The sequence below is a fragment of the Medicago sativa genome, chromosome 4 (assembly GCF_051527215.1).
Source record: "Medicago sativa cultivar Bolivia chromosome 4, Bolivia_mono, whole genome shotgun sequence".
Classification (NCBI taxonomy): domain Eukaryota; kingdom Viridiplantae; phylum Streptophyta; class Magnoliopsida; order Fabales; family Fabaceae; genus Medicago; species Medicago sativa.
Window position 1 is genome coordinate 94135772 of NC_140752.1, and position 62926 is coordinate 94198697.

A 62926-nucleotide genomic window follows, 5' to 3' on the forward strand; every position below is an offset into this window, starting at 1 on the left:
AAGTTTAAGTTCCGAACTGGGCTTAGGTGTAAACACGAAAGTTGTAGGTATGGATGTTAGCTTTCTAATGCCGTTGGTCTCACGTCAATAGGATTTATGGAACTTGAGTTATGGTCAAATTACTGCACGTAGGTCACAGTGAATTTTTATGGACTTTCAGCACAACTTTTCCGAATTTAAAATAAAAACTGGTACTGATCGGTACAGAATTGGTCTTAGGCATAAACATGAAAGTTTTAGATAATCTTGTTTACCTTCCAGTGGCTTTGGTTTGACGTGAAAATGATGTTTGGTCTTTGAGTTATGATGAAAATACTACAGGGAGGTCTTAGCGAAATTGTACGGTGACAGCCTTCTCTGTTTCATGTTTTTGCGTTTTGTTCATATGTTTCTGTTTTGAATTGATCTTTGTTGTAAACATGAAAGTTGTTGATATTTGTGATATCTTTTCAATAGCTTTGGTTTGACATGAAAATATGATGTGGATAATTTATTATGTTTTTACAAAGATACATAGTGAATTATTGTTGATGTTTAAATATGATGTTATATGAAGTTGTTTATGATTGATGAATATGATATTTTAAGATATTGTTTATTATCATTTGATATTGTTATATTATGATATGACATGAATTATTTATGTGATCCATATGTTGTCAAGATGCTTAGATATTAAGATGTTAAGACGTTAAGATGATAAGAGTTGTTAAGTCGTCGAGTCGTTATGAAGTCATCAAGTTGTTAAGATGTTATGTTGTCAAGATGTCAAGATGTTAGGATGTCATAGATGTTCATGATGTTGTTTAAGTTGTCAAGTTGTAGGAAGATTGAGTCCATTGCATACTCATTAAAGTTGGGGGCTTGAGGCCCGGCAGCCTTGTGCTCATTAAAGTTGGGGGCTTGAGGCCCGGCAGCCTTGTGCTCATTAAAGTTGGGGGCTTTAGGCCCGGCAGCCTTGTGCTCATTAAAGTTGGGGGCTTTAGGCCCGGCAGCCTTTGTGCTCAAACTACGTTGGGGGCTTTAAGCCCGGCAGCTTTATGCTCACATGTTGAAGAGCCTAATTACGCTCATTTATGTTGTTGATTGGTACCACATGCATTTGCATATCAAGAAGTTTTAAGATGATTTAAGATGTGAAGTTGTCGAGTTGTCAAGTTGTCGAGTTGTCGAGTTGTTTAGATGTCAAGACGTCACGTTGATAAGTTATTAATGAAGTGCTATGATGAATGAAGATGAATGATTATGATGTTTATGTTGATGATTGATTATGATGTTATATGATTGATGATAAGATGTTACGTGAATTATGATATGATGATATGTGATGTTTTATGAATATATTTATGACGATACATGATAACGTTGTGTTTGTACTTAGGATGCTATAAGTTGATGTTTATAATTATGTGGATATATGGGATTGATTACGAATTTGATTATGAAGTTATTTTCGGTAATGCTATGTTTTGATAATGATACTTATGTGAATTACATGTTGATGCTTATGATTGATATTGATGCTATGTGATGATTGTTGGTGACTATTATTTGATGTTATATAATGATGTTTAAGATTAGTAATTGATGATATATGAAGATGTTTATGATTAGTGTTATGATAGTTTATGACTAATGTAGGAAGATTAATGATACTAGTTAAGGAAGTTTAAGTTGTTAGATATGATTAATGAATTATAAGATGTTTAAGTTGTTGAATGTACTTTATATGATTTATATGTTTAATATTATTGTTTGAGAAATCTCACCCCTCTGCTTGGAAATGTTGCTCTTCGTATGGGTAACTTGCAGGTAACCAGGATTAGTTGCGGTCGTGAGTGGACTCCTCACAAGTGTGTCTTAGGTGCTCTGATACGTAACGGGATGAGATTATGTCTTTACTTTCTGTTCCTTACGTATTACTTTATGAATCTTTCAAAAATTGATGTTGAACTAAGTTTTATGAAAATTTATATTGAGGCCCTTGTGCCAAAGATTATTTAAGTTGTCAAACTATTCCGCTGCGAAGTTTTAAAGATTATGTTGTTATATTTTTGAAGGATAAATTATTATTCCATTTACGTTTTTTAAGAAATGTGACATTCCGTTTTATGATGAAAAACTCTGATCTTATTTAAGAAATTTTTACGTTGGGAAAACGGGGTGTTACAGTTTCAGTATTAAAGAGTGGTCTTAGTACCATATTTGAGGGTGTAATTCTCAAACGGTTTTCTACAGTAGTTAACCGCACAGTTGTAGCTGGGCTTGTTTTATCCTGGAAGCGGCGTGGTTGATAGTCTGCATTGCACAATTTTGGGCAGTGCCACGAAACGTCTTAAAGAGAGCGACCTGGTCGTGACTCAACCTAGTAACAACTTCGGTAGATAATAGAATTTGGAAATCCAAATACAACAGTTTGGAAATCCAAAAACAACATATACCTAACACACAGTGAATTGGTGTAGCAAGCTTATGAACCAAAGACACTTGTCGTATGTTAGAGGTCCATCACTCGCACAATTCTCGTGTCATCGCTGTGTTGCGCATTTAAGTCGTGCGCGTGTCCGGTTTTCATGAGTGCTCTAGAGACCCGTCACGGTCTCACGCAAGTTGACACGGGATGGCAATGGGTACCCACTGGGTAGGGTTCTATAGTACCCTTCTCCATACCCACGTTTGTAAAAAATGCCCGTACCTGAACCCATACACCCGTGGGTAACAATTTTAGTGCCCTTCCCCATACCCTATGGGCACCTAAGTGCCCATACTCGTACCCATTACCCGCACTTTAATTATAAAAAGACAATAAAAAACATCAAAAATGAAATAAAACTATGATCCAAGTTTTTTTTTAAAGCAACTCATAAAATAGTAGAAATCGTAGTATTTAGCCAAATAAAAAAACATCCAAAATATTCCTCGAAAATTAAAATAAAAACATTCCAAATAAATATAAAATAGTGCATGCTAAAATAAACATCAAGTTGATTTAAATCATAAATTTGTAGCTCGTGAGCTGGTGAAGGTAAGGATGAAACGATTATTGTATTAGTTTTTAGGTTTAGCTTTATGCTTAAATAGCTAAATTAATTAAATAATTGTACACAAAAATAAATAAAACATTTATTATATTATATAAATATGTATATGCGGGCTGCGGGGCTGGGTAGTATAGTGCCCTTACCCGCACCCATACCCATCTAAATTTGGGGGTAATTACCCGGACCCAAGCCCATACCCATAAATGCGGGGTTTTACCCTACCCATTGTGGGTATTTTTTGCGGGTGTCCATCGGGCCTGGGGCCAATTGCCATCCCTACTCATATAGGTGATTCCACCCAATGCATGCTAAAACCATGCACCACCCATAAGGGCTTATAGTAATCATTAAAAGCATTTAAAACTTACCCCTCAAATTTAAAATTTAACTAGCACTTCTCATTGGCATAACATTATAGGAAAAAGACAACAATTTAATGCTAACATAAGTAACAAGTGATTTGTTTTTCCCATATGAACCTTTTTCATGGATTCTCCAATCATAAAGGTTAGGTTCCCATCACTTGTCGTTTTCGAGTGACATAGTCTCATTTCCTTCTTTTTCTTCTCCGGGTTTTTGTCAACAGGTTCGTTAAATTCATAAATATTGACTAAGACGTCTCTAAGTTAATTAACCTCATATTTCATCAAGTCTATAAAAATAAACTAAACTAAGAGTGCTCATAATAAGCTAACAATGTGTCTTGGGGAGAATAACCAACCAATCTATCTTATTATAATCAAATTTTGAGAGTCACTTCAAAGAAGTAATATAGCCTAAGTTTTCCACATACTTGGAAATTATTTAGTCACAATTGCATTTTGCGCAAATAAAAACCCATGATTAGCCTATAAAAGGAAACATCAGAAATTTTCATCAGAAAGAAGCTAAAAGTAGACATAATAAGAGTACTGTTTACCATCAGAGTTAGAATTCACAAAATAATCAGCAAACTCGGCCCAAGAGCCACCTATTCCAATAATATCCTTTTGTAGCGAAGGTAAATAAAAATGATAATTTGAAACTCAAGATCATAAAATGAAGATTGAGGATACTCACGATGTCCTCGAGCGAGGAAACTGAAAGATGAGCTTCCCAAGTATCAGAGTGGAAATCAGTGATATGAATTACAAGGTGAGAAGTTTGACGTGGACTGATCAATATAGTAATAAGTTGGCTTATAGAAAGACACAAGTTTCAGAGCTTGTGGTATGTCAACCCATCCATTCTTAATCAGGTGGACATATTGTCTGGATATAAGAAGAAAGTTAGATTAGTTAGGAATTAGGATCAAATAAGGTAGTCAATTAAGGGAAAGGGAGAAGATTCAAAACTGTAAACATTGAGTGAGTAGAAAAGGAAACTCTTGCAGGCGAGCCTTCTTTCATTCTATCTATCTATCTCTTTTAATGAAGTTATGTTCTTTCTTTTCATTTTTTCTTTCAATCTTCCAATTATTTCCTTTTCAAATCATCTCGTTCTTGCTACCTTATCCTAAAAGGTGAACTCCATTCATCACAGAAATGCTGCCAAATTGGTGAAAATAGATTTGAGTAATACCGGGAATGCCAAGGTTAAATTATTCCTCTTGATGATGGATATAGTAGGAGAAAATATGGCCATAAAAACAGTCTTGGGGCCATGTATATATCCAAGTTAACACCAAATTTAATTCCCATTCCTCTAAAAATGGTAGTTTCCTAAATAACTACTATTATGTGTATCAATTGGATTGGACTAAATCTATGTATAGTGTGTATGCAAAGGCTATTAAAAAAGAGTAATGACAACCACCGACAACTTTTGGGACCACCTTCTTCTTCCCTCTGCTTTTGTTAGAATGAGTTGTTATGATTACATGACAGAAGCAAGAAACTAGAGTATTTGTTGTGGATAAATCCAACTATGTTTGTTGATAAGAGTTAGTTAGTGTCTTGTAGAGTAAGTAAATCAACTTAGCTTATAAGTACTTGTTTTGTATCACACATCAATATCTTCTTGTGTCATAACCACTATACAATCCAATTCATAGTTTTACAATTCACCGTAAACAAAAACTCTTCATTCACTCTATTCTCACCACAAAACAGAATGTTCTGATCTCTCTCTCTTCTCTCATCATTGAGTGTAAGCATCAAGCTTGCACCAGCAATATTTAGGAGCATAAAGTGAAACACATGCTTTTTCATAGAACAGATCCTCTTAATACAGAGAGGTGTTACAAATGTTGTTGTAGCACAACCCTGTGGCTAATAAAAAATAATAGATCATATCTATTGCATGTGCCAAATATATGCAGTTCAAGGGTCTAACCTTGCCAAGGCTACAGAGTCCCACGATGTTGACATGATCATGGAGTTCGCCATACCTTACTAATTCAACGGCATAACGTTTGATGAACCAGCCATCATAAGCAAGATGGCCGACTGAATTTGTATCTTTTAAATTTTTATATTTGATCTAAACCATCCTTACAAAACCGGCTTGTAAGGTGAGACTGTCCATGCACCATATCTCTAAGCAATGTGAGACTAAGTCCACCCCTTCAAACCCAACACAATGAAGGTGTTGGAGGCTGCAATGAAGACAATTCAAATGCCACAACTACGTGACTAGGGCGGACTGCAAATGAAGGCGGAATTTCCCACATATCTATAAACAATATCATTAAACCACTGCTATGAAGCTTCAGTTTCACACTGCATAACAAAGTTAAATAGTGAATACTTAACAAGTAGATATATTTTCCCATTCTGTGCAGAAAGCCTTGCACCAGACACAACCCAATATCCTGGAGTGTATTCGGGCCCTCTCATCATTTCCATTATGTCCACATACTTTTGAAGCTTAGGTGTATGTACCGGTGCAGGTAGTGCAGCAGAATATGTATTAGAACCAATGGTTACATCACCTGGTTTTGGATGACCCCTTTTCCCCTCTTTTGGAATAAAAGCTAAGACACCCTTAGACTTGCTGCTGAAACCGCCAAGATTGGAGGACTGATCCCACTCGGGTGGCACCGATAACTTTGGAGAAGCGCAGCCGTAAAAGGAGACACTTCTTTTCAACTTGCAGCTGAGCTCCTGTGACAACGGAAAGACTGTCACCCAATTCAACTGGTGCGGTACAAACATAAATTATCGTTATTAAAATAAAATTATTATTCACGAATTATTTAACACGTGTTCTTAGATATGACCATCACCTAAATAAATATATACTATATAGTATAGTATATCCCTAAAAAAAATCCTATATAGTTTAAAGAAAATAAACTGTTTTGAATTGATTTTTTTGTTTTCTTTCCAATCATACCTTTAAGCAAATTTGAGCATAAAAATACTAATTTATTGGTGTCATTCAAAAAGATACTCCATTTGGTCTCAAATGTAAGAAACTTTTCACTTTTTAGATTCATTCAATGAGTGAAAAGTTTCTTACATTTGAGACCGGAGGAATTATGATTTTAGATTATATTTGATATATTTTTCTGAAAGATATTATATTTGTTATATTATCAGTATCATTGAAAAAAATAAGTATAGTTTATTACTCCCTCCGGTCCTTATTATAAGAAAAAGTTGACTTTTTAGGTTCATTGTGTAAGTGATGTATCTAGTCTATATTTATAACAAGATACATTAATTATTCTATGAACCAAAAAAGTCAATTGTTTCTTATAATAAGGACCGGAGGGAGTACAATATAAAAGTCTAAAATATCTATTATCCATATTTATAATTTTAATCAAAATCAAATTAATTTTAATCAAAATTTCATTAAAACCACTATTTGTAATTTATACACATTAACACAATAAAACGCGTGGACAAACCGACACGCAATGTCTATCTCTATGAAGCCCGGATACGTAGTGCGATACGGGTACGATACGATACGGGTACGCGAATACGCAAAATTTTTAAAATTTAGGATACGATACGTCTAAGATACGTTAACAAAATATTTATATTAAAATTTATATGCGTATTAAATACTTAAAAAAACATTGATTACTCATACTATATAATCATAAAAGTTACAATTTACAAAAAAAAAAAAAATACATATGATCAAAATAAAAAATGTAAAGTTTTTGTATAAATCATATTCTATTTTCATTCTTATGTTAGGATATCAACAAATGTATCAATAAAAGAACTCAAAACAAAGTTTGTTTAATGTTGATTGATTAAATCTCCCCTCTCTCATTACTTTCATCCACCAAAATCATAATATTTAATTTGTTAATTGAAAAGTAATTATAGTGATTCGTATCTTAAATTTTCACAACACAATCTCATTTTTATACACCATTTTTTTTGGATACGTCTGTGTGAAGTATCTTATAAGTATCTGTGTGTATCCGTCGAGTATCTTTTAAGTATCCGATAAAATATATATTTTAAATTAAAATAACTAATTCCGATACTTCTGGGATACGGTATCCGGAGTATCCGCGGAGTATCGGTATCCGATACGTATCCGACACGGGTACGGCACCATTTTGGAGTATCCGGGCTTCATAGGTCTATCTATATGCTAGTATGCTAACACGCCCCTAAGACATTAGTTACATAAACAAATATAATAAAAATATTTTAAAACTACTCCTAAAAGTGTAAAATATAAATGTGTAAAATATAGTAAATTCTTAAGTTTTTTCTTTGTTGACCAAATTAAATCCTTGAGTTGAATGTTGAAACAGTACAACAAAGACCAAGCCCACAGATATAGATACATACAGATACGGTGGTAGATTACAAAAGTACAACATTTGTTTAGTATCTCCAAAAAGAAAAAAAGAAAATAAAACAAAACAAAACAAAGCACACCTTGTTTTGTTTTGTACTTTCTGAGAAAGATAGAGAGAGAAAATACAGGAGCTGTCAAAAAACACGACCACCTTAATTTATTTAATCACAACAAAACGTGCTAAGCATTACAACAAGAATAATAACTCCGAAAAACACAGTTTCAGTTTCAACGTTGTTTCAATGGCGAAAGAGAATCCAACTCCAACAATAACATTGAAACCAGTAACATGGGTTTTACCCTACAGAACAGAGAAGGTAACAGAGATATACAGAATGGGTCGAAAACTTGGTCAAGGTCAATTCGGAACAACCTATCTATGCACACACAAATCAACCAACAAAACATTTGCTTGCAAATCAATCCCAAAGAGAAAGCTTTTCTGCAAAGAAGATTATGAAGATGTTTGGAGAGAGATTCAGATAATGCATCATTTATCTGAACATCCACACGTTGTTAGAATTGAAGGAACGTACGAGGATTCTACTGCTGTTCATATTGTTATGGAGCTTTGTGAAGGAGGTGAACTTTTTGATAGGATTGTGAAAAAGGGTCATTATAGTGAAAGACAGGCTGCTGGTTTGATTAAGACTATTGTTGAAGTTGTTGAATCTTGTCACTCTCTCGGTGTTATGCATAGGGATCTTAAACCTGAGAATTTTCTCTTTGATACTGTTGATGAAGATGCTAAGCTTAAAGCTACTGATTTTGGTTTGTCTGTTTTTTATAAACCTGGTAGGGTTTTTATTCTTTTTCTTCTTTGTTAATTTCTATGCTCTAGATTTGAATATTCATTGATCTGATTGGAGCTGGATTCTTTGTGCTTAATTTGGTTGATTAGGGTTTACTGGATTTGATTTTCTCGGTTTTAATTTTGTTTTGCATTAGGAGAGAAAATGGTTTGCTTATTTTTATTGGATGTGAGTAATTGTTTCATTTGCTTAATTGATTTGATTTGAAATTTCGGTTCTTGATTTCTGGATGGAATTAAGGGATTTAGGGATTATTTGGTGCCTTAAACTATAAGTTTGTAATATTTGTTTTGTCTTTGTTTACTTGATTCTGAGGTGTTGGATCCATATCTTGATTGTAATGCTTGATTTCACGTGCACCTTTAATTTTTTGGATTTTGGCTCTACTTTGTATGATGATAAAAGCAGCACATGGTGTCTTTGATAGGAGTATATACTGTAAATGGAATTTCATCAAGTTTATGAATGTTTTTCCACTTTCCAGGTTAATTTATTGATATTCCATATTATGGTAGAAGCAGGTTACAGTTGATTTTTTTTCCAAAAATAGGAATCTAGTTTACTTTTGTTAGGTTGTAAATTGGAATCCCAGTCATTCAGTGTTGGAATTTTGTGTCATGTGAATGGATAAGGTTTTTAGTTATATTGTATTTCATTATTAAAAAGCAATTGTCATGTCTGAGTGATGAGAATAAAATTATTTACTTCTATAATGGAGGCTATTGGTGATGATGCCAGAAAGCGATGTGCTATTAAAGGGGGAAAATAGTAAAGGGTGCTCACATGATAAGGGAAGTTAGTCACTTTTTCAGTTTTTCTGCCCCATCCATTTTGGTCCCTTACTTAACACCTGAAGTGTTTGGCATTCTGATTGCTACTAAGTATACTGTGGAACTTGTGTTTCCATATTGTAGTAATTTTTTAGCCCTGCTATATTTAAATTTGTTTTGCTTGGAAAACTTGTAGAATAGTTGAAAAAATTACCATCCTTAAAATGAAGTCTTATGAATGCATTCCTCGTGGACTATGGTTGATAGTTGACACAGTTCTTTTCATGCAAATGAGTATTGTTTGGCAATAATATACATATATCTATTTAAACTTTAATATAAGATATGTAGTCTTGTTTTCGTTCTGACGGGAAAAACTTTCATGTTGTGTGTGCCAGTGTGCCTAACGTAGTGATATATTTTTTAGGTGAATCCTTCTCTGATGTTGTTGGGAGCCCATACTATGTTGCACCGGAAGTCTTGCGCAAGCTCTATGGACCTGAATCAGATGTGTGGAGTGCTGGAGTTATTTTGTACATCTTATTAAGTGGGGTGCCACCATTTTGGGCAGGTAGGTATTTTTTATTCATATGTTAAATCATCAATTGGGGATATAAGCATATTACTGTTTTATTGATGTTCGTCGTTCATTGTTGTTGATTCTTGATACTGATGATTTGCAAATTGTCACATTCAGAAACTGAACCCGGGATCTTCCGACAGATTTTATTAGGAAAACTTGATTTTCAGTCTGAGCCTTGGCCTAGCATTTCAGACAGCGCAAAGGATCTAATCCGGAAAATGCTTGATCAAAATCCGAGAACAAGGCTAACAGCGCATGAAGTACTCCGTAAGTCACTTTAACATATACATACATACATACATACATACATACATACATACATACATATATATATATATATATATATATATATATATATATATATATATATATATATATCGAGCAAGTGGTATAGTAGAGTTTACAGCGTCAGTACTTAAATCAGTTTTCTTTTTTTTTAACTTCCGTTAATAAATGTAAGGTTTTTGCAAGGTTATGGCACTAAAGTGAATTTCTGTTTCAGGCCACCCATGGATTGTGGATGACAACATTGCACCTGATAAACCTATCGACTCTGCAGTTTTATCACGTCTGAAACAATTCTCTGCTATGAATAAACTGAAGAAGATGGCTTTGCGTGTAAGATTTCTGTAGATCTTTCTGCTATGCCTACTATTCTGTGTTTGATATGAAAATAAGGGTAGATTAAGATATAATAAATAGAGGTATTAATAGAAAAAGTTAACTAATGCTTCATTGATATTCTAATGTGTAAATAATGAGACAGAAAAAATAAAAAATTCAAAACGTGACATTTAGGGCCTGTTTGATTCCCTTCTTAAAAACAGTTTTTTAGTTTTTTAAAATTAAATATTTAAAAACTTGTTTGGCAATCCAATTTTACAAGAGTGTTTTTGGAAACTGTTTTTTATTTATTGGTTTTTAAAACTGAAAAAGCAAAACAGGTTAAAGGTGTTTTGCTTCTCAATTTTCCAGTTTTTGAAAAGCAAAAACACGGAGAAGAATGCAATTTTCATTAATGGCATTTCTGTAATATTGTACAACCTGAAAATATAAGATGAAAATGCTGATTTTGTTCTATGATTGCCATTAATGGCAAACAAGTTTTATCATTCTCTCGTATTTAAAACTGTTTTCAAAACTATGATTGCCAAACAACTTTTATTTTTCATTTTCTTCTTAAAAACAGTTTTTAAAATTGTTTTGTAAAATAGATTTCAAAAACTAAAAATCAAAACACATTCAAATAGGCCCTTAATATGAGACGGAATTTTGTTTGCCTTTTAGAAATTGGTGGGATAGTTCACTGGAGCCAAAAATTCTTCATATATATTTTCATGGGAAAAAGTAGGAAGTATGAAAGATATTTTATATATAATAAAAATCATTAGTGTCATTTTCTAGATTTGTTTTTTTGTAAAAAAATATGAAATAAAAAATAAACTTTGCTCTTGACCGCCCTTTACTATCAAAGCAAGGGTAAGAGCATTGGATGCACTGGAGTCAAAAGTATCTACATGGTTGGACCAGAACAGTTGGATTATGTTCCATGGTTTTCTCAACTGCCATTATTGGTTAGATGCTTTCCATTGACACGAAGGCTTATTTTTACCTTACATTCATGTTATAACTTATAACGTGCTTTTGGATTTCCATATCTTGATTTTGGTTCTCTGTAGTCCTTATGCATTCCACTCTGGGTTGAACGAAGTTTCTTTACATTCTCTCGTTAAAACTTTATTTTATTATTTTCATTGTTGCAATGCTATGTTTTCCAGTAAATTAATATAAATCAGCAAATTGGTGAAAGGCCACTTTGTTTGCATCCTAAGCTTGAACCTCAAGCATCCTTATGTATCTGTAGTTTGTAAGTACTGAGATAGGACATGTCATTCCTTACTGGAAACAGGAAGTTCTAAGTGGTCTGGTCTATTTTGTAGTATTCTGCACATCAAATCTCAATGCCACATCATTTATAGTTTTTGCTCACTTTATCCTAGGTTATTGCTGAGCGGCTGTCCGAGGAAGAAATTGGTGGCCTGAAAGAGTTATTCAAGATGATTGACACAGACAGCAGTGGAACCATAACATTTGATGAGTTAAAAGATGGCTTAAAGCGAGTAGGATCTGAACTTATGGAGTCTGAAATCCAGGATCTAATGGATGCTGTAAGTGTTTTCTTGTGGGAGGATAATTCATTTTTTTTATGCGCCTTAATTTAACCCAATGGAGTTTGCCCTAGTGAAAGCATGCTAGTGGGAGGTCTCTAGTTAGATCCCTCGTGATAGATAAATTCCTTAAGAAAAAGTCGCATCGTTGTTGCCTTTTCGGCCTTAAACATGATTGTGTCTGTTGGATGATACATGAGGATTTCATCAAAAAGCCTTCAATTTCTTTAAGTTCATTGTTTATAATAAGATTTTATTATTTTTGGCACGTGACAGGCGGATGTTGATAAAAGTGGGACAATTGACTATGGTGAATTCATTGCTGCAACTGTTCATTTAAATAAGCTGGAGAGAGAGGAAAACCTGTTGTCAGCCTTCGCTTATTTTGACAAAGATGCTAGTGGTTACATAACCATTGATGAGATTTCACAAGCTTGTAAGGACTTTGGTTTAGATGATATCCATATTGATGAAATGATCAAGGAAATTGACCAGGACAATGTAAGCATTTTTTCTTGGTCTTTCTATTATACGTTCTTATTACTGAAATATCTCATTTATTGATAATTTGATCAATAATGAATGCAAAAGAGTCAGCGGAATCTGTCTCTGGTGAATCTATGATGTCATATTACCGAAGCATCTTATTTATTGATAACTTTATCGAATTATCAATAAATATGATATTTCAGTAATAGTTATTTTGAAATGAGCACAAATTCCTTAAATTGTTGCAACTTGTTTATTGATGTGAAAATTTTGTTGTGCAGGATGGACAAATAGATTATAGTGAATTTGCTGCAATGATGAGAAAGGGCAATGGAGGGATAGGAAGGAGAACTATGAGAAACACACTAAATTTAAGAGATGCTTTGGGATTAGTAGGCAATGGATCCAATCAAGTTATTGATGGTTATCTTTAGTAGTAATCACTTGGAGACAAAATATTTGAGAAAAGATAATTTAATTTGATAAATTTTAATATTATCTTTGCTTGACCAAATTTTGCATATCTATTGTTAGATTTATCATTCCAAAAAAAGATATATTCTCCACATTGATCATGATGTGGTCCATGTGGGGTAGACCAGGCCTGGTGCATTACTGCATAGTCTCCATTGTTTGCTATGATTTATTGCATGAAAATTGAAATGGCCCCACACAACAAATTGCAGGTTCTTAATCAAGCTATGCTAGGCTGTCATTTTCTGTTTTTTTACCCATTTCACTTTAATCCGTAATCAAATATTAATTTTACTGTACAAAGCAAAGTAATGATGGAATCAGGATGTACTTATTTAACAGATTCTTCAAAAAAAAAGGATGTACTTATTTTTTTGCTTTGAAGAACAAAAAATGCCATTATCATTTATGTCGGCCTATTGTTGTCATTGTATAATAAATACATGGGTTAATTATGTTTTTGGTCCCTATAAAATTGCGACCTTGTAAGTTTAGTCCTTACTTAATTTTAATAGCATTTTTAATCCCTACAAAAAATTTCTGCACTCAATATTAGTCCTTACTCAATCCAAATTTGTTTAATTTATGCTTAAACTCTTAAGTTTTTCAACAATTTTTTACAGGCGTGTTAAAAACGTTATTAAAAGGTCCTCCGAAAAAAATATCGCAAAAATTTGATTTCTATGTCCATATTTTTGTTACTTATATCTTAAACTTTTGTCGTTTTAAAAAATTCATATTTAATTTATTTCATGTTAAAAAATTATAGATTTTAGTAAATGAACCTTTCATAGTGTTCTAAACTTGTATAAAAAAAATCGTTAAAAAATTTAAGAGTTTAAGGATAATTAAACAAAATTTATTTTAACAGGGACTAAAATTATAAGTAAATTTTTTTTTGTAGGGATTAAAAATGCTATTAAAATTAAGTAAGGACTAAACTTACAAGGTCACAATTTTGTAGAGACCAAAAACATAATTAACCCTAAATACATTACTAGTTACTTGTTTAAAAAAAAATAAGTAAAAAATACATTACTAGTAGTTTGTAAGATCTTATCCTAAGTTTTGAATAATTATCAGATTCTTTTTAGGAACACCCCTCAAGTATTCGGTTACACTCCAAATTTTACCAAAATAACCTTTTATGAAATTTCAAATCAAACCCTTTCACCCATTTCTCTTTTCACATTCTCCCTCCCCATTCTCTTCCTCTTCATGTTTTCCAACTCCCATAACACCACCAAGTGTTATTAAGAGCTATGGCTAGTCTATGGAAAACTGAACAAGAAAGATGATATACTCCATCCGTTTCAAAATAAGTGCCGCTTTATACTTTGACACACAGATTAATAAATGGAATGAAATAATCATTGGATATAACGCTTTTACTAAACTGTCAATTGCACAGATAGACTCTAATGTCATATTAAGTTGGGAACTTAATAAGAAAAAGACAAAATTAAAGTTGTATTGAAAATTGTGTGAGAGAAAAGTTGGAGCATTTATTGAGGGTAAAGTTGGAAGAAAAAAAATTAAAGTTGTATTGAAAATGTAAAGTGACATTCATTTTGAAACAATTTTTTTTTGCTAAAGCGACACTCATTTTGAAACGGAGGAAGTACTATGTGAAAGGCAGGAAAGGCGCTGATAAATCTACTCGTCAATTTCAGTTCAAAATATAATGTCATAACTCACGTACATGGAAAGTGATCTCAATTAAATTTAAAAGATTCACTTATGTGTACTCGATTTACTTACACATACGTAAATTGAGTTCACGTACCTAAAAACAAAAATTAAAAAACATATACGTCAATTGAAATTTTAACAGTTGCTTTAGTCTTTAATCATTCATCAAGATTTATCAACTTCAATACATGTTTGTAATAGAGGCGAAGAGTAAGATTGAGAGATGAAAATACAGGGGTTTGTAAAGTTAATATGAGAGGATAATTAACAAAATTTAAGAGCTCATTTGGTTTAAATTTTGGGCGATGAATTCCAATCAAGTATAACCACCATTATCGCACCATTTTCTTAAAAAAAAGAATCATCATCGCAGCCATCAATTGTTGTAACATTAACATAAACAACGTGAGGCCTTCCCAAGAGTCTGACTGATAATGCAGCGACCACCACCATGCAAAACATGGCATTCTACAACACGAGTTCATCATCCATAATGATAAACTGCAACCACTCAGCTTCTATGCAATGCCTCTCACATACTGGTCCAACGTTGTATTGAATAGCTCAGACCTATGAAAATCCATCAAACCATTGGAAAACCTTTATTTCTTTCCAGATAAAATCCCAACAAAAAATTTAAAAAAATAATCCATGAACCCATTAAACTGAAGAAGAATTTTTTTTTTGTAAATGAATAGAGTCATTTAGCAACACTTAAAAATTGAATCAAGCATGAGTACCCAGCATAATAACATAAGCAGCTGTAAAAAAACAACAAAAACATGCAAATATTCAACGGATAAAAAAAGGTCCTCGACAAATTTGGTCATCGATCAGCAGCAAAAAAAAATCAAGGATTCCTCACTATTATTAGGTTCTTATATTGAATTTATACCATCCTTACAAAACATGTAATGTAAGGGGTACCACTTTTTATAAAATAAATTCAGACCTTATATTTTTTTCTTTTTTGAAGATCAAACTGATTTTATTAAAAGAACAAACCAGCAGAAACAGAGAACTGGACCTGCAGGTTTGGACCAAGCCCAAACCTTATCTTTGTCAATGTGGGACTTTGGTTTTTCTTAAGAATGGCACCCACATGCCCAACAATATAAGGCTTAGCGTGTGGATAATTTAGTGGGTGAATTGCACAGATAGACTCTAATGTCATATTAAGTTGGGAACTTCTTCCCTCACGATTCTTAAAAACTACTCCCGTCTGGATTTATCCATTTGGACGGGGAAAACACCTTTCTGTCTGGATTTATCCATCTGAGTGCAAGAAGAAATAGTGCTTTTCCCCGTCAGGATGGATAAATCTGGACAGGAGTGATTGGGAAAATAGTTCCCAGTTAAGTTTCTATATTGAGCCTAACTTGGCCTTGCAAAACTGACTCGTAAAGGCAACTGTTCCACTATTTACAAAGGTTTTATCTTTTTTCAATGTAGAAATTTGGTTTTTCCCATTACTCACTAGGCCCATGGTTAACCAGACATGTTTATCAACAAAGCCGGGATATTGTTCAAGGTGATATCACATGATTTTTCGTTTCCTAAACAAAAGTTACTAGGTTACTGCTTGGTGACCAAAAATTTCAAGGGTGTTTTTGTTTCCACTTTATTTTACACCAAATTGTATTTTTATCCCCAGTTTGATAAGTATATGCAAGACATAAAATTACCCCTGCATTATTTTGAAATATCTGATTTCAAATATATCAACATAAACGACAATGGGTAAAACTTTTTGTTTTTAAAACATTTAAACTTATGATCCTTTAGCATTTAAAAGTAAAAAGATGTTTCAATAATCAAAAGCATCAACAAGCATATTTTGAACAGTCCTTATATCCATTTTCATCCAACAAGAATATAATGAACAGTGTTTATAACACTTGTGAAGTTCAATACTTAGAAACAAAATAAAAATACTCAATTCCCTGCCTTCGCTATGGTAATTTTATCAGTTTCATTATGAAGTGAAAAAGCAAAGGAAAAAAAAAGGGGAAAAGAAAAAGATGATCCATTTGGACGTGGGAGAAAAATAAAAATATTTAAAAATGAGTGTGATGGAGCCACAGACGAATGTTCTTCTATTTTTCAAAGGAAATTGTCCACAGATGATAATATGAGAACAAAGTGAAAAGAGCAAGAATGCCCTTCTTTTTGGTGATTGGACTAGTATGTCATTTAAACAGAAGTGAAAATTATGTTACCTGATAGGAGATCCAGGTGTATAGAGTGGATTCTTGACAACAAATTCAACATACAAATTGTAGATATACTTTAAGGATTCCCGAAGATCACCAGTTCTAGGATGAGTTACCAAGATAATCTGCATTAAGCATGGAAATCATGGCAGTGTTACAATACAATTAGTATTACAAGGAACAATATATGCATATTGCTTCTTTGATTGCTTATCTGAAAGCACAATATGACAACTTTTGTGACTTTTTGCTGTAATATACCTGTTCGATTTTAAAATAGTTCACAGTTTTAATAGTTATGCATCTTACTTTACACAACTTTTAAAATAGAACTCAGAATTTCAGCGAAATCTACCTAAATCAATTATCAACTACCTTCATGTCGATAGCTGTGTGCTGGCAGACCAATGCTAGACATAGATCATAGAATCATAAAATCATGAATGTAAATCAGAAGTTCACAACTACATACCAAATAATTGAGAGAAGAAAATAATATTATTCAGTCACTAGTCTACTTTCCTCACTTCCAGCCTAAGGATTGGCTTACGTATCTCACAATGTTATTTCTTTTCAACCTTCCCCTCGTCCCTCAGAGGCTTTACTATATCCCCTGTAGTCATTTATATATTTTCCCTTATTTTTTCTCCTACTCATCATTCCTCATCAGCACCATAATTAACTCAAATAGCAGTCCCATAAATCTTACTGGAATTACTCTCCAACCCTCTCTGCGTTTCTTCTTTCATACATCTGTCATTCTTTTATATTTTTGTTTCTGCTATTGTGCTTATTTCTCCTAGGTATATCATTTCCTATATTGAAATACAACTAGGGTCTAAAATTTCAGTTACTTTGGCCTTGTATAATTAGGTTTATTGGAGTACCCTACATACAATTATTAGTGTTCGCCGTCAGCCTCTGAATCTTTTCACGAGTCCATAAAAAAAGTAGAGTATTACCAGTTTCCCAAGGTTTCTGCCTTGTTCCACATCAGAAGCGAGTAACATTTTGTTATCGGGGGGTGTAAGAGTAGATTACTCAAATCCTATAACCACTTTAGACTCACAAACATTGAATAATAAAGTAATTGATGAAATTCTTATAACTGAGTTGATTTACAAACATCTAAATCACCGAAGAAACTAGCACACTTGATCATTAAAGCTTATGTATATCTCCTAGATTTTGAGGGTGTTTCGTTTCACTTTTAGATGCCTTAGAAGCAAGCTTATGTATATTTCCTGTCCTATTTTAAAAGTACAGTTCTTCTAACCTTTTATTCTCACAAAAATTCATCTCATTTCCATAACACAGAAAGTTACTATTCAAATATCTTATAAAATGGTTCCGCTATAGGAGATGAAACTTGAACCCTATGAAGCACGGACACAAACACCTGACACGACCCATGACCCTGACACGTCAATTTGAGAAAATGAATTATTCGAAGTAATCACATGTCGTGTTGGTATCAGATATTGACACGTGTTAGACACCAGAAACACATTTGATCAGTGGTGGTGTCGGTGCTACAGAGCTTGAACCTACCAACTTTTATAAAATGGTCTCCACGACTACCAACACAACAACAACCAAACTTAATCCCACAAAGTGAAGTTGGCTAAATAGATAAAATTGCGCCATAATGTTGTATGATAAACTATATATTACAGAGAAGAATGTACTTAAGGATGGATATATTAGGAAAACATGTTACCTTGATACCAGAAGGAGTTTCCATGAAAGTAAGTTTGTAAGTATTAGTACGAAAAGTGTGAAAAGAACAACCTTGGCCAGGTAACTGAGGAACACCAAGGTTAGCTTTCTGGGGACTAGTGGGGTCCATCTTAGCAGTTAAAGATTTGAGGGAAAAAAGAAGACCAAACATTAACTTATGATCATGATGAGGATTCAAAGCATGGGTTAACTTATGATCTCTATAAAGCAAGCAAATGCCATTCCTATTGAAAACATATAACATATGCCCATTGTTTCCCGATGCAGTCGGTGCTGGTGGTGACGGACTGATCTCTGAACCACCAAAGAATTGCATTCTGAAAAATCAGGGGATCGTGGAGTGGAGATCTGTTGCGAATCGTATCTGAAAAATAAAACAAGGATTATTTTCTTTTGATCGCTCCAACATGCACCGTTTTTGAGATTAGTTCCTTCCTTGTTTAATTTTGGTCTTGAATTACAGATTAAATGCAGAACCACAAAAATACTTTTTTTATTTATTTTTGTAAAATTTTAAGAAGTTGAAACAAAACTTCTTTAGAGCAAGAAGATAATAAACTAAATGTAAAATTTAATCTTAAAAATTAGACATTCATGATTTTAAAAACTTAATGGCTTATCTTTTCAATGCAAACATTTATTTTTTAATTTTATTTTTAAATCTTTATCTTGTGCCACAAGTAGGCATTTTCCAATGTTTTTATTTTTTTATTTTTAGGAACTACACCTAAAATGTTATTTTAATGAAACTAAAAATATATTTAAACTTTAACTTCAATGTTAGTTTTAACGATAAATTATTTTTTTCATATATCTAGCCTCTAAAATTCGTTAGCTTCTTGACCGTTAACATATTATGCAGAGTTGTTAAAATGGATGTTATCCACCATACTAGACCCAAAAAGGAAAAAAAAAAACATAAAAAAAGTGATTATATTGTTTTGATCGAACTCTCAGTCAGTTCATTAAAATATACATTTCTTTAATGGAAAATGTTAACTAAAGTCTCTAGGGTACTAGTTAAAAACATTAAATGGTAAACTTATATAAAAGTTAATATGTAGACATTGCTTTTTGAACTAAAAAATAAATGTTCAAATTACAAAAATTGTATGTCTCTCTTCTCTTAATCACGTGGCGTGGGTGACACTCACAATTAGGGGAGAGGGAGAGAGACCAACACTCTTCTATTTGATGAATATTTATGTATGTGTTTGAATTGACAAGAGTATAATAATCTTGGTGCATTTCTTGTCAACAAAAATTTCACATGAATCATATTTTTTTTAGTAAACATAGATTCGTAAAGAAATCGTTGTGTTATTTATATCTTTTTAGTGTATGTTGAAAAGAAAGAAAATAAAAGAGTTGTCACATTGTACACTGTATCTCTCTTTTTTATATAAAATTACATTATTCAAATATTTGGATCAAACTCAATTTTGACGATCTATTTAGCAAACATGACGGTCCACTCCAACAAATTTATACGTGTTAGTCCATCGGATCGAGATGGGTTGGGTCAAATCGACTAATTTGACAACTTTAATATTAGATGGTTTCTCTATGCGCCTTAGAATAAGTTAATATAAGGTTATGTTCTCATCAAAAAAATGTCAATCAGAGTTACGATCCGATAAATCGAGTGACTTTTGAGCAAAACTGAGGACTCTGTTGAGCAATTATGCTAATATTATGACATGATTAAATTGGTAAGCATTGTTCACATATATTTCTTTTTTGGTCAAGTAGCCTAATTTCACCCATAAGATGAATATGCGGGGAAGTCCGACAGTCGAAACTCAACCCCTACGTATATAATACAATGTCCCTTCCAACTAAATTATGCTCGTAGGGACTTGTTGAAGTAATTTTAATGTGGTGATTTGGTAAACCAATTTCCTATATTAATCGTGCCGTGACTAAAAAGAGATATATTTACAATTTTTTTAAGGACAATTCTACAATGAAGCAAATATTTTTCATAATTAATTAATAAAAAAAGTAAATAAATTGAAGAAAGCATGCATTAAATATTGGGTTAAATATGTTTTTGGTCCCTATAAATATACCAACTTTTCGTTTTAGTCCCTCTAAAATTTTTCTTCAACTTTTAGTCCCTATAAAATTTTCAGTCACTACTTTTGGTCCCTATTTTTAAGTAAATTTTTGTATTTTTTAATGAAATTGTGCAGAAATTTATGGCATATTGTAAAAATCCCTCACAAAAAAAATTATAATATTTTAACAAAACATGAATTAAATATGAATTTTTTACCAAAAAAAAATATAAAAATTCATATTTAATTCATGTTTTGGTAAAAAATTCTAATTTTTTTTGGAAGAGGTCCTTATAATATTATACATTTTTCTGCAAAATTTTATTAAAAAATATGAATTCTACGTATGAGTTTACTTTAAACGAGGGACCAAAAGTAAAGATTGAAAATTTTATAGGGACTAAAAGTTGAAGGAAAATTTTAGAGGGACTAAAACGAAAAGTTGGTATATTTATAGGGACTAAAAACATATTTAACCCTTAAATATTTATTTCTCTTATTAAAAATGCTTATCCCAATATATTTTAGTATATTTCTTTAACTCTCCGGTTTCTAGGAAATAGAGACCATGATCATATGCAATTTGGTCTGAACATAAATAAAACTTCATAAATGATTATTTCAGTCAAATTTAAACTTGTATTCTTCAGAGCGATTTGTCATTACATACTTCATACATATAAGGTAAAATAGTTGCATCCTCAAGATCATACTTTCTCACATGCCTTAGGAGATGCCAGTGGAAACAAGTTAAGCAATTCTGGTTCATTGAAGCCACTTGCTTTAGACCTGGGTGATGGATGCAAATAAAACCGTCTCTCTTTGATAGCTTTCTCTTCTTCTTCTATGTTTATTTCATTTATCACAGACCCTTGTTTCTTTTCATCTTCCATAATAGTTAACTGAGAGAACAATGTGGAAGGTGTGGTAGGGCTTGGAAGAAGACTAGAACTTCCACTACCTGATACAGGACTTGAAGGAAAGCTAGAATTTCTTGACTTAGAAGAAGGTGATGCACCTGGTTGTTTGTGATATTGAAGATTTGGTTTAACAATCTCAAGTTTTGGCTTCATGCATTTCCTTCTTTCATGGAGTTTTGGTGGTGTTCTCTTCGTAATAGGTGCAACCTTTGTAGTTTGGTCTTCCTTTGTTGCATTGCCTTCTGAGGGACCTGTTAATCTTTGCACTACTTCCCTAAATGCACCTGTGTTTGTGTGAACAAATGTTGTTAGTGGTTTACAATCACCTGTTGTTGAACCATGTACTGGTGGCTTCTCCATTCCCATCACAATCAGATTTATATTCGCTTGCCGTACACCTCACCTACAAATATTCATGATGATTATATTAAAACTCAACTATATAAGCAAAAGCATGAAATCATGATCCATGACATACTTGAAGATGAAACCGAAAAATGCAATTTGTATGAATGATTTGATCAGTAATTATTTCTATATATTGAAAAAAATTCAAGTCTCAAATCAGTCAGAGATCAAGTCTATAAACTATCCTCACCTTACAAGCTGATTTTGTGAAGATAACTCAGCTCAAAACCTAAGATGATATTAGAGTTTATAGGACACTATATTTTCAACGAACCAAGCAAAACATAAGAATTTCAATTAAAATATTTGCAATCAACATAAGAAGAGGAGAAAAAGCACTACACCAAGGAGTCCTATGTGAAGAGAAACAAAAAGAAGGTGTTGTGTATATGACTATAGATCCAAAGATAGATTTATTGTAGCAGAAGAATCTAGAGATTAATGCAGGATTAAATCAAAAATAATTTCATGACTAGATCATAATGACCCCACATGTTCTTTAGAATGTGAAAGCAAAATGCTTTGTGCCCTATTGAAAGCATGTCATATCAAATAATTCAGGGTATGTCTTATCAATTTAGATTCGGGAAGAGTTTTTTGGAGCTATGTATATAATCACGGGACATGTTCTTGAAACTATACTATGTGTCCCTTAATAATCATGTTCTAGAAAAGGGTAGGCATTTGTTGACTGGTAAATTATGTTTATCTTATAATAGAATGTACCTTAGATTAGATTTTGCAACTCATAACACTTTATGCCCAACTGTTTATTACCTGTTTATCTTTGACTCTTGAGGTCTTAGAATTGGACTTGCCTGTCTGTTCTTTTCTATTTCTCTCTCATTTAATTAACAGAAATTGATAACTCACTAATTTAGCAATGGATAACAGACAAACGGTTAACTTTGGCACCTCCAATAATGTTATTTTTCTGTTTTAAAAAATGTTTTACACATGTAATAATTTTATATGTCGTCCCAACTTGAGGAAATTGGATCCTCTACTGCTATTGTTGTATGATGCAGTAGTTGTCTAGACCATTAAATTATATTCTCTCAAAATCTAATGCTCTCTACAACTACAATATCATACAACAACCATAGAGAATCCGAATTCCGGGTTGAGAAAATGCATGTTATAAAATTTCCGCACATTGCAAAGCTATTAAATCCTATTTAGTTTGGAGTCAAGCAATCTCTAATCATGGATTACAAATAAAATTTGACTTCTTCCACCATTTCTCTTATGAATTACAAACTTGATGTTAATTTGAACCATTAAATTGAGAGGAATGAAGTAAAAAAACAACACAAATATACAATTCCTTCAATATTCATTTACTCCTATTGTGCGGTATCAAGGGAAAGGGCTTCTTATCTATGCATCATTTCATTTTCCACAAATATAAAATGAATTCAAAACAATTAACGAAGCTGACATGAATCCAAACCACATGATACAACAAACAAACACATCAGCTTTAAAAAAACCATAATTAAGAAACATAGAAAACTAAAATGAAAGGAAAAAGTAGTTGCCTACCTAAGATGATTTGATGGTAGTAAAGTAAACGCTGCTGCTTTTCTTGTAACTTAATATAATCCAAAGAAGAAAATAAGATGAGAAAAAAAAAAAGGAAAAAGGAAGTATATAAAAGTCTGAATGACAGAGAGAATCCTATAACAATTAGAATGGAAGTGAGTGTAGTTAAAGATTGCTTTCTGGTACAAGGTTGTGAGCCAGTTAGGACAAAGAATCTATGACCTCAAAAAAGCAGTCTAACCATTTAGCTTTGCCACATCAACTACCTGTTGTAAAGGGCAATGGACCACACAACACTTTCCTTCCAGCAACTGCCAAATAAAGATTTGCTTAACTCATTCAAAGAGAATAAGTGATTCTAAAAAAAGATAATTGCAAATTAAGGATTTTTTTGCCCTTTTTAAGATAAAATTAATAACCGTCTATCTTGAACAACTCCATCGGTAATTCACTTTCAAAAGGTAATATATCTATAAATATATATATTCAACATTCAAGCTGTAATTTAGAAAGTCAACCATAAAATTACAGGCAAGCAATCTGTTATCTCAAACTTTGTTAGTAACTAGGAAAAATTGACCATTATTACGGCCGTCAGAATTTCATGAATAGAATCTAATAAAAAATACCTTTTGTCTTGTTGCTTCATTCAAGAGGAATTTGGCAAGAAGTTAAACAAAAAATGTAGGCATAAAATAAAAAAGAGTCACGCTTAGAACTTGCAAATAGCCTAACCTGAAAAGTCATTAAACCAAACCATGGAGAAAATGAACAATGAATAAGCAAGTAAAAGTCATACCAAACATAAATATTCAGCTTTGCAAAAAATATAAAAAGACATGTCTTTATATGACTCTCCCTTTCTCTACATATAAATCGATGACCTTAAAAAATATATTTGCGCGTTATATCTTCCATTGAGACACAATAACGAGGAAAACATATTGTAACTATGTCTTGTTGTCTCATTTGAGGATTAATTTCATAGCGAGTCCAAAAGATTTAAGCGTGAGATACTTTGTGGGCATCTACTAGAAGTCAAAGACCCTAATTACAGCGAGTTAGCTAAACAAACATATTATAACTAAAAAATAGAAACAAATTGAAAACGACCGATCAAAGTAGAAAGCAAATCAAATTGGAGTCATCCTGAGCTGTCTCACCAAGAGTGAGTGCGCATAAAAAATACAGAACTAGGTCCTGTTAATTATTCTCAAAAAGACTCAATAACAAATACTAGACTCATAGATCCTTATGCTATATTGGCAATCGAATAGTGAAAGGTAATCAATGAACAAAATCTCTAACAAAGAAACATGGCAAGAACATGCAGAACATACATCAAAATTTTTCACGAACTCCACCTTTGATGAATACAGAAGGTGATTTTTATAATGAGAGATGCAAATCCGAAGCCCGAAATGGCACATCGAAACCAACATAGGTGTGCAGGGAGTGCACGACCGTGAATTAAGGTGGCGCAGTTGTGCTTATGCCTGTGCTAAACAATGACAACTGCTAATATGAAAAGTGCACATTCAACTGCGCTTAATTACGACATCAAATGGTGCTGGCAATGCCTACCGTAGTTCGTAGTCTTTGCATGGTCATGCTCATTCGTTGGTAGTTGAAATTGACTCCCTTTCTCTCAAAAACACTCCAGAAACAGCTCTATTTTTTCTAAAATCACACTTCCCACTAAAAAACACAATAAAGTTCACCCAAATTCCTAAAGATACGCTAGCAAAATGTCATGTGCGACTCATTATTTATAATGAGAGAGCAAGAGAAGACACGTAGATCAAATAAATGAAACATATCTCATCTTCATTGTTCCTCGAGTTTGACGGGTCAGACTGGAGGTTTCAGATCTCAAAACACTAATTTCCCATCACATTGATATCTGTATCTAGCTTTCACAGCAGTATATGTGCTAACAAAATTAAGTTCCTGGTTAGGTAACTATACCTGTCCAATATATACAAAGATCAAACTCTGGATTTAACACAAAACCAGAAAAATTTAAGGAAAATTCAAGACTCAAGTACCCTTATTCTGGCATATTACGATCGGTGTATGAGCTTTATACCCCCACTTATAGGATTCTGTTGTTTCATCATATAATAATGCTGCCCTGAAGATCACTGCTCCTCGATGATGGATAAATCTTGAAAACACTGCTAGTGGTCTGTGTGAACAATTTGTGCAATATGTTGAATCAAGAGAAACCACATCACCAAAATACTCATAATCAATTAGCAGCCTTGCATCTGCCCAAAACACATTGGTGATTCGATCGTCAGCATCTAATTGATAAGCACGGTAGGAAGTTGGATCTTCAACCAACTTTCTCTGAAAGTATTGCAATAGACAACCAACTTCCCCATTTACCAAGCTCGTCTTCCTTCTTTTCCGGATATTATTCTTTTGATCAGGGGGAGTATATCCAACGTCACTGCTACCTACCACCTCTTCACTCATCAAATCAAATGGCGTCCTTTGTTGCAAACCGTCATCATCTGCTAGATCAATTTGATGGCTTGAACGTCTAAAACTTTTTCTTCAGATGACAACATATGAGTCGTTTCTCGTAGATGTACAGTGTGGTTATGTTCTTCCACAAAATCATAGACTGTAATTTTTCCATCCATATACTTAATTCCTATCCTTGCTCGACAATTTGTTCTAGTCTCCGGTCTTGGATTGATTGTTTTGTAACCTCGCTTGTCTGGCTATCGCAAGCCTTCTTTGCAACAAACAAACCTACAAGAAATAATTGAGCCATCTTTTTTCTTGTGTGTATATTGTTTCCTCGCACCAAATCCAAGTCTTCCACCATAATCAACCCAGAACTTCCAAGCATCTTCAATGTTATCGAAAACCATACCCATCTTTGGCTTCCAATCTTCTTGCATCATGTATCAACAATCCTACATTTCTCAAAATAAAAAATAAAAAAAAAAACATATTTATACATGAATAGCAACAAACCAATAAAAGAAAACTCATTCCATCAAGCATCAATTGTATTTCGTTTTTTATGGAAAAAAACATTTTATTTTCAACGCTCAGTTCAAATATACATCATTTATAACCCATATAAAGTTGTTTGCATTGACATTGTAAAAGTTAGATGAAATAAATAAATGTCATGATAATAAATTATTTTAGGTTGAATAAAAATTTGTATTTTGTTCTTAGTCCCTTTAAATTGTGGCTATATCAGTCAGAGACGACTGCTTGACTTGCTGATTTCTGCTAAATGGGGAGAAACGAACAGGAATTGGCAAAGATGCATTCCTGTTTTAAGTCGTTGGACCTATTGTAGTCCCATGTTGCTAAGGTTCCTAGATTGTTGGATGTATAAATGTGATTGGGCAACCTCATGTTATGAGCTATCTCGTAAGATGATAACATACCCTAGAATGGGTATTAAAAGCAACCAAAAATATGGTCAGGTTGCTCAAGTCAATTACTGTTCTTATCATGGATAAATTTTACTGTTTGAAGCCTTCTTTCTCTAAGCATGTACCCACGCGTTCATCATACAGCACTGGTAAAGGGAAAAGTCAAGAAGGGTCAACAAAATGAGGTTTCACCTTAGTGAAAGCGAGAGTTAATCATCCAATGGAGGATTACCATGTTGTCGAGTTTGTGCAAATAGAAGGTAAACAGACTGGGTTTATTATCTGTTACTTTGCGATGGCCACTTGGGGGACATTGTGCCTTTGTACTAACAGAAACATCTATTTTCCAACATTTTAAAGAAACATATCTAATTTATGCTCATTTATGCTTTTGATATAGAAGATCCATAAACCCGAAAATCTTAGCAATAAGAGCAAACATACAAAAGCTATGACATGCAACAAAACCTAAATGTGACAGTTTTATTAAGACACTAAAGAAGACTGTACTCACCTTCTGCGACGAAAGATTCAAACAGGGAAAAATGAAAAACAGCGGCAAAAAAACTGACATTGAAAGTATGGAATTGGGTACCTCAGTGTGGTTTTCGGATTGCCAAATTCTATTCAGCGCCAAAAACTCACGCGTGGCGACCGTGTCATGAGTCGAACACCTGCGTTAGTTTAAAAATATACTTACAAATAGAGCTTTTTTTTATCGACGAAATAACACAACCATTGAAACTCACTCACACACAAATAGAAGGTTCCTTTCTCGAGCAATAGAACAATAGTTTCTCTTGGCTATGTTAATCTCTTCACCATACAATAATTGATCTATTCGACCATTTCACACATTAAAAAATGTGTATAAATAAAGAACAAATAATCTATTTTTACTATACTACCCTCATAAGTATACACACAAACTAATCTTACAATCTATTTGAAATCAGAGGAAGAGGATATCAGGTGAAAATGCTAGCCGAAGAGCTTAAGGAAATAAGAGAAACTGTCAAATGTTTATTGTTGATGATCTATAAAATATTACAATTTTGTTCTATTTGTAGAGTCCACAGAGCTTATTAACTGCAAACTGACACAACTGATTTACAATCACTAACCATACTACTAACTGACTAAAATGTTTACTTCCCACACAATCCAATGAGCCTTTTTGGAGTTTATTACTTACAACAAATGTTATTGAATTGAACATTGATTAATGATACAATATTGATCAATGATACAATATACAAGGTAAAGCCTTAGGAAGCCAATATAATATACCATGCTGCATAAGATTTTGCCAAGTTCAGAGTATTGTCAACCCCACTTGGACCATATAAGATATGACACCGTTGGTCTATTGGACTTTTTAAGCCAAACATAGGGTCTATTGGCAGCAACCACCTCTTGTTCTGTCGCTGGTTTCGAACGCTGATCATCAAGATCTAGCAGAAAAATAATAATTGCAATGCTATACACAATTCATCTAATTACCATAGGTCCTACCTCGTTTTCTTTTGAGGCTACTGCACAGTTTTTATTGTCGAGCTGTTGAATGTAACCATCACTTTCAAATCCTCCAATAGAATCCTTAATCAAAACTATAAGAAATGCTACTGATGGTCCTTCCATTCCGTCTATCGCATTTTGAAGCAACCAGGTGCTCAGAGCAACTGTGATTGGGACATGAGGCAAGAAAGTGTATCAATAATCCGTCATGCCTAAAATGGACTGAATTACATGAGGTTGAAAATACCACTTCCTGCTCTAAATATAAAACAATTTGTTTCACACAAGTCGTTGTTGGATGAGTCTTAATCAGTTTCTCGTAAGCCAATTGCGCGTCTTGAGCAGGCTATGCCTTAAATAATATTTGCCGATTCAACAAAAAAAAGTCTTAATCAGTTTCTCCTGACAGGAGGTCAACAGCTTTGCTCTTCAATCTTAATATCTCAGATTTTGCTTGACATTTGCAACTGTTTCTGAAAGATTCAAAGCCACCCTTGCATCTTGCGACCAGATACCGAGACTCGACTCCCCCAACACCAAAGTATTCGTGTTGACTGCTCCATAATTACTGCTTCCTGCTCCTAATTTTTGCTTCTTACAAAATTCAACTGTTCTGGGAAGAATCAACTTGACTCCAGAGTGTCTCAGCATATGCCTTCTCTTCTTCCTTCTCCTCTCCAACACAATTGATTTCTTCTATTTCTTCCTCTTCCTCGAGAATCTCTTCCATCATTTCTTCTTCAGCTTGTTTCTCCCCTTCTCGCTCTGCAAGTTCAGTCATTACCTCTCTCATTGCAAGCTTTGTAGCTGGCTTATCTAGAGATCCATATTTAGGAGCAGGAACAACATATGGCAGAACAATATCATCTAATTTTGTGCTTTTAGCTTTAGGACATTCATTATTTTCTGATGGAGGAAAAGTAAATATAATCCCAAGTTCATAATTGCAAATATGAAGCCCAGAATTCATAGATGGGTCTCCTTTGTGAGGTCCATCTGCTTTTGTACCAAATGGATTTGAAATTTGTCGACCCCAGGCAGCAGCACTAAAATTATGAGACCCACAGTATACCCAACCAATCGAAGGCACCTCCCCCCTAGACCAGAAGCATCTACGCACTACCTGCATTTTTTTCATGTAAAAACACTTAATATGTTTGTAGTACAAGGAGAGGAAAACAGAGATCAGTTTAATAATTGAGAAGCTAATCACCCAAACCACGATTTAACTCTTCCAAAGTGAGGAGTTCATATTAGACTGAAAAGTGAAGCATCTCAATAATCTGAATAATTAATGAGAAAATCATAGGAGTGATTTTAACAAGTTCACATCATTTTTTTTTAAACAATCGATATTAGTGTTGTTAGTGATATTAGACATTAGTGATGGATTTGGATTCTATTACTTTTGTTAGAAACTTGACAGTAATTTATTCAGATAAAGAGACAGAACTTCCAATAGCGCAGGACAGAAAACGGTGGGGTAGCTTTGGCAAATTGAAAACTATTATCATAGCACAAGCAGCAAAAGAAAAAAACAAACAAAAAACACTAGCAAACAAAGGAAACAATTCAACTATCAAAGGTCAGTCATCTGGTGAAAAATGCCAACTCATGAGGATTACTTGGGCATGAAACATGGCCAAAGCACTGGCCCGTATCTTGTACTGAATTTATCTATTTATTTATGTGCATATATAGGGGGAGACTAAAGTTTCAGCTGTTAGGTGATAGCACATGAAAAGTTTTATATCTAACAATAAATATTGTACACACACACAAGCCCAATGTCCAGATCTTTTATTTATTTCATGTTGACACATTATTGTTGCATTTGCTTCTAAGCTGACGAATTAATATGATCATATTGACTGCTGTATGACAGATATAACCTAAATGTGTTTAAGAATATGTCGAGATCAAGAAAACATGCACCAAAAAAAAAAACTTTTGAGTATATTTTCTGTAAACATTTAATCATCAAAACATAAGAGTTACCTTGGTATGCATTGGATGCCCTACTCTTTCACGGGGATGAGGGATGGCATCATGAAGTACATCTAAAGTCTTCAACCTTTGCCATGTTCTCTGTTCAAATGGAGAGAATCAGTTATTTACAAGAAAGCATCTATAAAATCAAAAGTTCACCTCTTTAAGATAAATTCTGAAGAAAACAGTTCCAAAACGATTTCCAAAACCAATCAAACATGAACAGCCATGAGATGAACAGCATTTATATGCGTGGAGTCAAAGATAGTCATGAACCAAACTCTTGCAGGTCCTCTCCTGAAGAGGACCCTACAATAATATGTCCTATGACAATGTTTCTCTCTCGCTCCCCCCCACATGATCCTGCCACCTAAGTTAACTCACGAGAGGACTAAACCTATCTTTGATAATTCCAGGCGTCTTAAATGCAGCTATTTCTCTAGTAACTTTCTTTTCATGAGGGTACTGGTACACCTTAATTAATAGTTAAATATGTCCAATTGTTCTGCTTAACTGAAATATTACCACAGCAAGTTATTTTTGTATTAATATTGTAATCAAAGGGTCCTGCGAAAATTACTGACCATCATTCACTGACATAACCAGTTCCCTTATAAATATCAAAGGTACCAAAGGAATGTAACTTGAAGAATAATTGCATACTCTAAAACACAGTCTTTACCCATTCAAAGCTGATAAGAAAATAATATTACCTCTGAGAAACAAAGAATACGTCTTGAAGGCAAAATCCCATTATAAGCATTCTTCACTCTTTCAATAGTGGGGAAAATAATCTTAACAGAAGGGTTCTTCAATTCTTCCCTAGCATTCCAGCAGCCCCACTGTCAAAACAACATTACATTTATGAATCGGTGAACGCAAAAGTTTAATAAATCATGTATCTAGCAGCAGATATGTAAAAAATTTCAAGCAAATCCAATGGAAAAGCAAAGGCCTTCAAATTACTTCAGGATCAGACTCCTCTGAATCAAAATGTTGCAGTGATTTCTTCCCAGCAGCAGCAGAAAATGCAGCAAGAAATTTTGAATTTACAGAACCAATGGAAGAAGCACCTGATAGACAGAAAAGACCAAACAAAATAGTCCAAAAGAATGGGGGAAAAGGTTAGCTAGTTGATTTGAACTTCTAGTGAGATAGGGTTGGCATTGTACTCAATAATATTAAAAAAATGGACTTACCGTATACAATTTCAGAATCCAATGACTCAGGCCATCTATATTGATTCAGAACCTATTACAAACAGTAATAGTAATAGTAGATAATTGGATATTTCAAAAGTTATTTCAGCATAAACTCAATCCATATGCAAGAAGATTGGAAAGTGTTCATGCAAAAAAATAAATAAATTATAACTCATTAAATCCAACCAAACAACAAAGGGAAATCAAATATAACCTTGGCTCCAACATTAAAATAAGTGCAACCACTTCAATCAAAACAAAAAGTATTCCCATTTTAGTGCTACTTACCTCTTGTAATCTCCAGAGTCCATAATGTCTTTGAATTGAAGCAATGAGAGAGCAAAAAGCAGCAATTTGTTCGGATTGCATCATCTTTGACATATCTCGAAAATGATGTCCCTAAAAGTTCACAAGACATCACTTTTATAAATATCAGGTCACATATACACAGACAATAAACAAGTCATCCTATAGAAGACACATTCAACACACCTCTGACACATTCAGTATCAGTTGTACTTTCAGGCTGTTTTCTCCTAAGGCAGCTGCAAGGGCATCTTTTGGACAAACATATCCAGAAAATGAAAAAAATCCAGCATCCCAAAGAGGAGAAACCCATTTCGCTACATTTCTAGGCAGAAAACCAAGTTGAACACAATCTAAAGAAAGAAACAAAAAGACATTATTTATTATTTCTTTTACTGACAGCATGAACAATATAACTGTTAAGTCAAAAAAAACAAAAGATCAAGAAATAAAATTAAATTTGAAAATCATATCATAAATGAGGAATGACTGATTCAACATACATGACACAAAAATTCTGAAGCAATGTAGACTATACCTCCCTCAGAAGTTTGATCAGATTTGGGAACAAGAACGCTAACAGCATTTTCATCAGCAGGCACATTGTGATTTCTTCTTAAAACAATCTGAAACCTCCCATTAGCATTCTTACAATACTTTCCAAGGACAGAAGCCAGTGCTCTTAAACCTGCACTGTTTGAGTCTGCCACAGCACGGAAAAGATGGCTCAAACCAACCACAGATGCTACAACTGAGCCAAGAAACTACAAACGAGATGACGAAATGTACTGCAATTAGTGTCTATATAAGAGTATACAATGTAGTAAAAAAATCCAGAGCAGAAAGCGGCGCGGAAAGTGGCTTTTATTATAGACTCTGTTATTGGGAAAAACTAAGTAAAAAAATAAAAAATTGAATTGAATTTTTAGAATACGAGTAGGCTATTAAATAATTAAATGAAAAAATAGATTAGACCATACGAAAAAAAATTCTTCAATTTGATTTAACTTTCTTTATTTTTTCAGAATTTTGCATTATAAAAAAATTATAATGTCAATATTTTGTATTCAATCGTGATACGTTTAAATAAAAAAACAATTTATGCTAAAATCCTATACTAAAAAGAAAATAAAAAAAATAAATGAGTAGATTTTTAAGACAGAGCCGTGAAGCTAATAATATTCAAACCCATCTATAAGTTGGGCGGGTGCAACTTTCAAATATTAAAAATCAATAAAAAGTTTATGGCAATATCTTGCATGACATACGGAAGTACTTACAGAAGAGGACTGATAGGATTCCAACAGAACAGAAGTTCTATTAAGGTGAATTCCAGGTACTGAAGCAACAAGATGTCCTGTTGCACTTCCAAAGTCATATTTTGTGAGCTGAGTAATCCAGTGGGCCTGGCTGGGTACATCAATAACAAGTGATGCCATAAACCCAGCCAACTGAGCAGCAAAATCACATTTTGAGTTTCTATGAATTTCATCATCATCTATTTTTTGGAAAAGTGAAGCATAATCAACCAAAATAGCACGAGGGAAATCTTGCCACCATATAGTGTTAGTCACACTATTCCACTACATAGCAATAAAAACTGATCAAAATATTGTTATATTAATGACATAAACATAGCATAGTAATAAACTTACTATTCACATGATAAAACGTATTTAAATAGCTATGTATCTTTATTCTTCACCATAGAAAAGCATTAGTCTAATTTCTAACCCACAAACAAAGCCCAATCAACCTTATATTTGATCATGCTAGAAAAGGGAATAAGTACGTTACTTCTGATAGAATTTGGATACAGGAAGACCTCAAAGGGACAATATTCCTAAACTAGAAACATTTCACCAATGAGTGCAATGAACCACCAGACATTTTATGTCTAAGTTAATAAATTAATCGATTACATCCCAGGAAAATAACACTTTGCTCAACAACAACAACCAAGCATTATCCCAATAAGTGGGATCGGCTACATGGATCAAACTACGCCATAATGTTCTAACATAAATTATATCTCGATCCAACTCATTAATCGCTAGATCTTTCATAATAGTTTCTCTTATAGTTTTTGTAGGCCTGCATCTAGTGATTTGACTATCCTCCATCTGATCTACTCTCCCTACTAGAACATTTATCTCTCCAAATTGCAAGATAAACATTATATGTATTAATATTAACAACTAGAAATTAGGCTAATAAAATACCTGTTTTTCCACCAAATTAGCAGATGTAATGATAACTCGAATACTATCTTCTCTTTGTAGAACAATCAACTTCGGGTGATGGCAAGCTATCCCATGTCTCTTGCGGTCTTTGCCAAATGCTATAGTTTCAGGAAATGGAGGATGCCTAGTATCCAACAAGAAAGTAAATCACCAGAGAGGAAAAAAAAATTAAGCTGTATGTTCCCACCACTAATCAAAAAGGGAAAAATCCTTACACTACAACTAGGTTAGGATAATTCTGGTAAGGCACAGATACTCTTTCATCAGGCTTTGAACTCCAACATTTCTCGGTATTCTGACATGCGATTGTAACCGGCAGATGATACGGAATCTTGCAATATGTCAAGAACCTAGCAAGATAACTTAGTTAGGATTGTAAACATAAACAACTTCAAGTGTGGAAGTTCACACATGATATTGAGATATCCACCAATATAAGTGTAATGAAAAAGCACATAGCATGTTGCAAGCAAAATATCAAACATGTAAACACAAGGAGGCAAGAAAAAGAAACACAAATCAACAACCAAAATGGTTTGAAAAACGATAAGAATATCAGCAAAGGAAAATAATACAATGGCAAATTTTAGGCAACCCCACCATGGTATGTCACTTGTAAACGTTGCAATAAACATCCTTGTGACGCTTTCAATAGGATGAATAAGTTCAGTGAGTGATATAGATTTATCAAGACCTGATGACGAGTCATGGTTCATATATTCAAGGCGATTCAAATAAAAATTCTTCCCCGGAGGTGGATAAAAATCATGTTGGTTTGTGCCCTGCTCATTATCGCTATCAGAAGAAACATTATCCTTTTCTATAGAATCTGACACTGTCAGATTCAAATTCTTATCACCAAAAGCATTAACATAATCAACTCCCAAATGTATCCCTTTACCTTCACAAAGTAAACCCGAACTAGACTGCACAACATCAATGGCAGTATCTTCCCTCGCCCTCTGCGCTAACTCGGTACCAATTTCAAACTTATATCCACATTGTAAATCCGAATCAGAACGCAAAATACAAGACAAAGGATCATGACTAAGCAATATATCTCTACATCTATCTACAAGAAACTTGGCCCTCCCAAAAACTCCATCAAATTTTGAATCATTGGCCTTCACTGCAAAAACCCTCTTTCTCCGTTTATCACTTTGTGAATGCCCTGAAAACGTTAACCCATCAATTCGACCATCAGAATTTTCAATAATAATTCTCTCCACAACAAACCCGATCCGATTCCCAATCTCACACGAACCATTCCAATTTCCACAAGCAAGCGAAACCCTATCTCCTTCCATTAATTCCACCGCCATTCCCTTTCTAATTTCCACACCGTTAACAAAAACACCATTAGAAGCTTCTAGAATCGGAAAACCCTCACTACCGCAAGAAAACATCATCACTCTTTTCCTGAACTCATGAACAATTCGAGATTTGGAATCAATTGCAGACCCAGTGTTTGATAAAACGCCACTGAGAATGTAGAGTTTACGAAGCGAACCGTCAAAGAAGATCTGACAGTGACGTTTACTAACACGACGGTCATTGAAGACGAAATGGCAGTCGTGATGCTTCCGGCCGATCGAGTAAGGTTGATCGGCGTGAAGATGCATGGTGGTGCAGAGTGAAACGATGCCGTTTTGGGAAGTTGAGAAGAGAGGGAGATGTAAATGGTTTAAAACGACGGAGGCTGAAGAAGGAGGATTGTGTGAGAAGGGTCTCTTGTCGTGGTTTGAATTTGAATCAATCATGGTGATGAATGATTCCAATTCGAATTGGAAGAGACAAATGAAATGAAACCGTTATTATTATATTTGTGAAGAAGAAGTGTGCTGGGGAATTTTCATTTAATTGTTTTCCCTCCAAATTTCTTCTGATTTTCATTTTTTGTACGGTTACTACAAAAATTCATGCGGTTATATTCGAATCTATTATTTATCTATGGTTACATAAAAAATATTATATTTGCTCTTATTCATAGAGAAAATTTCTTTTTTTAACTTTCCCATAAAATACTTAGATCTCTGTTCCTTACCTCATTCCCAACTGAAAAGATTAAAATGCCCCTGCGTAAGTTAACTTACGCTTGTGTTAATTCTGTGTGATTTAGCTGAAAATTCACACTAAAAAACCCAGATTTCTCACTTTTTTTTTATCACCGGCTAACATTATTTCAACCAAAGTGGGACTCATTAATTATTTATGACAAAAGTGTAATCCAATTATCCACATGACTACCAAAGTGGAACCCATATTAATTATTTTTGACAAAAGTGGGATCCAATGATCCACATGACTTTGAATTGACAAAAAGCAGCACCATATGACTTTGAATTGACTCCAGCACTACAGAAATAACAAAAAGAAAGCAACGTGAGTTATTAATTGATTATATTAGTTTCTAAAGTTGGAAGAAGAATTACTATAACATCTTGCTTCCTTTCATCATGTGATGCGTCATGTGTGGTTTATCGTAACACAAATACCTAACAAAACCATCATGTGAACACATAAAGTTAAACCTTATTTTGAATTAACGTGAGTCACGTGAGGTATAACACCTGCGTGAGTTAACTCACGCGGGGGTATAGCATCCGCGTGAGTTAACTCACATAGGGGTAATTTTGTCTTTTAAGTTGGGAGCGAGCATTTTATGTTGGGTAAAGAGCAGAATTCAAATACTTAAGGGTTAAATAAATAAAAGGTCACTCTAAATATACCAACATTTGATTTTAGTCCCTCTAAAATATTCTCTACGCTTTTGGCCCTTCTAAAATTTTCCATCTATGAAATTAATTCATACTTTTTATTCAACTCATGTCTAAACTTCATATTTTTCAATGAAATTTTTCAGAAAATGATAGAATATTATGACAATCTCTCCAAAAAAAAAATTATAATTTTTTAACAAATCATGAATTAAATATGAATTTTACTGTTTTTGGTGCTAAAAAATTCATATTATGTTAAAAAATTCTAATTTTTTTTTTTTGAAAAATATTGTCATAATTTTCTACCAATTTCTGGAAAATTTCATTGAAAAATATGAAGGTTAAACACGAGTTGACTAAAAAACAGGGACTAATTTCATTAAAGAAAATTTTTGGAGGGACAAAAAGCCTAAGGAAAATTTTAGAGGGACTAAAATCAAATATTGGTATATTTAGAGGGACCATTTACTTATTTAACCCAATAATTAACAACAAAGTTAAGAGTATTTAAAGAAAATGGGTCAACAAACTTGTCAAGCTAGGCATCTCAATCTTCAGCATAATATGCAAATAAAATCTTGTGCACACCATCAAACAAGGCTTCAACACATTTGCTGAAGCTAATATCATAGAAGAGTATACCCCAGTACACTTCTACTTCACACCACAATTATATGCTTTTAGACCAAGCACCATACCAAACCAATGGCAACTAATCAACATCAGAGACACCAAATGCTATGCTATAAATAAATAATTTCAAATTACACAATCAAACTCGTAAAACATTGCACTGTGAAGCTCACGTTGTAAAATGTAAAATTCGGGCAATTCCAGAACAATAAAGATTATATTACAATTCATATGGAGTTTTAGTTTGCCTGGTATCCCAAATATTTTCCAGTAACCAAATTGACAGTTAGTGTAAACTGTCCTCATTCAGTGTCAATTGTTTCACTTACACCACACACAATGCCGTAACCAACAAGCATCAAAATTGTTGAGCTCTTTACTGTTCTGTTTTGTTTAGGCCTCCCTTCTTGTTTTACTCCGCATCCTCTGTATTTATACATTTAATTACTACACTTCTACATTGCAGGTCTTTCTTTTAAGTAAGGATGTGGTGAATTTGCAGAATGCAAGTCAAGGAAATTAAAATAAGTGTACAAAAGTGGTTTTGGAGTAGAATTTCTCATAGAGAAGAAGGGTTGAGATGAAAAAGAGAAAAAGTTGCCTTCCAGCATATGGTACTAATTTCGTAGATTAGTCCTAACTGCTACATTTCCTTATCATGAAGCAATTATCTGCTAGAGCCATGTGAGGGAGAGTGAACATTGCACGAATCAACATATTAGGCCAGGTTTTTTTAACTGAAAATGCTAGCACATACACAATGTGGTGACCATGGATTTCATCTATTAACCAAAAACTAGTGGTACATTTGAGAAACATTAAACTTTATTGTACTTGTATTTTTGCCCTAAATTGAATCTATTGACATGATGGTTAAACCCATTGAGCACTAAGGTCCTAACAGCTTGAACTCCCTGCTCCAATGACTCATCAATCTGCCATAAAAGAGGCAACATAAAAAAAAAAATTAAGTGTTTGCATCAAATTTCAAATACAAAAAAAGATACACAATATGTAAAATTCTATCATTTTAGTGCCATAGGTTTTCAGGTTTATTAATCCTCCAATTGCTTTTGAGGTCACACCAACTGTCTAAATATTTGCATTGTCTAACTTCTCATTTTCTTTGCTATATTCCCCAATTATGAATTTTAGTAAAACAAAAAAATCTGATCCATCTATTAAGTGCAATTAAGTTCCACAATTAAAATAAACCTAAATTTCTCTTATCAATGGATAATCATCACAAATGTAGACCGCGACTATGAAACATTTCACAACTAGCATAAGCTGAAAAGTTATATTCTATGCAATGACAGAAGAACTAAATCCATTTACGCATGGTAAAAGACTAGAAGGTGTTACCTGCTTTCTTTCCACCGAACTGAATTTCTGTAGAAGAAATGCTCTTAAATCCATAGTTCCAGGAGGATTTCCAATTCCTACAAACACAGTTTTGAAGCATACTCTGCTTAACAACTGAAGATTACATATAAACTTACGAAGTGACAGTAGACAAAGAACTGACTGATTGCAAGTCGAGGAAAATCACGGGAACCATCCAAATGGCCTATCACATTTTTCAATCTGTAACAACAGCAACACCAGTTATAGACTTCATAATTTTCCAGCACAAGAGTACATATATAGAGAAATGTAATGCCAGCTCCTAAATAGGTCAAGGAAACAAGGTTTGCAATATTGGGATGGAAGTATTTCTTTAAGAGTACTCTTTGCATAATTGTCCATAACATCATACAAATTATGACATAATTCATATACAAATCTTTATCACTATAAAGAATTAAAAAAAAAAAAAAGTAATAAAAAAAGTTGAGCTAGGATTCTACTACATGTTACCCATGACAACATTCAAATAATTGCCCTGGTTTAAAAATGATGGAGTCATGTTTAGAACACAATAAGAGTCCATCAAATTAAAATTCAGAGAAGAGAAAAAGGAGTTCAAATGGGATTTGCATCAAATGTATATGATACCTTTAATGCATCTAATTCATAAAATCCCAACCTTATCTATGCATGTCATAATTCATTTCTTTCTTGCGTCGATAAGTTTATAGAGATTCTGTTACTGCCTCACTATTCATAAAGTAAAAAAATTGAATTTGCCAGACTACCAATTCATACTTTTGAAATCATACTTAGTTAAGATAAACATAAAAAATCTTAATGACCATTTTATGAGAAATACAACAAGCATTACCCGTTGTGATGCCCATGTCCACCTTTAGGTTGAAGCTTTAAAACACCGTTTGGAAGGCTAGTTTCATCATAAACCTACATAAATTTCCACAAACTTAAAGTGAAGGAAAAACATCAACAAATTTCCAAACTGTATCTAAACAGAATCAAGATATTAAATACTTACCACTAGAATATGGTGCAAGGGCACTCGATAATATGCAGCAAGTGGCCCAACCTTAACAATATTAAAAACGAGACAATTCAATAACAGAAAGTTAACATTCAAATTGACGAATCACAATAAGCACAAATAACTATAAGCACTGAATCAGATAGTTCATCCATGACCAGTTTCAGTGTGTGTGTGTTAATCATGAAAAATCTAGCTATTATATATGACGGAAAACTAACCGATTCCCCACTAAAATTCATGTATGTTTGAGGTTTCGCCAACAAAACTGGTACTTCTCCTATAGAACCTGTGCATATCAAATAATCAAATAATTAAATATAAATCAATGTTGCAATTAACCATTGGAAGGTTGGATAGCAAATAAAATTAAAAATCAATGGTAGGAGATGATGCACCTATTCCAATCAAGGCCTTTGACTGTATTGTATTCATCAGAATACCTTCTGATTGAGAAAGACTATCAATTATTTCAAATCCAACCTAACACATACAAAACCATAAGATTAGGATCACTACAAATAGAAAAACATTGATTCAAACACTTTGGGTGCACGTTTGGTTCAATTTTTGAAATAGTCAAAATTGATTCTAGAGTTTTAGAATTGATTTTAACATGTTCAGTTGCTCTTGAGCAAAATTGGTCTTACCTCCAGAGTCAATTCTAACTTGAAGCTAAAAATTGAAGCTTTTGATTTTAAAATTGATTTTAAAATTGAAGAGATTAGAAGGTAGTTTACCAGAGAGGGAGATTGAACTCTTTCATCAACTTTGGATTTTTTTATTTTATTTTTTAAATTGATCTTCTCACAATCATTTTTGCTCATTCTCAACACATAATAAACCTTGAACTCACGCCATGCTATTTTGTTGGAAATAGCAAAAATTGTTGGGAGAAGACCCGTACCTTCTTTTTTTTAGTGGGGTAGTAGTATAGTTATGGAGTAATGATATTTTGACATCCATTTGATGACAACTTTGTTGACAACCTTGTTTTTCTCCCTTCTTATTGGTCAAAAACAATGAAGAGAGAAAAAGGAAAAGAGAGGATAACAACATCATGTGAGTATGAGAGAGAAAGTTGTCCAAAAGTTGTCAAAAAGTGATTGTCAAAATATCATTTCTCTATTACTATTAGTTATTACTAGGTTGAGCACCCGTGCAACGCACGGGGAAATTATCTCTTCTATATATTTATTATTTGATACTAAGAAGAAAAAAAAAACTTGCATTAATACATATATTAGTTATCAATACTCCCTCCGTCCCATAATATAAACAAAAAAAAACTCACTTTCTTTGTCCCAAAATATAAGCAAAAAAGACAAACTTTTATCCTATTTAATCTTGTTTTTTAAAAAAGTCATCTTTTCCAATATTTTTTTTTTGTTTATTCTCATAAAATTAAATGCAAATTACATTCAATTTTCTCTCTTTCATTTTCTTTATAACCAATAGCCAATGAAAATTGTTTTTCATCTTCCTATAAAACTTTTTCCAAAGAAAACACAAAATACTATACTCCAAATTCTTATGTTTTAGTTTTCTTAATAGGTGTGATTTTTTTTTTTTTGCTTATGTTATGGGACGAAGGGAGTATGTCATAGTAAAACTTTTGGACTTAAGCCTAGTAACTATAGCCCCCTCGTGAGAAGAATATAAAACTTCGACTTAAACAAAATACATATAGCCTCCCGTGTTTGTAGAATATAAAATTTTGGATTTATATTAAATACCTATAAAAACTAACGACAATGAAATGTCTGATTATAAAAAACAAACATTGATAATAGTCTTAAAGTATTAGAAATATGTGTCTAAACAATTAATATAGTAAGTAACCAAATAAAAGCATAAACTGCCTCATAATGTCAATTTCATAAAGACAATAAAAGCATTTGATATTGCAAGTTGAACCTACTAATACTATTGCTACAAAAACAGCAACTGAAGTGAAACCAACTACGACAATCAACTAATATTAGGTGATAATGCAATTATGATCATATTACAAACCACATAAATTAGCAAATCAAAATGATTAAACAAACAGTTAAGGCAGAGTGTTAAAATAATACACCCTTTGATCCAAAATATATCAAGAGTTTAACAAAAGACCGTTAGTTTACCTAAACTCCCCATCAATAGAACCTAAATACTCATATGAGAATTGTTATACGTGTTCAAACTTCATATTGCTTTTCAACAACTTGAGGGATAAGTTGACGTCTTCAACTTCATTTTCAGTATGAGAGTCTATTTGTAGAAGAAAAAACCTCATCCAGTTTGACTCCCTTTAGATTAGTGTCACATGCAGTCCCTAAAAACTCAGCATAAAATCCTATATATAAATTTATAGAAACTGATTAAGTTACAATAATGTCCCATATTAGAATAATGAATGTGCCAGATTAAGGTATGGCAGACTTGCAGTTTTGAGGGAAGTCTAACTTAAATAATGAAGTTATCCCAATCCTTCAAAATAACAACATTCTGCTCATAGGGTCAATCTCCCTGTTGCATACATGTAATAACCTTTCTTTGTCTAACGAATCCCTTAATGGTAAACAGGTTAGTAATTTGATGCATAAGCCATGCGGGAATATAAAAAATCACATGGGATTTCCATTGAGAGCCAATAACACAACACATTATAACAAATGTCATGATAGAATTTTACAAAAGTTTAGGCTCATGGCATTAGAAAGAGAAATCTAACATGAGCTATTTGAAATGATTAATATAAGGTTTTTGCACTTAAGATACAATTAACATGTCAACTAATGTTTGTAAAATTCTATTAAAATAACCATTAGATAGTTTTAATCTAAAAAAGGAATCTGAAATGAGCATTCTTAAAAATTGTCAATAAGCAACAATTCCATCATTAAGCCATGATCATGTATGTTGTCAACAATTCCATCCTTTAATGTACACAATACTTGACATCATGGAATGAAAAGATAACTATACCACTTACTATTAGTTGTAAAAATTTGAATACTATAAATAAAAGACTAATTAAGAAGACCATTTCAAAAAGTTACCTCCATAAAAGGGATGAAAAATGAAGATGAAAGAGGATGAGTCTCTCCTTATGACAGGGAGTTAGATTGATCCCATATGCATGCACATTCAAAACAGAAGCATGTTTAGTTCCATTTAGATAGGGAGCATACCATTCTAAATCATGCTATATAGGCACAAAAGCTAGCTTCTTCTAATACAAAAGATTTGAAATTAGCAACTCAAGTAAAAACTGAGAGCTCAAAAGCTTATAGTTCAAAGCTTACGTTGGCAAAAGCTTATAGTTCAAAACCTTGATGACGTTATATAATCAAGACCAATATAACCAATTATTAAAGCTCAAATGCTACATGATAGTTTAAAAGGACCATGGTATAAAAATAAGAAACTTGCCTATTAAATCTTTGCAAAAGACCATAGTTAAAATCCTTAATAACTATCTATAACTTCAAAGAGTTAAAAAAATTCTCAATTTTTCTGTAATGTTGCTGATCAAGAGAAAGGGAAAAAAAACTTGCTACAATTCAGAATTCTTTCAATTTTTATTAGGCAACATGCTATAATGTTAATTTCATAAATATCAAATACTCTCAAGTGCACAATTATTCTTGACCCAAATACATTTCAAAAAAAGAAAAATGTGGAAATTTGATATGCTTCAAAACTGAAAATGTGGAAAATGGTCAACAAAAGGTCAAGTAATTCTTGAATGGTCAAGTAACCATTATGTAGAACAATATGTGAAAAATGTAGGGAACTATATGTAGAACCATTATCACCTATAAGTGTATTATTACACATTGAATGGTCAAGTAACTCAAGTTGAATATATCGTTAGCCAAACAAAATCTGCAGCAACTGAAAAAAAAAATGAACTCATATGTTAGAAGACCTTCTTCAGCTGTACCTTTTACTTAACATGCTTCAATCAGTTAGAGAATGAGACAAAGGTCTAAAAAACCTGAAAAAAAGATTTAAAAAATGAATGGTCAAGTTGTAAATAAATAAATATATGTATCAATGTGTAAACTAATGAGCATGTGCAACTAATGAGCAACTGCAACTAATGAACAACTATATTGAATATCATGTTGATTGAATTTTCACTCTAAAGATCATCCAAGTGTTTCAGCCCATATGACTTTAAACTTCAAAGTTAAAATAGAGTGAAAAAAATTAAAAATAAGTACTAATTGAATTAATTATGTAAGCTTATTTTCAGTCCATATGATTTAAAGAATATAGGGTTTTTGTCTAAATCAGTTGGTTCTAATTGATGATATATCATTGATATATATCTTTCTAAGGATTGAAAACAATAAAACAGTCAAAACAACAAAGCGTTTTCTTCATCAGACAAAATCAACCTTATATTCACTCTAAGGTTGATTTCTTCATCAGACTAAAGACATAACACACTCCCTAAACAAATAACCCATCCTGGTTGATTTGAATGATCATAAAACAAATATTAATTTATAAAAAGTAACAAAAGCTAGTGATAATAAGAGACTTACCTTCAAAGGATTATCAACACCATTAAGCTCAGAGATTTACGTTCAAACGACTCAAGTTGTGTTGGTGGTCTCAACACCATTTTGTTCATTTTCTTCAACGTGTTGTGCGTTTCAGCTGAATCAACCACAAAATCAAGTTTCCAAAAACCAAAAAACGATTTGCAGTGATTGTGATAAAATAAATTTAGGGATTGCAATTTAGTTACCTTTCGATGTGCTTGAATGATTGGACGACAATAGCTTCAGCGGTGAATCCATTGTAAAGTTGGGATTTGACGTATGGCGGCGATTTCAGATTCGACGGTGGTAGTGTTTGATTACAGTGAGCGAATTTGGGAGAGAGGGAGAAGGGTTGAGTTGTAGTTCTGTGATTCAGATAGGAGAGGCAAATGAGAGTGAAAAAGGAAAGGAAGATTTATCTCATTTTTTGATTGATGAGAGAGAGGGAGAGCGAAGGGTGAGAATGAGAAGAAAGAGAGACTGAATTCAATTGAATTTGAATTTGAATTTGAATTTGAGTTGTGTTAAAAGCCATTTTACTTGCTGATGCTTCAAAAAACAGATGGTACAGAGAGTTGGTTTATCTTGCTTTTGAGCGTGAGAACAGGGAAACATTCCCTTTATGTTTTTTTGCATTTAATGTTTTTTAAAAAAAAGCTGAAATAGTGTTGGACTTAACATTATTGGGCTTCATTTCAAATTTAAAATTTGTTTTTTTTCTTATTAATACACCCGAAAATGACATTTTTTAGAGAGAAATTGATACATTCAAATTTTTATGATCTAAATTGAATTTTGATGTTTTTTTTATTGTGTAAATTTGAAATTGTTATAGTTTTGTGGTCCCTATTACTAAATTTGATGATAAAATGAGCTTTTAAGAAGTGATGATTTGACATTGGATGCTTAGAATTTTGACACCTAGGATTAGGAGACCCCAAATTGTAGGAGGGTTGTATATTATTAAGATTAAGATTAAGATGTAAGGGTTGATGACCACCGATTATTTTTTGGGTTGGAAATTAACTAGTATCTTTTAATTGAATATTTTTTCTACAAATTTTTTCATTATAATCTAATATTTTGTTTAAATTTAAAAACAACATAGCATGTAAATAAACAAAATATAGTTGAAAACTGTGGAGCAGAGGCCAGAGGGCATGTACACTTTGTATAGTTTGGGAAAGAAGTTGTAAAGAAAGAAGAAATGAGTGATAAAGAGTGAAAAAAGAGAGAAATAAAGGAGAAATAAAGTGGATTTAATATTTAGGGTTAAATATGTTTTTTGTTTCTATAAATATGTTAAATTTTCGTTTTAATCTCTCTAATTTTTTTTTCAACTTCTAGTCCCTCATAAGTTTTTCTTCTTCAATTTTGGTCTCTTCTTTAAAGTGAACTCATGTGTAGAATTCATATTTTTGAATAAAATTTTGTAGAAAAATGTATAGTGTTATAAAAATCTCTCAAAAAAATAGAATTTTTTTAACAAAACATGAATTAAATATGAATTTTTTTATTTCTTGCGGTTAAAAATTCATATTTAAGTTATCTTTTGTTAGAAAATTCTATTTTTTTTGGGAGACATGTATATATATATATATATATATATATATATATATATATATATATATATATATTCATATCGTGTTTGATAATTTTTTTTTATTCTTATCATTTGTTACATGTGTTATTTGTATTGAAATTTGAGGGCGTTTTTTGAAAGAGAAAAGCCAGCCCAAAAGAGCTGAAATGGGTTGTTTTCTTTATATACAGTATACACCCTCCGGTCACTATTATAAGCAAAAAACCACATTTTAGATTCAATGAGAAATGATATTTTGACAACCACTTTTTGACAACTTTTGGACAACTTTCTCTCTCATACTCACATGATGTTGTTATCCTCTCTCTTCCTTTTTCTCTCTCCATTGTTTTTGACCAATAAGAAGTGAGAAAAACAAGGTTGTCAACAAAGTTGTCATCAAATGGATGTCAAAATATCATTACTCTTCATTAAATGATGTATGTGGTCTTTATTATAAACCACATACATCATTTAATGAATGAATCTAAAATGTGGTTTTTTGCTTATAATAGTGACCGGAGGGTGTATACTATATATAAAGAAAACAACCCATTCCCTTTATTTTTTTTTGCATTTAATGTTTTTTAAAAAAAAAGCTGAAATAGTGTTGGACTTAACATTATTAGGCTTCATTTCAAATTAAAAATTTGTTTTTTTTCTTATTAATACACCCGAAAATGACATTTCTTAGAGAGAAATTGATACATTCAAATTTTTATGATCTAAATTGAATTTTGATGTTTTTTTTATTGTGTAAATTTGAAATTGTTATAGTTTTGTGGTCCCTATTACTAAATTTGATGATAAAATGAGCTTTTAAGAAGTGATGATTTGGCATTGGATGCTTAGAATTTTGACACCTAGGATTAGGAGACCCCAAATTGTAGGAGGGTTGTATATTATTAAGATTAAGATTAAGATTAAGATGTAAGGGTTGATGACCACCGATTATTTTTTGGGTTGGAAATTAACTAGTATCTTTTAATTGAATATTTTTTCTACAAATTTTTTCATTATAATCTAATATTTTGTTTAAATTTAAAAACAACATAGCATGTAAATAAACAAAATATAGTTGAAAACTGTGGAGCAGAGGCCAGAGGGCATGTACACTTTGTATAGTTTGGGAAAGAAGTTGTAAAGAAAGAAGAAATGAGTGATAAAGAGTGAAAAAAGAGAGAAATAAAGGAGAAATAAAGTGGATTTAATATTTAGGGTTAAATATGTTTTTTGTTTCTATAAATATGTTAAATTTTCGTTTTAATCTCTCTAATTTTTTTTTTCAACTTCTAGTCCCTCATAAGTTTTTCTTCTTCAATTTTGGTCTCTTCTTTAAAGTGAACTCATGTGTAGAATTCATATTTTTGAATAAAATTTTGTAGAAAAATGTATAGTGTTATAAAAATCTCTCAAAAAAATAGAATTTTTTTAACAAAACATGAATTAAATATGAATTTTTTTATTTCTTGCGGTTAAAAATTCATATTTAAGTTATCTTTTGTTAGAAAATTCTATTTTTTTTTGGGAGACATGTATATATATATATATATATATATATATATATATATATTCATATCGTGTTTGATAATTTTTTTTTATTCTTATCATTTGTTACATGTGTTATTTGTATTGAAATTTGAGGGCGTTTTTTGAAAGAGAAAAGCCAGCCCAAAAGAGCTGAAATGGGTTGTTTTCTTTATATATAGTATACACCCTCCGGTCACTATTATAAGCAAAACACCACATTTTAGATTCAATGAGAAATGATATTTTGACAACCACTTTTTGACAACTTTTGGACAACTTTCTCTCTCATACTCACATGATGTTGTTATCCTCTCTCTTCCTTTTTCTCTCTCCATTGTTTTTGACCAATAAGAAGTGAGAAAAACAAGGTTGTCAACAAAGTTGTCATCAAATGGATGTCAAAATATCATTACTCTTCATTAAATGATGTATGTGGTCTTTATTATAAACCACATACATCATTTAATGAATGAATCTAAAATGTGGTTTTTTGCTTATAATAGTGACCGGAGGGTGTACATTATTATTATTATTATTATTATTATTATTATTATTATTATTATTATTATTATTATTATTATTATTATTATTATTACTACTACTACTACACTTTCTTTAAAGAAAGTAATAAAATTTTATTGTTGATTAAATATTCAAATAAAATTCCAATATAATAAAAATGTAAAAAAATGAAAAAATTCATGGAAAGATCATGAAAGATTGAGTTCAATCATGGAGACATCCTTTATTTTTGAACTTTTATCTTAGGTACACATCAATGTATTTTTTATTTTATTTTTTGTAGAGAATGAGAAGTGGACATTTATTATTAATATATTTTTAATTTCAAAAATATTATAATAAGATGAAAAAGAATTGAAAATTTTATTCAAGTCCTCAAAAGTCACCTCTAATACAATTTTTAAGTTCTCCATACTAGACAAACATTTTAAAGACGAATAAACTTTTCTATTTAAAGTTAAGAGACAATCTTTCATTTATCTTTCCTATTTTCTTTTTTTTCAAAAGCTTCCTCTCTGAAATCCTAAATATACCCTAACATTTATTTTGCGTCAAGTTGATGCAAGATACAACATCTGGTAGCATCATTCTTTCAAAAAAAAAAAACATCTGGTAGCATCATGATCCTAGATTATAATTTATTGAAAAAAGATAAATGATTAAAGTTATTATTAAAAAAAGATAAATTGTTATATCAAAAATAGTAAAATATATTTATTATCTTAGTTTATGTAAAAAACCAAAAAATGACAATTAAAAATGAACGGTGGGTCTTGACCAAAAAAAAAAAAAATGAACGGTGGGAGTATTAAGTTATTTCGAGCTGTTTTCATTCATCAAATTTTGTCATATCTTTTTCTGTTATTTTTACTTTCATTTGCATTTTAATTTGTCATATCTTTTTCTGTTATTTTTACTTTCATTTGCATTTTAATTTATGTTACTTACGAGTTGCTTTCTTATCTCACTAATTAGATTAGCCGCATTAAAAATTTGTGATTAACCATAATCGATCATCATGAGAACGATCTCTATTTTCTCACTTTATTGCTTCTCGAATTGTGTAATTAAAACATTGCATGATTTATTTTACAGCACCCGACCTTGTATTTTTGTAAGAAAAATCTACTTAGTTAATAAAAAAGTGAGGAAGTTTTACCCTACACCCTTACATTTATACTTTCACCCTAACATTTTACATAAAATACCCATTTTACCCTTTATTAAATAAAAATAAAAACATCATTTTTTTTCATTTGTTCGACATGATTTTTTTTTTGAAAGAAACCCTTTCTTCTTCTTCTTCTTCTTCTTTGTTGACACCAAGATTTATCAACTATATATCATACTACAATCCAGAAAACCAAATCTCATCCACTACCACCGCCATCACAAATTCCGGATCAATCATCTGAATCATTTCATTTTGTGATTCCGTCTTCGTGCCTTGGCTGATGTGGTCGTCATCCACCACCGCCGCTCTTGTTACATGCAACCTCCGCCATGTCAGTTCTGAGTTCAATTATTTTTGAAAGTTCACATATGAATTCATTGGTTCATTGCACTTTTTTTTTATCATATATATGAATGCAAGAAATTGAATCTTTGGGGTCAATTACTTTCTGGTGTGGATTTATATGAATGTTCTTAACATAATCATCTCTTCTGCGGGGAGAATGGAACAAACAATTTGCAATTGGGACCTAGTTGAATCCAAAATTAATTTTGTCTCAGAAATTAAAGTAGCCGTCCAATTCATTCCTAATAATTTTTGTTTCCAGAACCTATGTGTCTTGGGCTTACGGTATAGTTTCTGGATTCAAGTTTTATCTGTTTTTAGAAAACCGGAAATGATTTAGAAAGTATTCCGAAATTAATGTGTAAATTGGAAACGTTTATCTGGGAAATATTGTATGTGGGGTGAACTCATGTTGTACATAAAAATGTTGAGAAAACGTTTATCTGGGAAATATTGTATGTGGGGTGAACTCATGTTGTACATAAAAATGTTGAGAGTGGGGTGAACAAATAAAGATATAAAAAGTTAAATGATAATAAGGGTAATTTTGGAATTTTTAGTGATTTGTAGGGGTGAAAGTTCGAACGTAGGGGTATTGGGTAAAATTTCCAAAAAAGTGATCATAGAAGATGTGATACATACACGCACGAAATCCAATTGCAACCTCCCGTGCATCAATTACTCCATCATGCATGCAAAAGAGGGTGACAAAAATAAAGAAAGAAAAAGGAAAACACAATATGTGTGGATCCGAAAGTTTTGGTTTAAGTGGACGTTTCGTACTTTATTTCACTTGCTTTATTTTCCACTTTCTTACCAAATAAAGCACTATTGTTTTTGAAGAAGAAAAAAAAAAATAAACAATATTGTTTAATCTGTTCTATACTAGATCCCTCCACTTTCCTCACTTTTTTCAAAAAGATTTTCTACTTTCTAACTGAAGGACTGATATGATACATCTTTCGGTCATTCTTATAAACAAAAATAATTATGTATATGATTTTTATTATTAACCACATACATCATTAAATGAATAGATCTAAAAGAAAATTCTCTTATAATAATGATCGGAGGATGTAGTTCAATTGATAAAGATATATATCTCTATTATATATATTTGCCTTAATTTTTTTGAAAAGTACACTTGGCACTCTTCTATGTTAAACTTCATTTAATGTATTACACACCTAAGCATCACTAATACACATGTGCACCTCATCATCTAATTGTAGCTTGATTATTGGCTATTGATAAATCATTGTTACATATTAACACATGTTTGACCTTGCCATTTATTACAATTGATACCGACATGAATGCCAATACAAAAGTGGCATCCTATAAGAATATGCTCTCTATTGAACCTACAACCATTTCATTTTGTATGTGTATTTCCACTAATCAAACAATCACCCTTTAATGTCCATAAATGTCTTATAATTACGTGTGAAAAAAGTTCTAATTTAAGATCTGCATCAACAATTGTATTGCTCAATTTTTCTCTATAAATATTGGTTCAACTTTCACCATTTCATATTCATTCAAAGAATTCAGAATTCTTTCCAAATATCGTAACAAAAGTTGTATATGATGGTGGTTAGGGTAAAAAGGTGTTTTCATTTATACTATTTTCTATTAGTTTTCTCTCATTGTATTGTTTTTATTTGATAGTATTATCTATCATTTTTTTTAATTCACTTATAAATTCTAGACTTCTTTATATTTATAGACTTCTTTATCAAAGTCCAGGGATTATGGATCTAATATGTAACGTGGAGGCTAGACCTAGCAATTAGACATCTAAATTTTGAACTCACACCTTTCAAGCGATCATTTGATATCATGATCAACACGTAGCAGCAGTACAATTTCGTCCAAGAATTTTTGAAGAATATTAAGATTGAGAAGGATTGATAAGGATCTATGAAACATGGAGATTTTTTTTTCTTTCTATGAAACATGGATATAAACACGTACTAATGTTCTTTTTAGTGTTTACTGGCATTATCATCAAATTGTTTGTTGATAATTTATTTTTTTTGGCTGAAATATATAATTTAGTTTATTTTTTGAAGGAATAATTTAGTTGTTTCTCCTTAAAAAAATAATTTGGTCGTTTCAAATTATAATTTTGCTATGTTAATGTTGTTGGTTTTTTTTTGAAGGAATGTTGTTGTTTGGCTTTTATTGTCTTTGTTTATTTTTTCATATTTTTTAATTATATTTTAAAACAAAGCAATTTGATTAGATGCACCAATAAAACAAAGTGATTTGATATATCAATAAAAAAAATTGTTGGTATATACAAGTTAACTCATTCACTATATACGAAATTACGAATCTATATTATTATAAAGATAAAAAAAATAGTACACGTGACATTTTAATTTGCTTACAAGACTTAATTGCTCTTAATTCTTCATTTGTAAATTTCCTACAATAAACACGTTACTTCCTTTTTGTTATTATTACTTACTCATATTAATTTAGTAATTTTTATGAACATTCAAAGTTATTATTACTTACTCATATTAATTTAGTAATTTTTATGAACATTCATAATCAAATCAAGAAAGAGAAGATTTTCACGTGCCAAAGCAATTGTCCTTTTTTATGGTGAAAATTTTATAATTTTTAGTCAATCATTTTTATACATGCTAACAATTCAATTAATAATCTTAAACAAAATAAAACAAAATATCTACTTCGAATCTCTTTAATAAACAAAAGGCATGCACGGCAAAAATAAATCAAAATAGGCGAATAATTATTGATTTAAATTGTACTAAAAAAAACTGATTGTGATTTTATTATCCAGTTTCAACTCTATTTTATTACTCAATTATAACTTAATCGTTGTATTTTCTTCGTGATTTGTTTAATCTATGAAAATAATATCCTAAGTAAATAGAAAATCATTTTTACGTATTAATTTTCCTACGAAAAATTTAATAAAATAATTTTCCAAATATTTGTTTTAATTTTTGGAAAAATAAATCAAGGTAGGCAAATTTTCCAATCAAACTTATTAGGCCATATTTTGTTAAAAAATCGAACAAGCAAGAATTTTGGTAAAGAAGTGTCCATTTAATCATACATTATCACTGCAAGAATTTTGTTTTGAATGAAAATTATATGCATTGATTTTAGTTGATTACATAATATGCATGGTCAAAGATAATTAATAACATTTACCTTCAATTCCTTAATGGTGATCATCATTTACCTTCAATTCTTTTTTCCTCTAAAAAATAATTTGTTCAATTCCTTCAACATGATAAATGGATGATTTGCGTTTTTAATCATATGTTTAATGTTCAATAATCTGCTAGCCTTTTCCCTATATATAGTCGATCCATCTTACATCATTTTCACTTGCTTATTCATTTCATACGATCTTATTACCTTTAAAAAATTTGCAATTGTACCATACACATGTTCCATTTCCGTTGTTTCTAAATATGAATCAACCATTAACGTTAGAAAAAAATTAATCAAACAATGTGTTTTACTTCTCTTGCTTGAAACAGAAATTTTATAACATCAAATAAAATGTATAATTAAATAAAATGAAGGATTAAATGACAATGAAAATTCATGAATGAGTTTGAATGAAAAATAACCGTTAAAATAAAGCTTATAAAATAGAGCTTAATTCTCTCGAAAAAAAATAAAGCTTAATGAAATTTTTTATTTAAAATAAAGCTTATAAAAATATCCAAATAAGAACAATTACATTGGACAAATCCTTTTGCTTAGTAATATTTGTTTTTTGGTACATTTTACTTAGTATTTTAATCTCAACAAGAGTGCACTAAAGATCCTATGTAAATCTTCTTTCATTTTTAATTTCACTAAGATAATAAATAAAACGATGTTAACCCTTTACCGCCGATTAAGGATCCATTTCCTAAAAAGAAACACCCATTCATTACCAAAAAAAAAATTGTTAAGAAAAAATATTTATGAGTTGATTATTGTTTGTATAATATTACGATGTTTACTCAGCTAAATTTTTTTTTTTACCAAAAATGGTAACAATCACATTTGGATTGAATCCGTGTGAGACGTAACAAAATATAAAGTTTTTTTAATTGTTTTTCTTTAAAAAAAAATTGGTATATGCAAATTTCACTATTGTAAACAAATAAAAAATAGCTTCATTTTTTTTTCAATGAAAAACTAATTGAATTTTTTATCACTTATTAATTTGATGGTTTCAAAGGCAACCATCAAATTATCATCATTGTTTGATTTCTCTACCAATCAAATGGAGTCATGTACTCTTTGCCGTAACTTTCTACCAATTAGAGTAACTAAATCATCATAGGTTTCAATCATACACATATTTGTTAACAAGTAAATCAAATATATATATATATATATATATATATATATATATATATATATAGGTACAACAAATATAACTTTCTAACATGCAAAATCTTAAATGTTTTTCTGCTCAACTTTCAACTCGCATGGTGACGTGACATTTTTTTTTCTTGGGCTTTCATTTTCATTTTTCTTTCGTTTCTCAAATATGAAACGTATCATTGATGTCATTACAAGAACCATTGAATTGCTTCTAAAATGCAAGGACCATTGAGTACGAGTATATGATATAACATAATGAGTATGTGTAACATTCCAATTTGAGTATTAAGAATTTAAAACTTTTTCAACTCAAATGGAGTTTTACTTTAAGATTTCAACTTAAAACTTCATACAAATGACTTTGAATAACTTTATTTAGAAGAAAGATTTACAAAATATTTACATTTACATAAAAGACACCTTTAAAATACAACGAATAATGAGACCCTAAACTAGACTCTACTGTGATCCGGTCTCTGATGATACTTTGAAAATTACTTATACCTGAAAAATAGAAATAAACGTGCGTGGGGTGAGAGTATGAGTGTATGTCATTGCAAGGACCTTTGAATTGCTTCTAAAATTGAATTAATTCAAATTATTTCTGGTCAATTTGTTTTGATAAAAAAAAAGGATCCTAAAAATATGTCAAATTATATAGTTGATTTAGTTATAATGCTATGAAGAGTATCATTTTATTTTTCTACGAAAGGTGCAAAATCATCTTAGCATTTAATGAAATATCAATTGTCTAATTGAATGTATTTATTGGTTTTCTTTGACTGTGTTTTTCAAATGATGTTAGAGGTTCTTGGTACAAACTCAGATGAAGAAGAAAAAAATTAATTTTGTTTTGAGAAAGAAAGAAAAATTAATCTAACAACTAATTATTAAAATTTGCCATTAAAAAGCCTTTGTTTAATAGGATATATTTTTTCTTAATTAAATACATTAAATATATAACTTTTAACCTATGTTGATCAATAAAATATTATGTCTTTCATTTTAAATGGTATTCTAGACATTTTTTAAATTAAAAATAGAAAATAATTGATATTTTAAGGATCTTTTCTAATAAGTTTTCTTAAGAAAAAAATTTATGGAGAAAAAACAAAAAAAAAAGTAGGAGACGTAAACCTAATCTGATAAAAATTTAGGGAAATAAATCGAATCCAAGAAAAGAGCTAACATGAACTAAGTTGTATAATCACATTAGGTTAAGAACAACCACATTAATTAACACTGCATCTTCGTCAAAATCCTTAAGACATTAGATATATAGATCATCTCATTTATATGTTTCTCCTCATCTACTGATGCATTCAATGTGAAACTTTAACTCACATATGACACATTAGCACCACTTAGTGCGATTTAATAGATGAAGGTTTATGCTCATTTCTTTCATGAGAAAAGAGAAAGTAAATTAGGAAATGAAAGATGATAAAAAAAAAATTGAACATGAGAGAAATGATAATGAATATCTCCGCAATCAGTACATCATAGAGTTCAGAGTTATGAGGAAGCCTACAATGAGTTGGATCATTACATTTGTCTAAGACAAACCCCACAAATGAGATTGACACCACATCTTCATTCAAAACCTTAAGACATTAGGTATATTGGACATCTCATTTATATGTTTCTCAATATTTACTCTTGCATCAAATATAAAAGGTTAACTCACACATGTCACATTAACTTCTTCTTTCTAAGGGTGAGAATCTTGGTGTCTATGATTTGACGAAATATCCAACTAAGATTGGAGACACAACCTGTAAAAAAGATGGGTTGGTGGCACTTTTATAGAGGGGCGTTTTTACCCATTTCTTTCATGAGAAGAGCGTAAGTAAAATAGAAAAAGAAAGAAGATGAAAACAAAATTTAAACAGAGAGAAATGGTAAGGGAAAATAACGAGTTTTTGATAATTTATGAGTTTGTTGATGAAGTTATAAATTATTGGGTAATTTTTCTACCTAATATTAGAATCATTAAAAAAATGTCACATAAATTTAAAATGTCTAATAAATGTGTATTTTGTTAACTCATCATAACACATCTACATTTTTCCTTTTTCAGCTCCTCCAAAGACCAAAAGTGAAGGAGTTTTAAATATTGCTTTCACCAAAAAATAATTCCATCAAAGTGAATGACATCAAAAGTTTAAAATGTAAGATAATAAAATTAACACAAATGACACCTAAAAATTAACAAAAACAAATCATTGTAATGCTGGGACTTCCTATGAAGCTTACATTGAATTATATTCAACATCAGAGTAAAATAAATCTCACAAATGAGATTGACACCACATTTTTATCCAAAATCTTTAGATACATGTATATGAGTCATTTCACTTATATGTTATTCATCATCTACTCTTCCATCTATTGTAAAATTTTAACTCATATCAAACACATTAACATCTCTCTCTCTCTCTCTCTCTCTCTCTCTCTCTCTCTCTCTCTCTCTCTCTCTCTCTCTCTCTCTCTCTCTCTCTCTCTCCCCCTCTCTCCCCCTAATGTGCGACTGTGTCCTTAATTATGTGACATACTACATAGTCAAATAAGGTCAAATTGAGGCACAACATGGTCAAAAAGCTGGATTGATGTAATTTAATGGATTGGGGTTTATGTTCCTATCTGTCATGAGAATAGAGATAAAAAAATTAGAAAAAGAAAGAAGATCATGAAAAATAAATTTGAGATTAAGAGATGTGATAGTGGTAAAAAAAAAATAAGAATTGTGTGTTTTGTTCATGAGGTTATAACAAATAGAGTGATTTTATAGTAATTTTATCGGTCTATTGAAGGAGTTTGAGATATTTGGGTAATCAATTTACCAAAAAATTAAACTCAATTAAAAATACGCCAAAACATTTAAAAATGTTCAATAAACATGTATTTTGTCAATTCAACATAACACATCAACGTTTTTCTATCGTGAAATCCCACCGAAGACCAAAACTGAAGGAAGTTAAAATAATAGAGATTGATATTATAAAATATTGCATGAAAGTGAACAACATCAAAAAACTTCAATTTAATATAAAAATTATACAAACAACGTTGAAAAAACTAATAAAATAATTCATCAAAATGTTTAGAGTTTCATGACCACCTACAATGAGGTAGATCATCACAAAGCACACAACTGAGATTGACACCACATCATCGCCCAAAATCTTAAAATATTATGTATATTGGTCATCTCACTTATATGATTTTAAAGATCTACTTGCATATATTGTGGAATTTTAAGTCACAATTGGCACTTTAACATATCTCCCATAAGTGCGAGACTCTTGCGCATGAGGTCTGGTGACATAGCCAAATAAGGTCAACCAGAAGCACAACATGGTAAAAAATATGGGTTGATAGTGTTTTGATGGACGTAGGTTTATGATCATCTTTCATAAAAAAGATAAAGGAAATTCGAAAAAGAAAGAATATAAAAAATATATTTAAAGATAATAGAAATTGATAAAGGAAAAAAGTAGTGTGTGTTTTATTCATTGAAGTGTTAGGAATATAGCGGATTACTGGTAATTTTATGATATAGTTGAAGATTTATTAGTAATTATTTCACCCGAAAAGATAATCAGTTAAAAAAATATTACATCATTTTTAAATGTCTGATAAGCATGTGAATTTTTTTTTGAGGGAGATAAGTATGTGATTTGTTAACTTAACATAACACGTCTACATTTTTCTATTATTAGATCCCACCAAAGACCAAAAGTGAAGGTATTTAAAATAGTAGAGATTGGATTTTTTTTTTCTTTCATGAGAGTGAACATATAAAAACTTATATTTAGTATAATAAAATTAAACTAATGACATCCAAAAACTAAAAAAAATAGTTCATTATAGTGTTTGGAGTTTTGAGCGAGCTTATAATGGATTGATCATCACATTTGACTAAGAGAAACCCCAAAAATGATATTGACACTACATCTTCACACAAAACCTGAAAGACATTATGTATATTGGTCATCTCACATTCATGTTTCTCAATATATACTTTTGCTTCCAAGGTAGAAGTTTAACTCACACATGACACATAAACATATCTCTATTATGTGTGAGACAGTCCGTATTTCTGATCTGGTGAGAGAGCCAAATAAGATCAGAGGCATAACATGTTAAAAAATATGGGTTGTTAGTGGTTTTATAGAGAAATGTTTTTCTTCCTTTCTTTCATGAGGAAGGAGAAAGTATATTAGAAAAATAATGAAGACGAAAAAGGAATTTGAACATGAGAGAAATGAAAAGAGAAACAAGTAAGGAGTGATTTTTTTCTCTAAGATAATAAAGTATATAATGAGTTATTGGTAATATTATACATTTATTGAAGGAGATAAGAATTAATCTGTAATTATCTTACCAAAATATTAGACTTATTAAAAAAAATGCCACAACAATTTAAAATTTCTAATAAACATGTATGTATTTTTTATCTCAACAAAACACATCTACATTTTACTATTGTCAGATCTTACCAAAGATCAAAAGTGAATGAATTAGATATAACAGAGGTTGAATAATTTTTTGACATTTAAGATAAAAAATTAAACAAAACGACATTCAAAAATTAACAAATAAAAATATCACAACGTTGGAACTTCTGTGAGAGTCAAAATTGAGTTGTATGATCAAATTAGGTTAAGAGCAATCACACGAGTGAGCTTAACATCACACCTTCATCCAATGTCTCAAGGCATTACAGCATGGATCATATTATTTATTTGTTGGTCACATCTACTCTTGCAAACAATGTGAAATTTTAACTTACACTTAGCACATTAACATCTCTCCATTAAGTGTCAGACTCTCCGTGTTCGTGATCCACCACCTAGAACACTCCCGCTCCCCTACAACGTTGAACCATGAAATCATACCACAGTTGGACTTTCTGGAGAAGCCAACAATAATGTGGATCAACTCATCGGAGAAAGGGCAACCACACAGTGAAAATGAGACTACATTTTCATCCAAAAATTTAAGGCTTAAGTATGAGTTTTTCACTCTTTTGATGTTCAACCTATACTCTTTCATCTAATGTTGAACTTTAACTGACTTTTGCTACATCGCAATATTATCTCTTAAGTTTGACGAAATTCTAGCCCGTGCTTGGCACGGGTTTCCATGCTAGTTATATATATGAACCGATGATTGAACCTTGAATTCTCCACTTATTTTATCTTACTTTTTTTAGATAGAAGATAATTATGGATTGGAAAAGTTGAAAAATAATATCTCAAACCTTTAAATTAAATTATTGAGATTTCAATTCACATATGTTTTATCCACAACTTTTAATGACATTTCCTTGATTGATTAATCAAAAGAAAATCAATTTTCGTTGAAAGAGCAATTTAGAAAGCTGTAATTGAAAATGACTAATAGAAACTTAATAAATAATTAAAGGTACTAGTACTAACTTATACGACTGCATGTGGCTTACTTTATTTTAATCTTGGATTTGAATTAATCGTCGTTTAGCATGGCGATGATGGCGTCAGTCCAAAGGCTGCTTCAGTGTATGTAATGCATCGTGGCATTGGTTAGAATCAAAGTGGTGAAATCACATGATATATGCCTTACACTACGGTGTTTTTCCTTATTTTAAATGTTTGGTACAATGTGGTGGACTCTCACCAGCAGGTGAAATGGATTTAACACGCTCTCCTACATATAATAACGATCATTTCACATATAATACAAACGAAGTCCTATAACGATAAAATGATGCATATATATTTGATATATCAAGACACAAATTTAACTGTCATTTTCCACTTCTAAACACTTAGTGCCTGTTTGGTTCAGCTTTGAATATAATTGATTCTGAGAGAATTGATTTATATTTGGATACAATTATGTAGAATTGATTAAACAAAATGATTTATGTTTGGATGCAATTATGTAGAATTGCTTTTGAATGTATAATTACTAAAATAGACATAGCTAAAGGAGAATTGATAAAGAATGAGAATTGATAAAGGGCAATAAAGTAAAATAACATGTTGTAATAATAAAATATACAAACCTATACACGTTGTTCAAGGAGAATTGATTCTAGAAAAGCTAGAAGCTAGGATTTGTAGCTTCATGGAGAATTGCTTTTGGAGGATAAAATCAATTCTGAAAAGCTGAACCAAACACGTTGTTTTTGGCTAGAATTGCTTTTGGCACTGTAGAGAATTGATTTTGGGCTAGAATTGCTTCTCAGAAGCCAAACCAAACAGACCCTTAGTACATGTTAGTTATGTCACTAGAGTGTTTAGAACATATCAAATACAATTGAAAGGGGTGAGATTTGCCTATATTAGAGCTATCCAGGATATGTATGAGGGGGCTTCGACTAGTGTGAGGACGCAGGATGGGGATACCGGAGATTTTCCCATAACAATAGGACTGCACCAAGGGTCAACCCTAAGTCCTTATCTTTTTACTTTAGTTTTGGATGTACTGACGGAACACATCCAAGAGTTAGCACCGAGATGTATGCTTTTTGCAGATGATGTAGTCTTGCTTGGTGAGTCGAGGGAGGAGTTAAACGGGAGGCTAGAGACTTGGAGGCAAGCCTTAGAAGCGTACGGTTTCCGCCTGAGTAGAAACAAGACGGAATATATGGAATGTAACTTCAGTAAAAGGAGAAGTGGGTCTACCTTAGAGGTGAAAGTTGGAGATCATATCATACCCCAAGTTACACGGTTTAGATATCTTGGGTCCATAGTACAAAATGACGGAGAAATAGAAGCTGATGTACATCATCGTATTCAAGCTGGGTGGTTGAAATGGAGAAGAGCCTCAGGTGTTTTGTGCGATAAGAAAGTACCACTTAAGCTGAAAGGAAAGTTCTATCGGACAGCAGTCAGACCGGCAATGTTGTATGGTACGGAGTGTTGGGCGATTAAGAGCCAACACGAGAGTAAAGTAAGCGTAGCGGAGATGAGGATGTTGCGTTGGATGAGTGGTAAGACTAGACATGATAGGATTAGGAATGACATCATTAGAGAGAGAGTGGGGGTAGCACCTATAGTAGAAAAGTTGGTAGAAAATAGGCTTAGATGGTTTGGACATGTAGAGAGAAGGCCCGTAGACGCCGTGGTAAGAAGAGTAGATCAAATGGAGGAGAGTCAGGTTAAAAGAGGTAGAGGAAGACCTAAGAAAACTATTAGAGAAACCATTAGAAAAGATTTAGAGGTCAATGAGTTGGATCCAAATATGGTCTTTGATAGAACATTATGGCGGCATTTGATCCATGTAGCCGACCCCACTTAGTGGGATAAGGCGTTGTTGTTGTTGTTGTTGTTGTTGTAAAATAGTAATATTATTAGTATAAAATATTTTTATTGAGTAGTGTTGTTTTAAGGGTTTGATAACTCAGATGGTTAAAGAGTAAAAAAGTTGGAAGTCCTCGGTTCAAACTCAACGAAGGAGAAAAAACTATTTTTTTTATTTGGTCAAGTAGTTTAGTGTCTTGAACTCACACATTTTAAATGTGGAGAAGTTAAATGTCCGGAGTTCGAACATCGACCCCTGCATAAAATATGCAATATCCCTACCAATTAAGTTAAACTCACGGGGATGGAGAAAAAATTAATCTAACAACTAAGTACTAACATTTACCAGCTCTAACAAAACATTTACCATTTTTAAAAAAATAGTTTTGTTTTATTTACTATTATTATAAACAAAAGGAAATATAATGACTTGTGAGTGATACAAGTAATAGTAATTAAGTTTTATAATCGAAAAATAATAATTAATATTTCCTCTGGTCTTATATATAAACAAAAATCAATTGTATTTTATTCAAACATGAATTAAATACATTTGATTTTTTGCTTATAATAAATGTTGGAAGTAATTAATGAGTTTTCAACTTATATCCGTAAACTCCCTAAAAAAACTTATATATCCTCAAAAAAAAAAAATCAACTTATTTAAAAATAAAAAAGTTATCAAAATTATAAGTGCGTTAAAAAAAAGAAAGTCAAAAAAGAAGCAATCATTTTTGTTAGGGTGGCTTTAGAGAAAAAGAGAATAAAGGAAAACACATACAAAACTAGACAAAGCAAACAACGCTGTCTTTTTTTCTTTTTGGGTAAAAACAACTGTGTCTTTTTCGGGTAAAGATCCTCTCCATTTATAATTTTTTTCATTTGTTGCAATTTGGAGAGAGATAAACAAAAAAAAATAAGTGGTGGATCCTATCACTAAGTGGATCTCACCATCATTATTTTTTTATGTGTCTATCTCTCTCCAAATTGCAACAAATAGAAAAAGTTACAAATGGAGAGGATCTTGACCCGTCTTTTTCGGTGTTGCAAGATACGTCAAAAGATACAAACTACTTAAATGGATGGATAGATAATTGGTAGTAGATTCAAATTCAATTAGCTAACTTTGATAATTACCGGTTCAAAAGGATAATTCATTACATGTCTAAGATGTATAACATCGTTATTTTGTAGAAATTTTCTAAGATGTCTTTTTATAATGGTTCAATACATGTCTCAAGACTAAAAAACACTTAGAATAATATCTACAAATCATTCATCTAAGAGGTTATCACATCGATAATCAAAGTTGAGTCCATAATCTTACGTATGAGTTGACTTCTTATCAATTAAATTAACCTTTGTTGACGTCTTTTTATCTTTTTACAAAAATGAAACAAAATTTACACTAGATAAATGTTAAATGAATGAAATCATTATTTTTGTTCTTTATTTAGAGGAGAAAACCCTCATGACCCAA

General features: G+C 31.8%; 5 protein-coding genes and 1 pseudogene across 11 annotated transcripts; 1 reads left to right on the forward strand and 5 right to left on the reverse strand.

Annotated features, from left to right (window-relative positions):
* The first annotated feature begins 7985 nt into the window (after positions 1-7985).
* Positions 7986-13132, forward strand: LOC146934006 (calcium-dependent protein kinase SK5). Its single transcript, XM_085705830.1, has 7 exons — positions 7986-8591; positions 9806-9949; positions 10076-10228; positions 10464-10579; positions 11962-12129; positions 12406-12630; positions 12900-13132. The coding sequence occupies exons 1-7, from the start codon at positions 8039-8041 to the stop codon at positions 13050-13052; spliced, it is 1512 nt and encodes a 503-aa protein (XP_085561956.1). The 5' UTR covers positions 7986-8038; the 3' UTR covers positions 13053-13132.
* A 1779-nt stretch (positions 13133-14911) lies between these two features.
* LOC146934007 (uncharacterized) lies at positions 14912-19213 on the reverse strand. Its single transcript, XM_085705831.1, has 3 exons — positions 18718-19213; positions 17004-17122; positions 14912-15354 (listed from the first exon to the last, which is right to left on the reverse strand). The coding sequence occupies exons 1-3, from the start codon at positions 19051-19053 to the stop codon at positions 15303-15305; spliced, it is 507 nt and encodes a 168-aa protein (XP_085561957.1). The 5' UTR covers positions 19054-19213; the 3' UTR covers positions 14912-15302.
* A 2179-nt stretch (positions 19214-21392) lies between these two features.
* Positions 21393-23811, reverse strand: LOC146934008 (VQ motif-containing protein). Of its 2 annotated transcripts, none has more exons than XM_085705839.1 (2): positions 23671-23811; positions 21393-22120 (listed from the first exon to the last, which is right to left on the reverse strand). In XM_085705839.1, exon 2 carries the CDS (start codon positions 22081-22083, stop codon positions 21505-21507), a length of 579 nt encoding a protein of 192 aa, XP_085561965.1. In that variant the 5' UTR covers positions 22084-22120; positions 23671-23811; the 3' UTR covers positions 21393-21504. The 2 variants fall into 2 exon arrangements, with proteins under 2 accessions (XP_085561965.1, XP_085561967.1); XM_085705841.1 differs by lacking the exon at positions 23671-23811 and adding an exon at positions 22316-22449.
* A 1772-nt stretch (positions 23812-25583) lies between these two features.
* LOC146934009 (protein FAR1-RELATED SEQUENCE 5-like) lies at positions 25584-27756 on the reverse strand (annotated as a pseudogene). The gene is made up of 2 exons (XR_015007626.1): positions 27673-27756; positions 25584-26600 (listed from the first exon to the last, which is right to left on the reverse strand). The product of XR_015007626.1 is annotated as a protein FAR1-RELATED SEQUENCE 5-like (transcript).
* A 324-nt stretch (positions 27757-28080) lies between these two features.
* On the reverse strand, positions 28081-36130 carry LOC146934010 (forkhead-associated domain-containing protein / FHA domain-containing protein). Its single transcript, XM_085705833.1, has 12 exons — positions 34936-36130; positions 34551-34685; positions 34315-34459; positions 33373-33675; positions 32631-32856; positions 32279-32445; positions 32075-32185; positions 31784-31835; positions 31551-31657; positions 31298-31426; positions 30594-30683; positions 28081-29718 (listed from the first exon to the last, which is right to left on the reverse strand). Exons 1-12 carry the CDS (start codon positions 36093-36095, stop codon positions 29200-29202), a joined length of 3144 nt encoding a protein of 1047 aa, XP_085561959.1. The 5' UTR covers positions 36096-36130; the 3' UTR covers positions 28081-29199.
* Positions 36131-38269: 2139 nt separating this feature from the next.
* LOC146934011 (chloroplastic group IIB intron splicing facilitator CRS2-B, chloroplastic-like) lies at positions 38270-45214 on the reverse strand. Of its 5 annotated transcripts, none has more exons than XM_085705838.1 (11): positions 44834-45214; positions 44628-44742; positions 43131-43968; positions 42213-42403; positions 40482-40566; positions 40305-40372; positions 40078-40128; positions 39913-39986; positions 39217-39275; positions 39054-39130; positions 38270-38623 (listed from the first exon to the last, which is right to left on the reverse strand). In XM_085705838.1, exons 5-11 carry the CDS (start codon positions 40516-40518, stop codon positions 38507-38509), a joined length of 483 nt encoding a protein of 160 aa, XP_085561964.1. In that variant the 5' UTR covers positions 40519-40566; positions 42213-42403; positions 43131-43968; positions 44628-44742; positions 44834-45214; the 3' UTR covers positions 38270-38506. The 5 variants fall into 5 exon arrangements, with proteins under 5 accessions (XP_085561964.1, XP_085561963.1, XP_085561962.1 ...); XM_085705837.1 differs by having other exon boundaries at positions 43131-44071; XM_085705836.1 differs by having other exon boundaries at positions 42213-42424; positions 43131-44071.
* Positions 45215-62926: the final 17712 nt, after the last annotated feature.

Bases quoted from the DNA above. Each gene is read 5' to 3' on its own strand.
- LOC146934006 (XM_085705830.1), top strand. From the start codon at position 8,039: ATGGCGAAAGAGAATCCAACTCCAACAATAACATTGAAACCAGTAACA. The intron at 8,592-9,805 runs GTAGGGTTTTTA...TATATTTTTTAG, and splicing joins GTCTGTTTTTTATAAACCTG to GTGAATCCTTCTCTGATGTT. The intron at 12,631-12,899 runs GTAAGCATTTTT...TTTGTTGTGCAG, and splicing joins AGGAAATTGACCAGGACAAT to GATGGACAAATAGATTATAG.
- LOC146934007 (XM_085705831.1), bottom strand. From the start codon at position 19,053: ATGCAATTCTTTGGTGGTTCAGAGATCAGTCCGTCACCACCAGCACCG. The intron at 17,123-18,717 runs GTAACATGTTTT...TGCTTAATGCAG, and splicing joins AAACTCCTTCTGGTATCAAG to ATTATCTTGGTAACTCATCC. The intron at 15,355-17,003 runs GTAACATAATTT...GGATTTTCATAG, and splicing joins ACACCTGGATCTCCTATCAG to GTCTGAGCTATTCAATACAA.
- LOC146934008 (XM_085705839.1), bottom strand. From the start codon at position 22,083: ATGGGAATGGAGAAGCCACCAGTACATGGTTCAACAACAGGTGATTGT.
- LOC146934010 (XM_085705833.1), bottom strand. From the start codon at position 36,095: ATGATTGATTCAAATTCAAACCACGACAAGAGACCCTTCTCACACAAT. The intron at 31,658-31,783 runs GTAAGTCCATTT...TCTGTCTATCAG, and splicing joins GGATTCTGAAATTGTATACG to GTGCTTCTTCCATTGGTTCT. The intron at 29,719-30,593 runs GTAACTCTTATG...AAAAAAATGCAG, and splicing joins GGCATCCAATGCATACCAAG to GTAGTGCGTAGATGCTTCTG.
- LOC146934011 (XM_085705834.1), bottom strand. From the start codon at position 40,910: ATGAGCAAAAATGATTGTGAGAAGATCAATTTAAAAAATAAAATAAAA. The intron at 39,987-40,077 runs GTAAGTATTTAA...AAATTTATGTAG, and splicing joins CCTTGCACCATATTCTAGTG to GTTTATGATGAAACTAGCCT. The intron at 39,131-39,216 runs GTCAGTTCTTTG...CTGTGTTTGTAG, and splicing joins TTTTCCTCGACTTGCAATCA to GAATTGGAAATCCTCCTGGA.